We start from the raw sequence: 72,089 nt of genomic DNA, 5'->3' as shown, positions 1-72,089 counted from the left end.
CCTCTGTCCATGGGATTTTCCAGGCAATAGTACTAGAGTGGATTGTCATTTCCTTCTCCAAGGTTTTTATACATACACATAATTTTAGAATTTATATATAATATATATGAGCTGTATATTATATATAAATTCTAAATAATAATAATAAATAAATACATCAGAATTCTACAACATCTTATCCCAACAGCTGGGCCCTTAAGAAACTTGGCAGCAGGCAGTAGGAAAACTGTGGCTGTCTTGTGAGTGTCCGCCTTGGGTTTCTCATGAGGAATGGCTAGTGTCCTGTTCAAGATCCTGGAGGAGGAGATCACGAAGAAGTGAGTGTGAGTCGAGAGGGCCCACAGCACTGCGTCAAACCAGGGTCTGTGCAGGCTTGACCTGGGGGCTGGGCTCGCTGCGGAAATGTGGCCTTTCCTCAAATAGACTGCTTCCTGTTACCACCACAGCAAGGTTTCTTTCTCGGGGGCCAATGGTTGTATAAAAGTTTCAGAGACTAAGCAGTTTAGAAATTATTCAGGGAATGATTATGGAAAGGGGAGGAAAGCCTATATGCAAATTAGATATACTAATCAAATGCATTCTTAATTAGCATAATATCCTCAAGAGGGTGAAAATTGGTTCTCAAGGGAGGGGGTAAAAAAAAAATCTCTTTTTACTTATAATGCATAGATAATACTTACATACGTATAAAACTTAAACAAATACACTGTATGTCTTTGGTATTAAAATTTCATGAAGGGGATATTTAGAAAAACACCAAATGGCTCCTTAGGGGAGCGATAGCTTTTTTTAATGGTTGAAAAATAGAGATGTCTATACAGAGCCTAGCAGACTATGTGACACATGGTAGGTATTCAGAACATGAGAACTATAGGTGCTGTTATCGTGACTGGTTTTTCTTATGATGGTCCTACACGCTAGCTAGAGAGCTAGGCCATTCCATCATGATTAGGGTGGAAAAGGGGATATTATGGCCAGTTCCCAGACGAAGTTAGCTGAGGATGGGGCCTGCATGAGCCAGAGACCCAAACTGCCCAGGGTTCTGGAAACAGAGCAGATTCTTCTCTGGGATGACCTCTGGGATGCTCAGGAACACGTGTGTAGGATGGTATTAGAATCCAAAGAATAAGGCCCAGCACAGATGTTTGTGAGCAGTGCAAAGCCCACCCCAATGCCCCCACAGTCCTCTGGGGAAAGGATGCATGCCCAAATTCAGTTTCCTCCTGGCTGAGAACTCCACTGCCAAGTTGTGTGCACCTGCCTCTGCTTCTCCTTAAAGAACCTTGCTTCTAGGAGGCACTCGATATTTGAGTTAATACAAGGCTGGAGTAAATACTGAGCAACCTCTCAAGCCTGCTGCACGTGCTCTGCAGGTTCTAGGAAAATGAAATTACCCAGTGATTATTCTTGAAGTCTGTATTTGTGTTACTTTCAATGTACAAAGTGTTTTCATAAATAGTATCTTTTATTAAATCATCATCACAACCTAGAAAGGTCAGTATTCTATTACCACTTCAAGGATTAAGAAGCTGAGGCTTGGAAAGTGGACTCCTTGCTTTAGTTACTGCACTCTTTTTTATTTTTTAGGCCATGCTGCATGGCATGCAGGACCCTAGTTCCCCGACCAGAGATCAAACCCATGCTCCCTGAAGTGGCATGGAGTCCTAACCATTGGCTGTCCAGGGAAGCCCAGTTATCTGTCCTCTTTGTGTGCTAAGTCGCTTCAGTAGTGTCCAGCTCTTTGCAATCCTATGGGCTGTAGCCTGCCAGGCTCCTCTGTCCATGAGATTCTCCAAGCAAGAATACTGGAGTGGATCGCCATGCCCTCCTGCGGGGGAACTTCCCTTCCCAGGGATCGAACCTGTGCCTCTTACATCTTCTGCATTGGCAGGTGGGCTCTTTACCACTAGCGCCACCTGGAAAGCCCAGTGTCCTCTTTAGCTGCCCAGTAACAAGTGGCAGAGCAAGCCTCCTTTTTACTACTCTTCACCACCTCTGATATTCCTTTCCCACAGAGGATGGTATACACTGGAATTCTGGGACTCCCAGCGAGGGATATGGTAATGTCTGAATTGACTCAATCAAGTTGTGTCGGAAGAGGAGTTATCTTCATGGAATATGAATCTAGCATATGGCAGAGCCTGCTGAGGCTGGTCAAACTATCAGCTGCCAAGTTACAGGGAAATGAAAAGCCATCAAAATAGCGTATGGAAGCATCTCAAGATGCTGTGAAATTTGGAACACAAAAGACTTAGGGCACAATGCAGAAAATAAAAATATGATACAAGAAAAAAATGAATGAATGGGTATACAGTTGGTGCAAATTTTCATTTCAGGGCTACAGTGTCAGATGTAGGAATGATGGATATTTGACTAAGAATGGAGAACATTTTTCAAAGACTGAAAAGAATGTGTTTAGTCAGAGACCAACTCATCTGGCCAAAAGGGCTGTAAATGGAAAGCAGATGGGAAGGGAGAAAAAAAAAAAAAACACCTAGATGAAATGAAATGGGTTTCCATGGATGACATGAAGGAGGGCCTGGGAAGGATTTCAACAGTGAGGGAAACAGTGAGGGAGGCGCTGAGTGATTCAATGAGAAAACAATTGGGAAGGACATCAGAAACAAAACGTAGGCAGCAGATGTCCAGATAGCATATCCAGAACATAGTAAGTAACCTTGAGATTACAGCACAGCGTGACAAACAAGACCTCACAGATACCGGGAGAGTTGGCGGGGTGGAACCGGTCCATGGGAACACAGTGATAGAAGGGTGTGCTGTGCTCAAGAGACCCGTGGAGAGGAGACAGAGCAGCATTGTAGGCTGTAATAACAATAGAAGCAGAGGAATCCCTGAACACTTGGATGAAGATGAAAGGAGAGAGGAACAGAAGTGAGGTTTTTATGGAAACTGAGCTGAGACCCATGGGGGAAAGCCACAGAATTGGCAGAGCACACACCCTGGGGATAACATTCTGGATATTTCATTCAGATAAAAGCAGAGTTTTTCACTTGCCTTCCCAATAATTTCACATCCTAGATGGTAGAGGAAGGAATAAAAATAACTCTGCTCTGACTGATTCCAACCAGTGGGAAGAAGCCATTTGTCAGAGAGGAAGGAATGAGACCTTGGGAGACCATGTCTTCTTCAAGGGAAGACAAGGATGAGCTAGATAAAATGTGGATAGCAGACTTTAGGAAGCTAGACTTTAAAATATTTTTTAAAAAAATAAGCAAAATTCCACAAGTTTCCAAAAGAAGATAGTACCAGGAAGTGCTCTGAAGCATGACTTGGGGCAATTCCAATGAAGAGAAAAGAGGCGGGGAGATTCTTAAACAAATTAGAGTGATGGCACAGAACCCTTCAAACTAGAATATGGAAGGAACATTCAAAAAGATGAAGGCAAGTGATAACTCTACGAGAGTGACACAGAACCACACAAATAGGAACAGAATGTTAAAGTCTTGGAGCAATCAAAGCATCCAAAACTGGTAAGGACCACAGAATGTGTTATGGGACCAAAGAATTGTGATAATGGGTGGCAGAAAGGATGTACTCTTCCTCAAAGTTTCCTTTTGGGCCATGAAAAAGATTGTAATTGTGGGGCCGAAAAGACAGAAATGGGTCAGTATATGTTGAAATCCAAGTTTGGGGAAGATGTTACTGATCCCTTTTGGAATCTGATCTGGGATCAAACTTGGTTGCCTATGGTCTGTGGATCAAGTGGCATTCTTTGGCCTATCTGAACACTTTCTTTCTTCTTCCTAAGTTAGCAAGTTGATCTTCAGATTCTTCTAGGAGATTGGGGATATATATTATTGTCTTGGATCAGAAGAATTGATTCCATTTGGGTCATCTGCATACTCTCACTGTCAGAGTGTTCCTAACTATTAAAATACATCTAAGTCAAGATTTTAAAACGAGCTAACTAATTACGGAAGGACAGTTTCTAACATCCTTAGCGGGATACTGTTTATACTTTGAGGCCAAGAAATCTTACTTAAGGTAGTCCACCTTTACCAACACAAATTGAAATGCTTTGGAGTTTTGTAAGAGTCTAGAGTGGTTTCTCTTGAAAGAACTTAGAAAAATGAGTGTCACTGTCTTCTGTAAAAATTATGGTGTTCCTTCATAGTCAATACATCATTTTATGGAATTATAAAACAAGCAAAACTGATCTGCAGGGAGAGAAATCATAATAGTGGTTGCCAGGATGAACAGGGGCAGGGAGAGAAGGGAAGAGACCACAGTGAACCTCGTAGGGTGAAGGTATACTCAGCTGCAGTACTGGATATATGGATATCTACATTTGTCAAAACTCCTGAAATTGTCACTGGTATGCAATTATGCTTCTATAAATATATATAAAAATATATAATAAATCTGGGCAGTGATATACAGTGAAAGAAGAATGACGTTCTCCCGTGACTTGACAGCAATCAAAGGAAGTTAAGAACATCAAGGAATCACAGAAAAGCAGTGTCAGAACTGTGGTTTAGCAGGGCTCTATCAGCAGATTTAGTGAAGTCAGTCTTAGCAACACTTTGACTTGTTAATTTCCTATTGGCAAAGACTTCTATAGCCACTACTACCCTTTTTCCTTGCTACACTGGAACCAAGTACTCCTGGTTCCCAAACTACCATGCACATAAATATCATCTTGGATGCTTGTTAAAAGTGCAGACTCTGACTTCATACTTGGAGATTTTGATAGAGTAAATCTAAGTTAGTGTTTAAAAACCTCCATCTTAGTGAACATCCTTAGTGAGACTGATATAGGTAGTCGATGGACTCATACTTTGAGAAATATTTTAAATAATCAAGTCATAACACTAGTTCCTACTTCCCCTAATTTCAGGTTCTCCAGGCAACCTTCTGATAATATAGCCTTTTCCCATGAATTCACAAAGAAAAGGCGTTGCTTATGTCCATGCATGTATTCCAGCCCATGTGACAGAACTGTCATTCTAAATAATAAATAGTCATTGGTCTCATACCTCAAAATAATGGTTTGCCCCTTATAAATGGATATGCTAACCATGTGAAAAACCATACTTTTGGCATTGAGGGATAGAAACATGCCAAATTTATGCCAAATTTAAATAAAGGGTATTTACAAAATTTCCTCCATAAAGAAATTCGATGCCTGAGATCCTTATGGCTGCTATGTTCTTTTTTATTAAAATAGTGAACTTAGTTTTTTTTAGAGTAGTTGTAGGCTCACAGCAAAATTGAATGGGAAGTACAGAGTTCCCATATAGCCCCTGTCCTCGCCCACATACAACTTTCCCATTATGGACATTCTGTGCTACAAATGTACACTTGTTATGACCAATAAAACTACGTGGACACATCATTGTCACCTGAAGTACACGGTATAAATCAGGGTGCACTCTGTTGTACACTCTATGGGTTTTAAACAAGTACTGTGCTCTAAGAAATTAAGCTTAACCACAAACATCTAAGTATAATATTGTCATTTTAAACTTAACTCACAAATGTTCCAATAATTTGTGTCGTGGTTTATTTTTCTAATTCTAAATAAAAGTTCTTTACTGAAATTTTGGAAAAATGAAAACACATTTATAAATTGCAAGTTATTACCCTGGGCTAACCACTGTGAACATTCTGGTTCTTTTCTTTTCTTCAAGTCATTGTTCTGTCTTTATGTTCATGTATTTTTGCAGTGGTGGTAATGGCGGTTGTTTATTTCCTTACAAAACCAGGACGGTAATACATAAATTATATGTATATATTTTCCTAACACTGTATCATTGCATCATATTTTAGTGGTATCACTTGTGCTTTTGTTTATTGCTGTCCATATCATTTGGCAAGCTTTCTATTAGACTATTTAACTTTTTCTTATCAGTTTGTAAGTGTGCTCTATTAACTAGAGATATTAACAGAACACATGGTTTCTTTTTGTCTTCATTTGAATTCTGCTCTCTTTTTTCAAGAATGAAGTACAGCTGGAGCACTGGCCCCTTTCTATAACTACAGTACAAATTTACTATTCTATAAGCATCCTTCTCCCATTGATCTGAAATGGTCAGTTTGACCACATTCTGTTTATATAGGCTAGTGGTTAATAGTGAAAACCCTGGGATCAGACGGCTGCTGTTCTCTTCGCCATCGTTTTCTGTGAGGCTGTGAGTGAATGGGGGCAGCGGCCTCCAGTATGTAGTAAATGGTGCATAAGTGACAGCTGTTATTATTACACTGGCTAAATGCTCTCTCCTGTTGTGTGTTTTGTTTGTTTTCACATCCTGCTTCATTTGGTGAGCTCAATCTCAGGAAGCTTTAACCTTTGCTCTTTGAATATTTTCAGCTACTTACCTCCCTAGAAACAGTTTGGAAACTCTCTCAAGATAAACGGAGCTCTCCAAATTATTTGCTCCACCAAAGAATGGGGTGCTCCACCCTCCCCACCACCCTTAAAAAATTGCCAAACATTCCAGCCTCTTTCTTGGGATATTTAGGGATACTGCAGGTGGTTACTGTGAAAGTGACATGCTGGACTTTTCTTGACATGATCAGTTCACCATGGTAACCTGAAGGGGCAATGCAGCCATGAAACTCTATACTGCCCAATCCAGGAGCTGGAGGTGGCAAATTCCACCCTCAGCCAGCACACCTTTGCCAAGTCAAGGCTCCAACATCCTGAGGTCCTTCAGTTCACAACCCCACCCAATTCTTTGCATCTCAAGGCTAACTCATTTTGGTTTTTTTTTTTTCCCAAGGCTAACTCTTGATAGCATTGCCTCTGCTCTGAGCTTGGAACTCATAGAAAATTCTACCTGTGTTTGTTTCTGTCAGTCCATTTCCAGATGCTATAGATACAAAATCTACGTATCACAGGCTTAGATACAAAATGGTCCAGCACCACTCCTGGGATTCTGTTGGCTGAAGTGCAACTTCAATATGGGAGGAGAACCATACAAGGACCTAAATACCAACGAGCCGGTTCACTGGGAACATTTTTGTGTAACTATCACATCACCTTCTTGGTTTTCCAGAACTCTTATGTTTGCCTCTTTTAAAAAACTGGATTATTTTAAAAAGATTTCAAGGAGGAAAAATATGATGAATTCTTAGTTATAGTTCACCTTCTTCAAAATGGAAGTTAACTATTTGTTTTGAAGGTGGCTATGGAAATTATTTTTGCTATTTATGTCATTCTCTTTTTATATATATATATTATGCAATACAACATTTATAATAATTTACTGATTCTCCAATCCTGTCAGTATCACTTAATTGAAAGAATAACTTATTTGACCATGAGATCCTTCAGAATAAGTATATATTTAATTCCTTAATTTAATAAACATTTTTTAAGTGCCAATTATGTGCTAGGTTCTACAATAAGGTGCAGACGGAATAATACTTTTAATTCAATAGTCAGGAACCACAAAGCATTTTTTTTAAGTACATTAAGCTCTTGTTAAATGCCTGGTACTATAAGGGATACAAAGGATTATAAGACAGTGCTATCCTCAAAGGGTCTTAGGAAAACCGTCAAATGTAATAAAAATGAATATCTAACATCCTCATGCAAAAGAATGAAACTGGACTCTTACCTAACACCATATACAATTAACTCAAAATGGATCAAAGACCAAAATGTAAGATCTAAAACTATAAAACCTTTAGAACAGGGGAAAGCTTTATGACACTGGATTTCATGATTTCTTGGATATGCCACCAAAAGCAGAGTCTACAAAACAAAAAACAGACCAATTGGACATCATTAAAATTTTAAAAATTTGGTACATCAAAGGACCCTGCTATGGTCTGAATGTCTGTGTCTCCTCAAAATTCATATGCTGATCCAAACCTGTAAGGTGATGATATTACTAGGAGGTGGGCCTTTGGGAGGTGATGGGGTCATGAGGGCATGCCCTCATGACTCAGATCAGTACCCTTACAGAGATCCCTTCCCTCCCCACGTGAGGACACAGCAAGAAGGTGCCATCTATGAACCAGGAAGTGGGCCCTCCCCAGAGACTGAAGCTGCTTGACCCTTGAAGTCCTTGGTCTCAGACTTCCCAGCCTCCAGAGTGGTGAAATACAGATTTCTGTTGTTTGTAAACTACTCAGTTTATGGTAATTTTGTTACAATAGTCCAAATGGACTCAGTCAGACACAATTACTAGAATAAAAAGACAACTCACAGGAGAAAATATTTGCTCTCATTTATCTGACAAGGGATTAACATCCAGAGTATATAGGGGACACTCAGAATGCAATGACAAAAAAACAAACAACCCAATTCAAAAACGGGTGAAGACATATTGGACAGACATTTTTCCAAAGAAGACATACAAATGGCCAGAAAGCATGTGATTAAGATGTTCAGCATCACTAAGCATTAAGGAAATGCAACTCAAAACCACAATGTGACACCACCTCCAACCCATTACGATGCCTATTATTAAAGAAAAGGTTTTTGCAAGGATGTGGAGAAGTTGGAACCCTAGTGCACTGCTGATAAAAATGTAAAATGGTGCATCCACTGAAAAACAGTATGTAGCTCTTAAAAAAAAACAAAAACATATAACTACCATTTGATCCAGTGATTCCACTTTTGGTTTTTCCCCTAAAGGACTCAAAGCAGAGATTTGAACTGATATTTGCACACCTATGTTCACTGCATTATTCACAACAGACAAACCCAGAAACAACCCAAATATCCCTTGGCAGATGAATGGATAAACAAAATGTGGTATATACAAATAATGGAATATTGTTGTTATTCAGTCGCTCAGTCACGTCTGACTCTTTTTGACCCCACGGACTGCAGCACACCAGGCTTCCCTGTCCTTCACCATCTCCTGGAACTTGCTCAAACTCACGTCCGTTGAATCGGTGATGCCATCCAACCGTCTCATCCTCTGTCATCCCCTTCTCCTCCTGCCTTCAGTCTTTTCCAGCATCAGGGTCTTTTCCAATGAAATATTACTCAAACTTAAAAGGGAAGGAAATTCTGGTACATACTGCAACATGGATGAACGTTGAAGAAATTATCCTAAGTGAAATAATGCAAACACAGAAGGACAAATATTGTATGGTTCATTTAAATGAGGTACCTAGAGTAGTCAACTAAAAAGCTGCTTGATGAAAGTGAAAGAGGAGAGTGAAAAAGTTGGCTTAGAGCTCAACATTCAGAAAACTAAGATTATGGCATCTGGTCCCATCACTTCATGGGAAATAGATGGGGAAACAGTGGAAACAGTGGCTGACTATTTTTTGGGGCTCCAAAATCACTGCAGATGGTGACTGCAGCAATGAAATTAAAAGATGCTTACTTCTTGGAAGGAAAGTTATGACCAATCTAGATAGCGTATTAAAAAGCAGAGACATTACTTTGCCAACAACGGTCCGTCTAGTCAAGGCTATGGTTTTTCCTGTGGTCATGTATGGATGTGAGAGTTGGACTGTGAAGAAGGCTGAGTGCCAAAGAATTGATGCTTTTGAACTGTGGTGTTGGAGAAGACTCTTGAGAGTCCCTTGGACTGCAAGGAGATCCAACCAGTCCATCCTAAAGATCAGTCCTGGGTGTTCACTGGAAGGACTGATGCTGAAGCTGAAACTCCAATACTTTGGCCACCTTATGCGAAGAGCTGACTCACTGGAAAAGACCCTGATGCTGGGAGGGATTGGGAGCAGGAGGAGAAGGGGACAACAGAGGATGAACTGGCTGGATGGCATCACCGACTCAATGGACATGAGTTTGGGTGGACTCCGGGAGTTGGTGATGGACAGGGAGGCCTGGTGTGCTGCGATTCATGGGGTTGCAAAGAGTCGGACACAACTGAGCGACTAAACTGAACTGAATGAGAGTAGTCAAATTCAGAGACAGAAAGGGGGGCGGGAGAGCAGAATGGAGAGTTATAGTTTAAGGGGATACAGAGTTTCAGTTTGGGATGATAAAGAAGTTCTGGAGTGAATAGCGGTGATGGCTGCACGACTATGTGAATATATGTATACTTACTGTCCCTGAACTACATGTTTAAAAATGATTAAAATGATAAATTGTATGTTACATATTTTACCATGATAAAATTAATAAATATAGACTAGAAAGTGGTAAATGCTGTAAGAAAGGCACAAGCAACCTTTTGCTAGGATTTCCTCAGTCATTGTACCTAAAATTTCAATTCTATTTCGATCCTGATACTTTCTTAATCCCCACATCAGCTTTGTTTGTTCTTAGCTATTTAAGATTCTATAAATTTAAATTTATTTTTATTGTCTGCCTTCCTCCTTAGAATGTAAGCTCCATAAAGGTAGAAATTTTTGCCTGATTTATCTGTTGCTTTATCTGCACTGACTAGAACATATAATAAATGCTCAACAAATATTTGTTGAATGCATAGATAAAATGATGAGGGAACTGAAAGGAAGGAAAAATGTTTTACTGGGCAGTTGACAGGACTCTTCAAAGAAAACGTGGATATTAAATCTGGCTTTCAGGATGAAAAGGATTTGAATTCTTGAGAGGCAAAGTGATATGCTGATCAAATTGACAAAAAAGAAAAGTACAGAACTTATTTAGTGTTGGCTGGGGGGCAGGGGAAACTGGTACTCTCAAATTGTGTTGATAGGAAGTTGATAAGAATATATGTGGCAATTTGGATAGCATTTTGGTAGGATTTGTTATATTGAAAATTCACATTCTCTTTTGACCCAGCAATCTCACTTTGCACCTTTCGTGGAATAATTCTCAGACATGTTCACGGAAGAGGGAAACTGAGGCACAGAAAGGTTAAATAACTTGACCAGAGTCATTTCATAATGGATATAAGGATTCAAAGTTAATATATCAGGCATTTAGGAAAGGACTTAAACACATAATAAGCACTCTTCAAATGATGATCCACATTATTATTTATTAGCTAAATGTAATTTTCCTGTGAATTTTCTGTGTAAACCTAATTGGATTGTAAGGCTTTCCTTTTCAATTTGTATGACTAATTTACATAGTAAGGATATTCAATTTGTCACATGTTGGGAACATTTTTCAGTTTGCTGCATGCTTTGTATTCTGTTTACACTGTTACTATAACGAGACAATGAAATTTTTATGTAGTCAATTCCATTATGGGTATTTTTTTTAAGCTCAAATATTTGCTGCCAATTGGAAATTTGACAAACACTTGCTTCTTATTTATTCCATTTCTGTAGTCTGATTTTTTATATTTACTAATCAATTCAACCAGTTGTGGTGCTGGAGAAGACTCTTGAGAGTCCCTTGGACTACAAGAAGATCAAACCAGTTAAGGCTAAAGGAAATGAACTCACACTCATGTCCATTGAGTTGGTGATGCCATCCAACAGTCTCATCCTCTGTCGCCCCCTTCTCCTCCCGCCCTCAATCTTTCTCAGCATCAAGGTCTTTTCCAATGAGTCGGTTCTTTGCATTAGGTGGCCAAAGTATTGGAGCTTCAGCTTCAGCATCAGTCCTTCCAATGAATATTCAGAACTGATTTCCTTTAGGATGGACTGATCAGACCCAGTGCAGCCAAAATATAAAATAGTTAAATAAAAATTACACATATATATATGTAAAAAATATATATGTATGTATAGTGTAACAGCTGTGCAAAACACATATATTTCATGTATTGCAAAAGCACAAATAATAAATATGGGTCTGGGAAAAGGAACAGATACTTTCCATTTAAAGTAGAAAAAAACTTTTTAAATGCTCTAAAGTTTCTTTGGACTTCCCTGGTGGCTCAGACAGTTAAGCGTCTGTCTACAGTGTGGGAGACCCGGGTTCGATCCCTGGCTTGGGAAGATCCCCTGGAGAAGGAAATGGCAATCCACTCCAGTACTATTGCCTGGAAAATCCCATGGACAGAGGAGCCTGGTAGGCTACAGTCCATGGGGTTGCAATATATATATATATGTATGTATAGTGTAACAGATCTGCAAAACACATGTATTGCATGTATTACAAAAGCACAAATAATAAACATGGGTCTGGGAAAAGGAACAGATACTTTCCATTTAAAGAAGAGAAAACTTTTTAAATGCTAGAAGCCCATAAGATTACATTAATTTATTCAGTTTCATTTATGACAAGATAGTATTATAACTCTAACATAATTTTCAGAACATGTGACCAACACAGAGATTAGATGGCCAGCTGTGAAAGGGAGATAGAGAACTGAAAAGATGTTGGATGTCTGTGTCCATCTCCTACCTCATTAAAAGCCAATCAGGCTTTTTCGCCTTCCTGGAATCAGCCTCAGTCCCAGCACATGGCAGAGATCTTTGACTTGTTTATTTCTCTTAGTAACTTCCTGAGGGCAGAGACTTAGAGAGCCATCAGACATAGGTAGGGCCTGGCATGTAACTGCTTCCCAATAAATACAGGAAAATAAATGACAATAAAGTAATTAACACATAAACATGATTTCAACAAAAAGCCAGCTATGCTTTTTAGCTCAAAAGACAAGTCAGGTATACTTGCAATATATCATGTATTAAAATCAGCTTTAGCTGGTAATGAAAAAACCTGCTAAATGAGAAAAGGAATGTTGAACTGGGGAAAAAACAAAAGAACCAAAACTATTTAAACATATTAAACTTTAGGAAAAGGTCTATTTCACAACTTGTTGCTAACAATTTTTCTACTCTCTTGCAAAATTAATGAGAAAATCAGTTGAAATGAAAAAAAAAAAAAAGAGATGATGGTTACATAAACGATACTGTTTAAACATAAAACATGTGAACCTTGAGCCCTTGACCCAGTGGCCAGCTAACTGCACCACTGCATCAGCCTTTCTAATCACAGTTAGATAGCTAAGCGAGAAAAGTAGTTTCAGAGGTATTCATGTAATGTGTATGAGTTAATGGGCTTCCTAGGTGACTCAGTGGTAAGGAATCCACCTGCCAGTGAAGGAGACATAGGTTCAGTTCGAGGGTCAAGAGAGAAATGGCAACCCAGTATTCTCCCATGGGAAATCCCATGAGCAGAGGAGACTGGCGGGCTACAGTCCATGGGGTCACAGAGTCGTACACGACCGAGCGACTTCACTTTCACTTTCATAAGGCTAAATGGCTTTCCAAAAGAATGTAACAAACTGTAAAGTCACCAGAAAACTATGAAAACATTTTTATCATAGTTTTATTATTTACAATTTTATAATATATATAATATTATAATAATTTATAATATTATTGGAAGTGAGTCTTAATTGTTAATTTTGACACATAACGATATCACCTTGTTTTAATGTTCCTTTTTTTTTTTTTAATGGGTGGCTGAATTTTCCTTTCACTGTTGAGTTCTTTCTCTGTTCCGGTGCTCCTCCTGGTGCTTACAGAATCTGAACAAGCAAAACAAACAAAGATCCCTGTCTTCTAGCATGGGAGATAGACACTAAAGAAACATAATAAATAAATAAACAATATAGTGTGTTAAAAGAGGAAGAGAGCAGGGTAAGTAGTATACAGAGTGTTGACTGGGAAATGGACATTGTCATAGCAAATAGGGAAGTCAAGGGGTCAGAGCAGGGTTCATTGAGAAGCTGAAAATTTGAGCAATGATTGGAGGATGTGAGGGAGTGAGCCAGTACAAGACTGTCTTGGGAAGAGATCAAAAGACCAGGTTATAGTGGACCTGGTGAACTCAAGGGACAGCGAGGCTGCAGCGGATTGCACCTGGGGAAACATATAGCTGATGACATCAGAAAAGTAACAAAGAAGATGGAGGGAGGGGAGCGATGTAAAGATTTGAGAGTCTACTGATTGAAATGGGAAGCTAGTACAGGGTTTTGAGCAGTAATGAACTGATATATATTTTAAAAAGAATATGGCTATTAGATCTAGAATAGACTATAAGGAAGCAAGAGTAGAAACAGGATAGGCACTCGAGTGGAGCAACTGGTGGCAGAGGTGGAGACAACGCTTGGCCTCTCGGGATGACCTCTCAGTAACAGTGGTCTAGCCACAATCGTCGCTGAATGTCCAACCTGCCAGAAAGAGAGACCAGAGATGAATTCCCAGTCTATTCTCTGAGGGACCTACTGGTCACATGGTAACAAGTAGACTTCACAGGGTCCTTTGTATCCTGGAGGGCCAAGCAATTTGTTCCCACAAGAACAGATAATTATCCTGAGTACAGGTTTGTATTACAAAGTACAAGAGCTTCAGCCTCTACCATTCTGCAGTTCACAGAGTGCCTGACACGTAGACCAGAACCCTACCCATAACAGCATCCGAGGTTTGGGAGTGATCCCATGATCACGGGACCTATTGGTCTTACCACACTCCACCTTCCCCCAGAAGCGCCAACCTGAGAGTGATGGAACAAGCTGCTGGTGGGGCAGATGAAGTACCATCTCAGGGGCAATCCTTGGTGGCTCAGCTGGTAAAGAATCCGCCTGCAATGCGGGAGACCTGGGTTCAATCCCTGGGTTGGGAAGATCCCCTGGAGAAGGGAAAGGCTACCCACTTCAGTATTCTGACCTGGAGAATTCCATGGACTGTATAGTCCTTAGGGTCTCAAAGAGTAGACACGACTGAGCAACTTTCATTTTCACTATCGGGGCAATACTGTGCAATAACAGGGTCTCATTCTCCAGGGTAGAACCTACAGACTGAATAAAAGTGTCCTACAGGGTACTGTGTCCCCAGCAGGAAGACCAGATGGTCCAGAAATCAAGGCAGGAAAGCAGGAATGGGCCCATTTACCACTCCCAGTGACCCACTGAGGACCTTTCTGGTCCCATATCTCTGAAACCTGTGCAGTTAGAAGTCTTGGTCTTCAAAGGGGGAGCACTCTGTGAGGGGACCCAGCAATGGTCCCAATGAACTACAAGCTGCAGCTGCTACATGCATGCCTGCATGCTCAGTTGCTCAGTCATGTCTGACTCTTTGTGACCCTATGGACTATAATCCTCCCAGCTCCTCTGTCCATGGGATTTCCCAGGTAAGAATCCTGGAGTGAATTGCCATTCCCTTCTTCCGGGGATCTTCCCAACCCAGGGATCGACCCAGGTCTCCCACATTACAGGCAGATTCTTTACCATCTGAGCAACCAGGGAAGGCATGTGGGATCAGATGCTAACTCTAGGTAGTGCCAGGACTGAATCACACTGTAGGATATGCAGCTGGTGTCTGCAGAGAACTGGAGAATTACTTGGTGTGGAGAAAAAAACCCCACCTATTTGGTAATCACCTCACATATGCAGATGACACCACCCTTTTGGCAGAAAGTGAAGAGGAACTAAAGAGCCTCTTGATGACAGTGAAAGAGGAGAGTGAAAAGTTTGGCTTAAAGCTCAACATTGAGAAAACTAAGACCATGGCATCCGGTCCCATCACTTCATGGCAAATAGATGGGGAAACAGTGGAAACAGTGGCTAAGTTTATTTTTAGGGGCTCCAAAATCACTGGAGATGGTGATTGCAGCCATGAAATCAAAAGATGCTTATTCCTTGGAAGGAAAGTTATGACCAACCTAGACAGCATATTAAAAAGCAGAGACATTACTTTGTCAACAAAGGTCCATCTGGTCAAGGCTATGGTTTTTCCAGCAGTCATGTATGGATGTGAGAGTTGGACAGTGAAGAAGGCTGAGTGCCAAAGAACTGATGCTTTTGAATTGTGGTGTTGGAGAAGACTCTTGAGAGTCCCTTGGACTGCAAGGAGATCCAACCAGTCCATCCTAAAGGAGATCAGTCCTGGGTGTTCATTGGATGGACTGATGTTGAAGCTGAAACTCCAATACTTTGGCCACCTGGTACAAAAAGCTGACTCATTTGAAAAGACCCTGATGCTGGGAAAGATTGAGGGCAGGAGGAGAAGGGGATGACAGAGGATAAGATGGTTGGATGGCATCACTGACTCAATGGACATGGGTTTGGGTGGACTCCGGCAGCTGGTGATGGACAGGGAGGCCTGGCGTGCTGTGGTTCATGGGGTTGCAAAGAGTTGGACACGACTGAGAGACTGAACTAATAATAATCTGGTGATCAGAAGTAAATATTAAAAGTAGTAAGAGAGCAGTGAGTAGAGGAGATACAATAAGAGTTTTTCCTATTCTGTTCCTGTCCTTATAAGAAGAGACAGAGGGACAGACATATAAGAGGAGAACATCAGATGATGATGAAGGCAGAGATCAAGGTGGTGCAGGAAGCCACAGAATGCCAATGATTGCCAGCAAGCCACCAGAAACTAGGAAGAGGCAACGAAGAATCCGTGTGTCAGGTATCAGAGAGAGCACTGCCTTACCAACATCTTAATTTTGGACTTCTAGCCCCCAAAACTGTGAGACAATAACTTTTTGTTGTTTTAAGCCACTCAGTTCATGGTACTTTGTTTTAGCAGTCCTATGAAACTAACAAGGTATAATCCAGGGAGATTCAATAAAGGGACTCTTCACAATGCTGTAGAGAAGTGTACAGGCACACTACAAGGTCAGGCCAGCACCCTGCAGTGAGAAATACAGCCCTCTAGGGAGCACTTACCAGAACCTGGAAGGACAGAGTCACATGGAAGGCCATACAGAAGCAATTATCCTGTATCAAGAGCACTGCCAACTACACACCTAATTTCACTCTCCTCCCTCACTCCTCTCCTGCTAGGACTCCCTGAGAAGCCAATTGTGGAAGTCCATACAGGGTAGTCCTCTTGGGACCAATTGCTGGGTGAAGAAGGGGTGAGAAAGAAGATGGGGGAGGGGGACTTCCCTGGCAGTCCAGTGGTTAAGAATCTGCCTTGCAATGCAGGAGGGCTTCCCAAGTGTTTCAGATAGCAAAGAATCTGCCTGCAATGTGGGAGACCTGGGTTCAATCCCTGGGTCAGGAAGATCCCCTGGATAAGGGAATGGCATCCCATTCCAGTATTCTTGCCTGGAGAATTCCATGGATAGAAGAGCCTGCTGCTGCTGCTAGGTTGCTTCAGTCGTGTCCGACTCTGTGCGACCCCACAGACGGCAGCCCACTAGGCTCCCCCGTCCCTGGGATTCTCCAGGCAAGAACACTGGAGTGGGTTGCCATTTCCTTCTCCAGTGCATGAAAGTGAAAAGTGAAAGTGAAGTCACTCTGTTGTGTCCAACTCTTTGCGACCCCATGGACTGCAGCCTACCAGGCTCCTCTGCCCATTGGATTTGCCAGGCGAGTACTGGAGTGGGGTGCCATTGCCTTCTCCGATAGAAGAGCCTGGGGGACTATATAGCCCATGGGTCCCAAGGAGTCAGCCACGACTGAACTAACACTGACACTGACTGACGTGCAACGCAGGGGCCGTGGGTCTGATTCCTGGTTGAGGAACTAAGATCCCACATGCCGCAACGAAGCCCGTGTGCTGCAACTACTGCATCCACGAGCAAAAACTAGAGAGTCCTTGTGCCACAGTGAAACATCCTGCATGATGAAATGAAGATCCTGCGTGCTGCAGTTAAGACCTGATGCAGCCGAAAACGTATTTTTTAAAAAGAAGGTGAGGGAGGGGAATGAAAAATAGCTGGCACATTCTCTGTAGCAAGTGTATCTTTTTTCAGCACTATTGACCTTCTTCATGTTCTTTAAAAAAAAAAAATAGTACTTATCAGTACCCCCATCTGTTATAATATGGATTTTTAGTTTATTATCTATTATTCCACTAGAATACAAACTCCATGAGGGCAGGGACTTTGCTCCCTATTGTATCCTCAGCACCTAGAACAGTTTCTGGCATGGAGGAAGTCTCAAGAATTACTTGATGAGTGAATGAATGGCTTGGACTCTGGCATTTTCTACCCCAGTGTTTCCTAAGTTAGTAGCTGTTGCATCTCTGCTTGCTCATCTTCTTCCCTGAAATCATTTGACCAACTTCCAAAACTGCAAGTAAAATTCCCTGGCTTGTTATCAAGTATTTGGAAGTAATGACACCCTTCCATCTTTATATTTTGGCTCAATAGCTCCTGAAGAAGCTCAAGGCCTATCCTACAAGGCTTTGCTCATAAGCACCCTCACCTTGGTGGCCTTTGCACTGGTGAGTTGGACGGGGTCCCATCATCTGTTATGTGAACTGTGGGACTCTAGGCACACACACCTATATCAGACATGGAAGCATACAGCCTGCCCAACTTGTACTATTTAGCCAAGATAATAAAAAATAATAATAATTTCAGGTAGAGCCATGACAAAATTTAAACAAGGGTCTATTGTAGATGGAATTTGACTGTGTGGATCACAACAAACTGGAAAATTCTTCAAGAGATAGGAATACCAGACCATCTCACCTGCCTCCTAAGAAATCTGTATGCAGGTCAAGAAGCAACAGCTAGAACCAGACATGGAACAATGGACTGGTTCCAAATTGGGAAACGAGTATGTCAAGGCTGTATATTGTCACCCTGCTTATTTAACTGATATGCAGAGTACATTGTCCAAAATGTCGGGCTGGATGAAGCTCAAGCTGGAATCAAGATTTCTGGGAGAAATATCAATAACCTCAGATATGCAGATGACACCAGCCTTATGGCAGAAAGCAAAGAACTAAAGAGCCACTTGATGAAAGTGAAAGAAGAGAATGAAAAAGCTGGCTTAAAAGTTAACATTCAGAAAACTAAGATCAGGGCATCTGGTCCCAACACTTTATGGAAATAGATGGGGAAACAATGGAAACAGTGACTTTATTTTCTTGGGCTCCAAAATCACTGCAGATGGTGACTGCAACCATGAAATTAAAAGATACTTGCTCCTTGGAAGAAAAGCTACAACAAACCTGGACGGCATATTAAAAAGCAGAGACATCACTTTGCCGACAAAGCTCCATCTAGTCAAACCTATGGTTTTTCTAGTACTCGTGTATGGATGTGAGAGTTGGACCATAAAGAAAGCTGAGCTCCAAAGAACTAATGCTTTTGAACTGTGGTGTTGAAGAAGACTCTTGAGAGTCCCTTGGACTGCAAGGAGATCAAACCAGTCAATCCTAAAGGAAATCCATCCTGAATAGTCATTAGAGGGACTGATGCTGAAGCTGAAGCTCCAAGGTCACCTGATACAAAGAACTGACTCACTGGAAAAGACTGATGCTGGGAAATATTGAAGATGGGAGGAAAAGGGGATGACAGAGGATGAGATGGTTGGATGGCATCACTCATGGACATGAGTTTGAGCAAGCTCCAGGAGTTGGTGATGGACAAGGAAGCCTGGTGTGCTGCAGTCCCTGGGGTTGCCAAGAGTCGGACAGGACTGAGTGATTGAACTAAACTGAATTGCAGATGGGCTTCCCAGGTGCTCTAGTGATAAAGAAACCACCTGGCAACACAGAATACATGAGACACAGGGTCGATCTCTGGGTTGGGAAGATCCCCTGCATGATGGCATAGCAACGCATTCCAGCATTCTTGCCTGGAGAGTCCCATGGACAGAGAAGCCTGGCAGGCTATAGTCCATAGGGTAGCACAGAGTCAGACATGCCTGAAGTGACTTTGCATACACGCAATCCTGCTGCAGGTATCACATAGTTGGGTGGGGCTCAGATATGAGGTTCTATGGAAAGTGCCTCAAATGGTGCCTTGCCTAAAGGGTTAATGTATGTTTATTATATATTATTAAAGTTGCTGGAGAAATCTGAGAAAGTAAATTATGACTTGGGCCCTGAATGATGAAAAGTTAGTCATTCAAAGATCTGGGAAGAGAATTTCAAGCTGAAATAAACTCAAATGCAAAGGCCAAGAGATTAGTACCAGCCTGCCCTGTTCGGGGTATGAAAGAAAGGTGGTGCAGAGGGATGATGATGAATGAGAGGGAGAAGGGAAGAGATAAGGCCAGAGAGTTTGGCAGATCATGGGAGCTCCCCAAGGTCAGGTCAGTTCAGTTCAGTCGCTCAGTCCTGTCCGACTCTTTGCTACCCCAGGGACTGGAGCACACCACGCTTCCTTGTCCATCACCAACTTCCAGAGCTTGCTCAAACTCATGTCCATTGAGTCAGTGATGCCATCCAACCATCTCATCCTGTCATCGCCTTCTCCTCCTGCCTTCAATCTTTCCCAGCATCAGGGTCTTTTCTAATGAGTCAGTTCTTTGTATCAGGTGACCCAAGTATTGGAGCTTCAACTTCAGCATCAGTCCTTCTAATGAATATTCGGGATTAATTTCCTTTAGGATTGACTGGTTTGATCTCCTTGCAGTCCAAGGGACTCTCAAGAGTCTTCTCCAACACCACACTTCAAAAGCATTAATCCTTCGGCACTCAGCTTTCTTTATAGTCCAACTCTCACATCCATACATGACTACTGGAAAAACCATAGCCTTGACTAGACAGAACTTTGTTGGCAAAGTAAGGTCTCTGCTTTTTAATATGCTGTCTAGGTTGGTCATAACTTTTATCCCAGGGAGTAAGTGTCTTTTCATTTCATGGTTGTAGTCACCAACTGCAGTGATTTTGGAGCCCCAAAAAATAAAGTCTGCCACTGTTTCTACTGTTTCTCCATCTATTTGTCATGAACTGATGGGACTGGATGCCATGAACTTTGTTTTCTGAATGTTAGTTTTAAGCCAACTTTTTCACTTTCCTCTTTCACTTTCATCAAGAGGCTTTTTAGTTCTTCTTCACTTTCTGCCGTAAGGGTGGTGTCATCTGCATATCTGAGGTTATTGATATTTCTCCCAGCAATCTTGATTCCAGCTTATGCTTCATCCAGCCCAGCATTTCTCATGATGTAGTCTGCATACAAGTTAAATAAGCAGGGTGAATATACAGCCTTGACGTACTCCTTTTCCTATTTGGAACCAGTCTGTTGTTCCATGTCCAGTTCTAACTGTTGCTTCCTGACTTGCATACAGATTTCTCAAGAGGCAGGTCAGGTCGTCTGGTATTCCCATCTCTTTCAGAATTTTCCACAGTTTATTGTGATCCACAGAGTCAAAGGCTTTGGCATAGTCAATAAAGCAGAAATAGATGTTTTTCTGGATCTCTCTTGCTTTTTTGATGATCCAGCGGATGTTGGCAATTTGATCTCTGGTCCTCTGCCTTTTCTAAATCCAGCTTAAACATCTGGAATTTCATGGTTCACGTATTGCTGAAGCCTGGCTTGGAGAATTTTGAGCAGTACTTTACTAGTGTGTGAGATGAGTGCAATTGTGTGGTAGTTTGAGCATTCTTTGGCATTGCCTTTCTTTGGGATTGGAATGAAAACTGACCTTTTCCAGTCCTGTGGCCACTGCTGAGTTTTCCAAATTTGCTGGCATAGAGTGCAGCACTTTCACAGCATCACCTTTTAGGATTTGAAAGAGCTCAACTGGAATTCCATCACTTCCACTAGCTTTGTTCGTAGTGATGCTTCCTAAGGCCCACTTGACTTCACATTCCAGGATATCTGGCTCTAGGTGAGTGATCACACCATCATGATTATTTGGATCATGAAGATCTTTTTTGTACAGTTCTTCTGTGTATTCTTGCCACCTCTTCTTAATATCTTCTGCTTCTGTTAGGTCCATAGCATTTCTGTCCTTTCTTGAGCCCATTTTTGCATGAAATGTTCAAGGTCAGGTAAATTTGCAAGGTCAGGTAAGAAGTTTGAATTTTATTCTCAAGTATAATTAGGTATTAAGAATAGATGTGACAGGATTTGTATCTGAAAAAGACCACTCTGACTGCTGAGGAGGTTGAAAAAGAGTAGAAGCCGAGAGACCACTTTGCAGGCAGGTGAAAGATGTTGAAAAGACCCTGATGCTGGGAAAGGTTGAGAGCAGGAGGAGAAGAGGACAGCAGAGGATGAGACGGTTGGATGGAACAAGTTTGAGCAAGCTCCAGGAGTTGGTGATGGACAGGGAAGGCTGGCACGCTGCAGTCCATGGGGTCATAAAGAGTAGGTCACGTCTTTTGGAAAGATGAACTGAAATGAAAGATACTGATGGACTAGCCTAGGGTTTTAAAAGTTGAAATGGTGAGAAATGGCTGACTTAGGGACATAACTTGGAGAAGAAAGTTGGTAGGATGTGATAATGGATTAGATGTGGTGACTGGTGCCGGAAAGAAGAGAGGGAAGAGACTTATCAGGCACAATGACTAGTCTTTTGGTTTAAGCATGTGGGTAGATGGCGGTGCCACAAACTATGATCGGGGGAAACTGGGAGAACAGGATTCAGGGGGAAGAGAGGCCCAGAAGGGGTCAATGGTTCTGTTTGGCCATGTTAAGTCTCAGAGGCTAATTATATTTCAAGTCAAGATACTGTGTTGGGACTTCTCTGGTGGTCCAGTGGTTAAGAAACTGCCTTGCAAATGAGGGGGCGAGTTCCATCTCTGATCTGGGAAACTTATATCCCACATGCTATGGGGCAACTAAGCCTGTGCACTGCAACCAAAGATCCATGTGCCGCAGCTAAGAACCAGCACAGCTAAATACACAAATATTTTTTAAAAAGATACTCCGCAGGCAATCAGCTAACGAAAGCTAAGGGGCAAAGTCCAGGAGAGAGGTATTTCAAAACAAGAGATAAGATGAGATCACCCTCTGACTAACAATAGATATAGGGAAAGACAGAGGGTGGAGGGTTAGATGCTGAATTACAATACAGGGAGATGTGTGGTCTGAACAGGACTACAGGTTAGTGGAGAGGGAGGTTGGTCACTCAAAGTTCCATGGAAGAATTAGACCTGAGCTCCTAGAATCCACAGAAAACCAAGCAGTGACATTTTATCAGTGAGGATGCTGGTACAGTGGGAGTAATTTGCAATTAGTTATACTGCTAGTGACCTAACTGTATCTTGGCATTTGAATTACTTTAAGTTAAATGTGCAGCCGAACCCAAGGCTCCTGCATTGTCGGCGGATTCTTTACCAGCTGAGCCAGAAAGAAAGTCCAAGAATAATGGAGTGGGTAGCCTATCCCTTCTCCAGGGGATCTTACCGACCCAGGAATCGAACCTTGGTCTCCCGCATTGCAGGCGGATTCTTTACCGCCTGAGCTATCAGGGAAGCCCCTAAATGTGCAGAAAGGTACGTAATTAAGAGAGATGAATGCCACGCACCTAGAAGCATGGACTTTGGAGTCATTCTGCTTGGATTCAGATTCTGGACCTGCAGGAGGGTGACTCCAGGTACCTTACTCATCATCTCTTTACTTCAGTTTTCTTATCTGAAATGGGCATACTACAAATAGCTACCTACTTATGGGCTGCTAACTCTGTGCGTTCCTGGTACAAAGATTTTACATACATTATTCAACACTCCCCTCCAATAATCAATGAAATTGAGTGCTATTACTATTCCCATTTTACTGATGAGAAACCGAGCGCACATTCATGGATTCCAAAAATATTTATTGTGCCTGCATCACACGCCAGGCATGTTTCTTCGTGCTAGGGGTGCATCACCCAACACAAAATCTCTGTGCAGCTTGCCTGTGATTTACTGAAGGGAGAAAGATGATAAACCCAATACATATGTATTAATGGGACGACAGAGGATGAGATGGTTGGATGGCATCACCGACCCGATAGAGTTGAGTTTGAGTAAGCTCCGGGAGTTGGTGATGGACAGGGAAGCCTGGCGCGCTGCAGTCCATGGGGTCGCAGAGAGTCGGACACGACTGAGCGACTGAACTGAAGTGCTATAGAAAACACAGCAGGGTAAGGGAACTAGGGAAGTTGCTGTTTTAAGTCGGGTATCCAGAGTCGATCTCCCTGAGAAGGCGACATCCGAGCAAAGATTGGAAGGAAGTGAGAAGTCGAGCCACCCAGGTATAGAGGAAAAGTGGACTCGAAGCGGAAACAGCAAGGGTGAAGGTAGACTCTCAGGTTGAGAGCATTTGCTGAACATCCACCAACAACGTCTAGTGCAAGCCGAGAGAATAAGATGTAAGAGGTAGGGGCTGTGTACCCAGCTCTAAGAACTTTGACTTTTACTCATGAGATGAGGTGCCATTGGACAGATCTGCCTGGGGAAGTGATATTACTTGATCTTATATTTAGGCGCAAGGTCCACTAACGTGGTCTAGCGCTTAAGTCAGTGTTCTCAGGGTAAATGAATCCCAGCACAAGGCTTCAGCCACACAGCAAGCGCCCTGCAAGCGCTGGCCCTCTACGCTGGTTGCCCGCAACCCTTTCACTTAAACCTCACCCCGACCTACCGCCCTCTAGTTCCCCAGTTCCAAGGCTCGCCAGCCACTCTGTCCTGTCTCCACGTAGCGCTTCCCCGGCTACGGATTGCGCAACTCAGGCAACCGGGCGGAGTCTGCACGTAGGCGGAGCGACAGCGGGCGGGAGAAGGCCCCAGAAACAGACGCGACGAGGAAGCCCGGAGCGCCCCCACGAGACGCGCACTGACTGCGCCTGCGCACGCGCCATCCCGGCGGCTGACATTCCAGAGCGGCAATCCGCCCCGCCCCAATTCCGGGGCGGAGTTCTTGCCTGCGCCTGCGCACAGCCTCGCCGCACCCTACGCCTGCGCGCTCCGCCGTCCCGGCCCCATCCCCCCCAGGTTTTTAGGGTGGTGGGGGGAGGGCGCGTCTCGGCGAGTCACGATGATGGCGGCCACCAGCCTGTGGTGAGCTAGCGGATTCTCTGCTGCTCTCGCAGAGCCCCTCGCGCTTCTTACAGACCCAGTGGCTGGTAACCGGGCGCGTGAGGAAGCACGGCGGCCCGAGCTCGCGAGGAAGGCCGCAGTCGCGGAGGCAGCGGCGCGGCCGGGAGCCAGGGCTGGGGGAGAGGCCGCTCTGCAGGGCGAATGTGACAAGCCCCCACCCCCACCGCCTTCCTCCCGAGTGCGCGAGGAGCGCGGGCGACCCCGGGGCCCCGCCAGGCCACAGACCCCGCCCAGCGGCCAGCACCCGGAGCAGGCCCGGCAGCCGAGCTGCGCGACGGCACCATGCTGGTCACCCTGAAGACCCTCCAGCAGCAGACCTTCAAGATCGACATCGACCCCGACGAGACGGTGAGTGCGGCGGGGCGCGCTGGGCCCGGCACGGAGCGGGGGCGGTCCGCGCGAGGGGCCGGGGGGGCCTGGGCTGGGGGTGGCGCGGCGGGACCGCGTGCGGGGCCCCGACCTCAGCTTCGAGCGCAGCCTGAGCGGGTAGAGCCGCGGTGCACCCGAGAGGGCATGGCGAGCGGGGGGTCTAGGGACCCGGGCGCTTATGAGGCCTGCGGGTTCCAGGCGCGGGTAGGGCCAGGGACCCGGCAGCGTGCGGCCCACTGGACCTTCAGGGTGGGCTGTGGGCTTTGTGGCAGGAGTGCGGGGAAGCAGTGGTCGGACACCGAAGCCCGAGTGGCATATGGCGTGAAGCACGCGTTAGCGGGGCACCGGAGGCCTCGGCCTGGGCGCTCTCGGTGGAGGGGCCAGAGGGGGAGGGGAGGTCAGGGTGGCCTGGGCGGTCGAGCTGCGCTCCGGGGTGTGGGTGCACAGGTTAGGGAGGGAGAGGTAGGCGTCGCCACTATCCCTGCGTGGACCTGGTTAGGCGCTGAGGTCTTGGAGGTGGTAACTGGAGATAATGAGCCTTAAATAAAATGGTATCAGGTTCCGTCAGCTGCAGAGTGTGAGTGCGAGGGGTGGTGAAAATGCCTTTTTTGCCCTCTTCCCCGCAGAATTGGTGACCATTTTATTTGCATAAATCTTGAATCGTTTCGCAGCAGTTCTCCCGCCACCCAGCCCACACCCATACGTAGATTGCACTTCGAGGCCTTTTTGGTGGTGAAGGTTGTTGCATTAGAGCCCTTCCAATAAATCCAGGCGAAAACTTAACTCCAGATTAGCAAGTTCCCTGTGTTAGAAGCCTTGAAATTGTAGGATCGGAAGTCTGCACCCAACCCCCAAATAATAGCCTTTCAGAGGAGAAATAAAGAAAATAAAAACTCTGACTCTCTTCTGTAAACTCTTGAACGACTCTTAACTTCACCTGTTAAATTCTCATGTCATCCTCTGTATTTGTGACTGCAAAAAGCCACTGTGTTGAAATCAGTACAACTTTATGCCAAGATCTAAAAATTGCCATTCAGTGTAAACTTACTTCTTGTGTTCTGGAAGTGTGAGTCTGTACACCTTTGAGGTTGTCACAGTGCTGTATTTACAGCAGCAACTTTCTGCCCGTCTGTATTTTTCAAAATAATTGATTCAGTTTTGGTGGATGTCGGGGATCTTCAGTTCAGTCGCTTAGTCGTTTCCTACTCTTTGCGACCCTGTGGACCGCAGCATGCCAGGCCTCCCTGTCCAGAGCTTACTTATTTAAACTCATGTCCGTTGAGTCGGTGATGCCATCCAACCATCTCATCCTCTGTTTTCCCCTTCTCCTCCTGCCTTCAATCTTTCCCAGCATCAGGGTCTTTTCCAGTGAGTCATTTCTTCACTTCAGGTGGCCAAGCATTGGAGTTTGAGCTTCAGCATCAGTCCATCCACTGATATTCAGGACTGATTTCCTTTAGGATGGACTGGTTGGATCTCCTTGCAGTCCAAGGGACTCTAAAGAATCTTCTCCAACACCACACTTCAAAAGCATCAATTCTTCTGGGCTCAGCTTTCTTTATAGTCCAACTCTCACATCCATACAGGACTACTTGGTGTTGGTTAATTAAATAAACCTGAGCTCCCATTTTCGGCTCTAACTTAATTTGCTATGTACCTGTTTTACAAAGATGTGAAGATTAAATAGTATTTAATTGGTGGTCAGTAAATGGAATCCATTATTAATCAATGGGTACCTTTGAGTGAGGAAGTTTTCTACATCTTGAATTTTCATTTTAAAAATGTAGTTCCCAAGCTTTTTGAAATTGTGGCAGAAAATGGTTTTAGTTCAAGGCACTTAATTATATGTGTAAATAACATGATAAATTCTTAAAAGGTGCAAGAGATACCAAGCTTCAATGAGAAATTCAGTGCCCTCAAAATTGACAACACCTGTGGATTGCTATTACTGAATAGTACTGCTTATTTTGTACTTATAAGTTAAAGGATGGAAGTGAAAATGCAGCTGTGTAATGTTTTCAGCCAAAATTTTCCGAAAAATAGCTATTGACTTTAGTTTTTTGTAATGTTGGTGCTGCAGGAACTTAACCAACTGGTATTCACAATTAGTTCCAGAATTATTGAAACCTGAAGGTTTGGGGTTTGTGTGTGTGTGTGTTTTATATTTCTGGGTTTATTGAAGATATGCAGTGACTTTCTACAGCTCCACTGAAATATTTATGTTCTACTAGATTTGTGTTGCTCTTTAGGCATTTTACGCATTCATTATCTTAGAGCCAATATTGTGTTTGTATAGATAATTAGCTATGTTACTATTTGTGTTTGTATAGATAATTAGCTATGTTGCTATTTTCCAGTTTATTTATATGAATTATAAACATATACTTCTGGAGGTAGATTTTCAGAAAGCTTACAGAGTTGCTACTTCAGTTTTTTGTTGCTGTTTGTCCAAGTATAATTGTGCTGCTGTTTATATAAATGTAAAACCTAACATTGTTAGTCTGGGGCAAGAAATGAAAACATTTAATCAGGATATTCTGGAACATTTACTTTAAAATGACTTGTGGGTTTTTACTTTAATGGACTTAAATTTCAGAAGTGGGGAAAACATTAGAGCTATTTTAATTGCATCTTTATAGTGATTTTTAAATTAACGTTTATTTTTAATACTGTATTTGAGAGCATTCCAGTAAGAAAAGAAGCAATGAAAATTATATAATTATCGGCAGACTGTAAGTATCCTGTTTGTGAAAACTAGATAGCCAAGGATATTAGGAAAATAAATCTAAAATAAAGGGGGAAAAATGGGATTTTAGTGAGACTTTTAGGGAGATTCACATAAAATGAACAGATTTTGGTCTCTGAAACCTCTATGTTGGCCACTCAGAGGTTTGATTTTTTTTACCTAGAAGTAACTAAGGAACCTTAAATTACTTAAGTAACTTGAAATGGCTGGTGTAGAAACTCTTGTGAGCTTGAGAGGAGTAGGAGCAAAAATGAGTGAAAGAGGACCAAGAGATAAGAGGAATCATGGGAGTGATTCATTTGCTCAACAAGTAAATGTTCAGTAAGCTTTGACTGGCAGAACCAGAGGAATGCAGGGACACAGGAGACATGGTCTGGGGCTTTTGGGGAGACGTATTTATGTAGTCTTAGCTCAGTTGGTGGCTATAGCGTAGGAGACGGACACAGTAGAAAAAGCAGGAGGATTTGTTTTTAAGATGTTCATATTTGCTTTAGTTTTTGAATGTTGAAAGTCCTCCCCTGCCTGTTTTTTTTTTTTAAACCAGTGAAACTTTCTTAACATTGCCATTTTGTACCATTTACTTGACCGTTACCTTGCACTGCGTTTAGTGTTAACCATTACAAAAGTCTTTATTGTTATTACAATAATAATTCATCCCCTCTTATAACTGGGGGAAAAACAACAGTAAGTTGGAGGTGAGACATTAAATGCACAAGCTGAAATACTACATAAGTCACAACAAAGCAAAGTGTATACGTTGGAAGTTTTTGATAAGACAGTTGCTAAAGTACAGTAGTTTTAATTAGTATAGACAGTGTATTTGATGTTCTGTATAGTAATCTGCAAAGACCTATCTCACTTTGTGATACATTTGTGCTGCAAAATACTGTTTGAGTACTAGTTTTGTATATAGGATTTACTAGCTATCATTTTTTAGGACATTGTTCCCATCGTGACTGATTGTATTATAATAGAGTTGTGCTGGAGTTGGTGCCTTATTATGAAAGTTTCCTAGATTATTAAAACCTTTAAGTAGTTAACGTATTAAAATGCTATATCACAGAGGTGAAACTAAGGTATTTTGGTAAAACAGAATACTGGAAGTACCTGGGGAACCTGGCAGGCTTGAATCGGACCTTTGCTGTCTCTGTGCTTAGCACACAGGAAGCATTTAAGGGAGCTTTCCCGGTGGCTTAGTGGTGGAGAATCCATCTGCCCGTGAAGCTGATGTGGATTCGATCCCTGGGCCGGGAAGATCCCCTGGAGAAGGAAATGGCAACCCCTTTCAGTATCCTTGCCTGGGAAATTCCATGGACAGAGGAGCCTACAGTCCATTGAGTTTCAAAGAGTCAGGTATGACTTAGAGACTAAACAACAGCAACAAGAATTTGGTAAAGATCTTTTGAATGAACTAAATACATTTTTTGATGAATTGCCAAGTCAGTGATCCCTCAATCTTTGCATGTTAATTTGTTTAACATTGGTTGAATACTAACTAAAAACATCAGGTTCTGCTGTCATGGTGCGTACGTTACAGTGGGATAAATCAGTTAAAAACAAGTTTTCAAAACCAGATAATGGTAAGAGTTATGTAGAGAATTGAAATAGGGTGAGGTAATGTGATAGTGCATGACTAGGTGGCTACTTTTAAATTGACTGGTCACAGAAGCCCTTTCTAAATAAGGTGACATTTAAACTGAGATCTGAATAATAAGCGCTCAGAGATGGGGAGAGTGTTTTCTTTAGGGAAAGTCTTTCAGGGGTGTGCTTTGGGAATTAAAAAAGGCCTGTTTTGTAGGTGAGGGAATCAGAAAGTAGGTGGGAATCAAAAAAGGCCTGTTTTGTTGTTCTAGTAGGTGAAGGGAAAGAGAGGTGAGGGATTAGAGTTAGGCAAGAGGCCAGGGCCTGTAGGGCTTTGTAATAAGCTGGAGATTTTCATTGTAAAATAGGAAGCCTTTGGGGGCTTTTAAGCAGAGCAGAAAAAATATTTCTTTTATGATTTGGAAAGGTTACTTTGCTGTCTGGAGAACAGATAGTATGAAGAGCAGTGAGGCTTGCACAACAGTTTCAGGAGTTGAAGTTTTGACCAGGGAAGTAAGAGTAGAGATTGGAGTTGGAGGGATTTGTGATATGGTTGGAAGGGTAGAGCTGATGATGGGTTGTAGTGGGGGAGGTTGAGAAATCAAAGATTAAGTATAGGTTTTAGTTATATAACTTGTGTGAACACCATGTTCTTTGCTGAGACATAGAGGGTTGGGAGAGGAGCAGGTTTAGGGATTGGGGTGGGAACTCAAAGACTTACATTTAAGACGCCTACTAAACATTCAGGTGGAAATGGCAAGATTTGCTATGAATTTCAACTCCAGAGGGAAATTTGCCTGGGCTTAGAGACATGACACGGAGAAGGCAATGGCAGCCCACTCCAGTACTGTTGCCTGGAAAATCCCGTGGACGGAGGAGCCTGGTGGGCTGCAGTCCATGGGGTCGCTAAGAGTCGGACACGACTGAGCAACTTCACTTTTACTTTTCACTTTCATGCGTTGGAGAAGGAAATGGCAACCCACTCCAGTGCTCTTGCCTGGAGAATCCCAGGGACGGGGGAGCCTGGTGGGCTGCCGTCTGTGGGCTCGCACAGAGTCAGACGTGACTGAAGCGACTTAGCAACAGCAGCAGAGACGTGACAAGCCACATGTATGTTTGACCTCAGTCCATGGGAATGGATGAGATCATCTTGCCTCAACCTTTTTCAGTGCCCGTTCTTGATGAAATTGAGCCCAAGTGCCTAAATTATCCCTTATATGCTACTAGAATTGAGGAACTTTGGTGAGAATGGAAAGGAATGGGGCTTAGGGCTGAAACCTGGGGTATTGTATATACCATGTGAAGACTGAATAGTGAAAAGTTCAGGCAGTCAAGGAGCAGCCTTTGAAGAAAGAAGAATCCAAGAGAAGAGAAAAGTTTCAAAGACAAGGAGAGGGTCAAGTGTATCTGCTACTTGCAAAAAAGTAAGATGAAAACAAGGAACATGACTTCTGGTTTTGGCAACTTGGAGGTCATAAGTGACCGGGTGAGTAGTCTGCTTGAAGCAGTGGGGCCAGAAGTTAGGTTTCAGTGAATTGAGGAATGCATGGGAGACATGTGAAAACAATCACAGTAATTCTGAGTGTCATAGCCTGTGGTGGGCATTGTTAAAAAAAAAAATCCAAACCAGAATTGTGAAAAATATGTAATGATGTGTGTTTTAAAAAGAAGAGTTGGAGACCAGCATGATTAGTAACTTGCCTGGGGTCACAGTCAATGGCCTTGGTAGTTTCACTGTCTTCGAATGATAGTCTTGCCCACAGTCTGATCTCCATTCATTAATTGCACATCTAGTGAGCTTTCCTTCTACTTAACTCATTTATTCAGACCCAGGAGTGGTAACTAGCTCTTATCACAGCAAGTAACTGGAGCTCTTCCTCTTGTCCACAGTAATCTGTTTTTGGTATCTCACTTTAACTTTCCTCTGTTTCCAGTTCTTATGAGACTTACAATCCATTTGATCCATACTGCTTTTCTCTGGCCCTCCCCTCTGGGCTTCCACTTTTGCCCAGCTAAAATAGCGCCAGTGGTTATAATGACTCCCTTGCAAGGGTCAAGTGTAGCATGTCTCTTGAGCCAGGCTGCCTAGCTTTCAGTCCTGGCCATAGCACTTGCCATGTGATGTGATCTTTGGCAAGTTACCCAGTTTTGTGCCTGTTTCCTCATCAGTAAAGTTGAGAGTACAGCCACAGAAATACTGACGTCTCAGGATTGTTTGAAGCTTGTGTGAGTTTGAGATAATACACGGTATGCTTGGTGACAGTGCTGAACAGCACGGCCCCACTCTCACTCCATTGTTCTTGTTTGAAAAACCCCAGATATGATTAAGTCTGTGCTTGTGCTTGCCCCTGTGCTACTGGAAACGACGCATGGGCTCCTTGTCTCAAATTCCTGAACAATTATTATCGTCAAGCCCTTCGTACTGGCAGTTGCACATTTTACTAGTCAATTCATTTTTCTGGTGTCATAGGCACATTTCATGTCATCTCCACTCTTTATTTTCAGTTGACCCTAGATCTGAGATTTTATTGAGAACATAGAAACTGTCAGGACAGAACTTACTCAAGATCCTAGCAGAGTTCCCTACCCGACAGCCTCTCTTTATTGTGGAGATAGCTTTGTTTTGTGGATAGTGCTATCTAAGGCTAGTTCCTTCACTTTCCCACAACATCCTAAACTCTCATTTATAAAGGACATCACTCCATCAGTTCTCCTTTTCTTCATCATTGATTTTTCCATTTCTAGAGCTTTCTAAACCGTGTCCTTGTTTTAATAAAACCCTCCCTTGTCTCCACATTTGTCTGCTGTCCCGTTTCCCCCTCTTCCTTACAGCAGAACCCAAGAGTAGCTCTTGAATCTGTTTGCCCTTTTTTTCTTTTTAACATCTTGCTCTTTCAAATACATCATACCATTCCTAAGATAGAGGAGAACTTTTTACCACTTTGTAGTTGCCTTGTATCTTTGAGTGTGGTATAGTACTTAAATCTGTTTCCTCATGGGTAAAATGGGAGTAATAGTAATTTACCTGCCTTCCTCATAGAGTTGGTGTGAAAATCAGATGAGATCATGGATCTGAAAATTTGGGTAAATTGTGAAATCAGAAATCTATGCAATTTTTTAAAAAACAAATCCTGTCTTTATCAGTTTTCCATTCACTGTGATCAGTGTTTTTTTTCCACTGTCCTTTTTGAACATGGTTTGTGTGAGATATCTTTATTTTCTCGGCTTGATATAGTAAGCAACTTCAGTGTTGAGAGCAGTATTCTGCCATTTTAGGCTTGGAAATTGAGATTATTTGATAGTATATAAAATTTCTGTTGCTTTTGGAAAGAAATGTTATAAATTTAAACTTGGTATAGAACAGTGAATCCTGCTGAAGGACACCACATGTCTGTTCCCTGTAAGTTTGGATAAATACATTCCTTGTATTTGGCTCTCTGACAGCTAATTTTATAGTGGAATGAACTTTATAAACCCTTTAACATTATGTATACCTATTCCAGCAGAGGAAGTAGACCAGCTACAAATGACTAGTATGTGTGACTAGGTCCTCGATGCTTGAGCAGGTGGGTAGCAGTTGTTGTTTCTCCCTCTGTCCTGCCCTCTGCTTGTCCGGTTGTATTAGGTGGGTGGCTTTTTCTGTAGTGTATTAGATCTGTTCTCTGCCTATATAGAAACTTTAAAATTTACAGGTAACTTGGGAGTTTCTGCTTTACTGTCTTCAAAGTCTGTGTCTGTTTTGATCTTGATGAGACCATACTGTTAGGAATGTATTCATAATATTGTAGAATAGATTAAACTGGCATAAATAGAGAGACTTTTTTTATTTACAAAAAAAAAAAAAAAAAAGAAAGAAATTAGTAGCTGCTGTTGGTTACCAGGGGCTTCCCTGATGGCTCAGACAGTAAAAAGTCTGCCTGCAATGCTGGAGACCCAGACTGGGAAGATTCCCCTGGAGAAGGGAATGGCTGCCCACTCCTGTATTCTTGCCTGGAGAATTCCATGGACAGAGGAGCCTGGAGGGCTGCAATTCAACAGCTCTCGGTTATATAGAGTTGAACACAACTGAGCGACTAACACTTTGAGTACTTTGCTTTAGGAGCTTAATCATCATAGTTGGGGGAGAATCATCATTCTGTTGGGGGAGAATGGATTATGAATTTCGAATTATACTTAAAATAGTAACTTCTAGATCGTAACCCTAATTTGAGAATGAGGGTTACTGCCTTTGTTTACTATTATCCGCACGTTGTTAATACTGTAATCTGAATTATTTTTTCAGTTAAAAAAAAAAAGATTGTGCCACATTTTTTCATTCCTTTGGTCCAGTGGGAAGATTTTTCCTGTTGCATTAATGTCAGCTGACATCTTCATAATCAGTTCTGTACTTAGAATTACCTGAAACCTGCTTTGTGGGAAAAATCCAGGAAATACTCTTTGGTGCCTGCACTAGTTTCTCAAATGAAAGGATACCGCCCAAGGAACCAAAAAGGAAAAAGCTTTGCCCATAGTGTAAATGTATGAAATCCTTTTGTAAACATTTTGCTTTAGGTCTCTGTTTCCTTTTGCTAATGGGGGCTTCCCTGGTGGCTCAGATGGTTAAGAATCTGCCTGCAATGTGGGAGACCCAGGTTCAATCTCTGGATTGGGAAGATACCCTGGAGAAGGGAATGGCAACTCATTCCAGTACTCTTTTTGGAAAATTCATGGACAGAGGAGCTTGACAGGCTACAGTTCATGGGGTTGCAGAGAGTCAGACTCGACTGAGTGACTAACACATACATAATAGTTAATGGCTAAAACTTATTTGCTGTTACTAATTTTTTAATTTGCTAAGCTATGTAGTGTTCAAACTACTATCCAGAATTTTCTGCTTTAGTGAGATCTCATAAATTGCAGTGTATTCTTGTGTAATATTAGTAATGGTTGGAAGAGGGTACCACAAGGTGTTTTTTCTTTTAAACTATTTAAATTTCCCCTCATTACTAAAAACAATCGAGACTTGTTATGGTAAGTAAAGTGTATAAAGTAAAGAGCAAAAGGCTTTAGGTCCCTGGTCTAAGTAACCACTGTTGAATTCTGTATGTGCTGCTTGTCTCCCCCCCACCCCCAGAAAAATGTGTGCATATAATACATAAAAACAACACCGTGTATTTAAAAATCCATTGCTTTTGTCCTTAAAGATAATTGTAAATATTTCTTCCAGTCATTCTAATGTACATGCGTTCTGTGAATTTCTTTATATAGTCAGTGTTCTTACTGTATTGTATAACTGTACGGCTGTATGCATGAGCAATAATGTGTTTTACCATTTCATCATTGATGGATATTTAGGGTTGTTTGCAGTATTATAATAAGTAGTGTACTACACATATTTTGTTCATGTATCTTTGAAGTATTTATGTGAACATCCCTTTAGTATTGATTCTTAGACGTGAAATTTTTGGGTCAAAGGATGGCAGATTGCCTCAAAAATGCCTGCATCAGTGTTCACAAATCTCAGCAGTATTTGTTGTTTTCAAATACTAAGTCTGTCTGAATAACCAGCCAGGATTCAAATAGAGAACTAACACAGAGTAAATGAGGTAAATGTTGTGAGGCTCTTTGTACACTGCCTGACACATGGTAAGTATTAGCACCCATGAACTAAGTGATGTGTAGGAAGACTGACTTGCAAAACATCATAGTACTATGGAGATAAGATTTAAAAGACATTACTTTTATATCTGAAACATACAACTTAAATTTGTGGAAATAACTACGTTTAATGGTGGTTGGCCTGAACTAAGATAGTGTCATGGGATACAATATAGTGTTCACATTGGAAAGTAGTTAGATGATAAGTTGGAACCACTGGATTTAATGTAAGGAATATTGGAGAAGTGAGAGACAACTACCTCAGAACAGAATGGGATGAAAAGGATAACTGATCTGCTTTTGCATTGGCTTTTTTCAATAAACTATTACGATTGTCTCCCTTTTGGGTAAAAAAAGCGATGTTAGCTATATTTAGTAGAAGGTGTTGAGTATGTTTTTCTTTTAAAATGTACAACTTCATAAAAGAGAAGTGTGTGGCTAAGAAAAAAAAATAGATTTCTTGAGTCTTAACCATATTCTGTCTCTAATCAGTGATAAACTACCATCCTTTATCTAGGGGGAAATAAGCAGCAAAATGAAAGTATAGTTCCATATCCCTGCTTCAGCCAGGAGAAACTTGTTGTTGACTCTGATCGTAGTGCTTAGTATTAGGCCCATCCTTTTGAGACGACTTAATGGAAGCATTGACACGGGGCTCAGCACAGTTCAGTTCAGTCGTTCAGTCATGTTTTACTCTTTATGACCCCATGGACTGCAGCATGCCAGGCTTTCCTGTCCTTCACTAACTCCCAGAGCTTGCTCAAACTCATGTCCATCGAGTCGGTGATGCCATCCAACCATCTCATCCTCTGTCGTCCCCTTCTCCTGCCTTCAGTCTTTCCCAGCATCAGGGTCTTTCCCAGTGAGTCAGTTCTTTGCATCAGGTGGCCAAAGTATTGGAGCTTCAATTTCAGCATCATTCCTTCCAATGAATATTCAGGACTGCTTTCTTTTAGGATGGACTGGTTTGCTCTCTTTGCAATCCAGGGGACTCTCAAGAGTCTTTTTCCAACACCACAGTTCAAAAGCATCAGTTCTTCGGCACTCAGCTTTCTTTATGGTCCAACTTTCACATTCATATGTGACTGTTGGAAAAACCATAGCTTTGACTAGATGGACCTTTGCTGGCAAAGTAATGTCTCTGCTTTTTAATATTCTGTCTAGGTTGATCATAGCTTTTCTTTCAAGAAGCAAGTGTCTATTAATTTCATGGCTGCAGTCACCATCTGCAGTGATTTTGGAGCCCAAGACAATACAGTCTCTCACTGTTTCCGTTGTCTCCCCATCTATTTGCCATGAAGTGATGGAACTGGCTGCCATGATCTTAATTTTTTGAATGTTGACTTTTGGGGGCAGGAGGAGAAGGGGACGACCGAGGATGAGATGGCTGAATGGCATCACGGACTCGATGGACATGAGTCTGAGTGAACTCCAGGAGATGGTGATGGACAGGGAGGCCTGGCGTGCTGCAATTCATGGGGTCGCAAAGAGTCGGACATGACTGAGCGACTGAACTGATCTGAACTGCACGGAAGCCAGCTTTTTCGCTCTTCCTCTTTCACTTTCATCAAGAGCCTGTTTATTTCCTCTTCACTTTCTGCCATAAGAGTGGTATAGCCTGCATATCTGAGGTTATTGATATTTCTCCTGACAATCTTGATTCCAGCTTGTACTTTATCCAACCCAACATTTTGTACAACGTACTCTGCATATCAGTTAAATAAGCAGAGTGACAATATACAGCCTTGCCGTACTTCTTTTCCTGTTTGGAACCAGTCTGTTGTTGCATGTCCAGTTCTAACTGTTGCTTCTTGACCTGCATACAGATTTCTCAGGAGGCAGGTCAGGTGGTCTGGTATTCCCATCTCTTGAAGAATTTTCCACATTTTGTTGTGGTCCACACAGTCAAAGGCTTTAGTGTAGTCAGTGAAGCAGAAGTAGATGTTTTTCTGGAATTCTTTTGCTTTTTCTATGATCTGATATATGTTGGCAATTTGATCTCTGGTTCCTCTGCCTTTTCTAAATCCAGCTTGAATATCTGGAAGTTCATGGTTCATTGACTGTTGAAGCCTGGCTTGGAGAATTTTGAGCATAATTTTGCTAGCGTGTGAGATGAGTGCAATTGTGCAGTAGTTTGAGCATTCTTTGGCATTGCCTTTCTTTGGGATTGGAATGAAAACTGACCTTTTCCAGTCCTGTGGCCACTGCTGAGTTTTCCAAATTTGCTGACATATTGAGTGCAGCACTTTCACAACATCATCTTTTAGGATTTGAAATAGCTCAGCTGGAATTCCATCACCTCCACTTTGTTCATAATGATGAACTTTGTTCACAATGATGCTTCCTAAGGCCCACATGACTTTGCATTCCAGGGTATCTGGCTCTAGGTCAGTGATCACACCATCGTGATTATCTGGGTCATGATGATTTTTTTGTATAGTTCTTCTGTGTATTCTTGGCACCTCTTATTAGTATCTTCTGCTTCTGTTAGGTCCATACCGTTTCTGTCCTTTATTGAGCCCATCTTTACATGAAATGTTCCCTTGGTATCTCTGATTTTCTTGAAGAGTTCTCAAGTCTCTCCCATTCTGTTCTCTATTTCTTTTCATTGATCACTGCAGAAGGTTTTCTTATCTCTCCTTGCTGTTCTTTAGAACTCTGCATTCAGATGGATATATCTTTCCTTTTCTCTTTTGTCTTTTGCTTTTCTTCTTCTCAGCTATTTGTAAGCTCTCCTTAGACATTTTGCCTTTTGAATTTCTTTTACTTGGGGATGGTTTTAATCACAGCCTCCTATACAATGTTGCGAACCTCCCTCCGTCCACAATTCTTCAGGCACCCTGTCTATCACATCTAATCCCTTGAATCTGTCACTTCAACTGTATAATCGTAAGGAAATTAATTTAGGTTATACCTGAACGGTCTAGTGGTTTTCCCTACTTTCTTCAATCTAAGTCTGAATTTTGCAATAAGGAGTTCATGATCTGAGGCACAGTCAGCTCCTGATCTTGTTTTTTGCTGACTGTATAGAGCTTTTCCATCTTCAGTTGCAAGGAATATAATCCATCTGGTTTCGACATTGACCATCTGGTGATGTCCATGTGTAGAGTCGTCTCTTGTGTTGTTGGAAGAGGGTGTTTGCTATGACCACTGTGTTGTCTGGGCAAAACTGTTAGCCTTTGTCCTGCTTCATTTTGTACTCCAATGCCAAACTTGCCTGTTACTCTGGGTATCTCTTGACTTCCTACTTTGCATTCCAGTCCCCTATGATGAAAAGGACACCTTTTTTTGGTGTTAGTTCTGGAAGGTCTTGTAGGTCTTCATAGAACCGTTCCACTTCTGCTTCTTCAGCATTAGGGGTTGGGTCGTAGACTTGGATTACTGTGATACTGAATAGTTTGCCTTGGAAATGAACAAAGATCACTCTGTCATTTTTGAGGTTGCACTCAAGTACTGCATTTTGGACTCTTGTTGACTGTGTTAAAGGAGTTGTAACTACATTGGCTGCTGGACATAACCTTTCCCGGAGAAGCCACGTGCAAGAGTTGCTAACTTTTCCTGCTTCACAACAACTGAAAAGAAGGCTTTTCTGAAGTATAAGCTGTTTCAAAATGGTGCTCAGCTTGATTGGGTTAGAGAAGACTTAAAGTAGTCTAGAAACCATCCTTCAGCAAATACATTCTGGTTCAAATGCCTATGGGATATCCGGTGAAGGTTTCTAGTAGAGTTGGATATGCAAAACTGAAGGTCAAGGGAGAACTGGGCTAGAGATACAGGTGACATCCAGTTGGTTCTTAAAACTAGAAGTAGATGAGATCGATTATCCTGGAAGAGTGTGTAAAAGAAAATTCAGTCAAAAGCATGGCCTTGAGTAACCCTTAAAGGTCTGGGCCAGGAGGGGATTTCAGAAGGGAGGGAGCAGAGGTAGGAGGAGACCTGGAGCAGTTCAGTGTTACGGAATCCAAAGTAAGACAGTGTGAAAGGGAGAAGTGGGTCAGTGCTGTCAGCCGTGACAGAGAGGTCAAGAAATACTATGGAGAAGGATTAAGACGCGTCGGGGGCTGATGCTGCTAAATTCAGGGGTACTGGGGAGGCCACCTTATTGTCATTGTAGGAGTAACGCTGCTGCAGAAAATACGCAGCAAAATGAGAACAAAGTCCATGCTTCAGTTTATCTGCATTGTATTGCATTCTTGAGTAAGAAGTATGCAGTTGTGAGTAAGTAAAAGCAATGTGTAGTTAACTTTTTTGGAAATTGCTTGAGACTAAAGGGAGGAGAGTGTAACTAGCAGGGGAGAGATTGGGGGAGGGGTTTTTTTAAGATGATAGAGAATTAGGTCTATGTGAATGTAAGTGAACTGGCTTTGAGGGAGAGGTTGAAAATAAAAGTGGATGAGGGGATAGGAAATATAACGAATTCAGCAAGGTACTGGAGGGACAACAGGAATTAGATTTGAAGAGAGGGATACCTTTCATGTAGTAGAGAAGAAATGGAGATCAGGTAAATCTGGATGCAAAAAACCCATGTGTCAGTTTGGAAACAGCAAGTTGAGAGTGTGAGCTCCTGGAGTGTTGTCTGTGTCTTGAATGAAGTAGAAAGTAGTCATCTGTGTGGAGGGGGCAAGTGTTGGGAATCAAATTTAGAGGAGAGTACAGATTTGAAACAGCAATGTCTTGGAGGATGGAAGAGAGGGCTAACCAGGGGAACAGAAAGATTGGGAATGTCTTTCCTCTTCTTCAGTAACATTTAGAAGACTGTGAATGTGGCTAGGTAGCTGGTTAGGTATTACAGGTGAAGTTTGTTAGCTAAGTAACGTAGAAGAGTATGACACCACAGAGTGGTTGATGTCAGTTTTTGAGTACTGGGAAATTCAGTTGTGTTGCTCCATATGTGGAAATTTGCCTGGCAGGAGCAGTAGGAAGACAAGCGTGTGGTGTTAGGAGTGACAGAAGCAGTGGCATTCTTGTCTAAGCTGAACAGAGCTGGAACAAAAGGAGAGGCTCAGGGGACCAGAGTTGGAATGGAATGCGAGACCAGGTGTGGTGAACAGTTACTGAGAGAGTTGATGGGACGAGATCAGCACTGTTATAATTTTGAAGAGCATTTTGGGGATGATGAGATTCAACCTGTGTTCTGAATGACTGTGAATAGATGACTTAAATGGGTTGGAAGTGAAGATCATTGGCTTGAGGTAAAGGAATAAGGCCAGAAGCTTGGACGGGTCAGTGAACCTGGTTCCAAAGTCTAGCTCTCCAGTTTTCTTTGATGCATGACCCAAAGTGGTATTGCCAGGTTGAATCTACACACACCCTCCCACACACCCTCTGCCAATGAGACATTTTGGCATATTGTCCACAAAACATTATATCATTTGATACTCTCATTCTGAAAGTATATTCCTCTCTTCACACTTAACACCAAAAATTATTCAAGACAGTCTTTTCCAGTGTGACCATTATTGGATTAATGATAATCTGACATTGAACTTTGTGCTTCTGGTAATTAATGAGGTTGAGCTTTTCTTTTTCAGTTCAGTTCAGTCGCTCAGTGGTGTCCGACTTTACGACCCCATGAATTGCAGCACGCCAGGCCTCCCTGTCCATCACCATCTCCCGGAGTCCACCCAAACCCATGTCCATCGAGTCGGTGATGCCATCCAACCATCTCATCCTCTGTCATCCCCTTCTCCTCCTGCCCTCAATCTTTCCCAGCATCAGGGTCTCTTGAAATGAGTCAGCTCTTTGCATCAGGTAGCCAAAGTATTGGAGTTTCAGCTTCAACATCAGTCCTTCCGATGAAACCCAGGACTGATCTCCTTTAGGATGGACTGGTTGGATCTCCTTGCAGTCCAAGGGACTCTCAAGAGTCGTCTCCAACACCACAGTTCAAAAGCATCAATTCTTCGGTGCTCAGCTTTCTTCACAGTCCAACTCTCACATCATGACCACTGGAAAAACATAGCCTTGACTAGATGGACCTTTGTTGGCAAAGTAATGTCTCTGCTCTTTAAGATGCTGTCTAGGTTGGTCATATCTTTCCTTCCAGGGAGTAAGTGTCTTTTAATTTCATGGCTGCAGTCACCATCTGCAGTGATTACATGCTTAGTTTGTTAATTTTGGTTCAATAATAAATGTTTAGTGTTAGTCTGTGATTACTTTTTAAATCACATCATATAAGTATTAATGCATATAGAGTTCTCATTGTTATTTCTTAGTATTCTTTAATCACAGTGTTGGTTTCTTTGAAGCAGTGTTATTTAGTAATAAAGTGATTGGAGGGGTGTTTTGTTGTTGTTTGCTCTACTTTCCCTCTCGTACTCATATATATATATTTAGTGGTTGAGATTCTTGTGACGGGTTTCCACTTTCGGAAATAACAGAATAGCAGTGATGCTACTGACCCACTTCAGGAAGATGATAAGTATAGCAAGGGTGATTTATGTGACATTTGCAAAATACGCTGCTCTAAAGCTTGGAGTCAGAAGGTCTGGGTTTTGATTTCAGCTACTACTTACATTAATAGTAACAGTGTGATTTGGGGAGGAGCCTTCCCTTTTGTATCCATGACAATTTTCCATGTAAAGCTCAGAACTATCAACTTGTACAATTTTCAGAAGTATTCTGGGAATTGAAAGAAATGAGATTTTCCCCCTTGATTCTTGGGCAGTAAGTGAAATTTAGTTTTATGATGTCTCTCTTTTTTTAACTTCTATGCCACCCTACTTCGGAAATAATTTACATTTGTTGTCTGAGTACTTCATGATTAACCTGTTGTAGTGTAATTTTAGAGATCAAAAACCACAAAGATGATCCATTCCAGTCCCTCTGTATAGATGAGACTGATGCTGAGAAAAACTGAGCAACTTGTTCAAGATCATTTAAGTAATACAGTGGCTCTCAACCTTGGCCAGACTTTGAAATCAGCTGTGAAACTTTTACAAAATACTGATGTCCAGACCCACACTCAGAAATTATGTTTTAATTGATCTTTATTAAGCTCCCTCAAGTGATTATAATGAAACATTAGCCACTTTTAAGGTAAATAATTTGCTTTTGATATTCACATTTAACTTGCTTTTTATCATTGTAGACAAGACCACCTTATTTCTTAAACCTTTAAATTAGAGAGCTTTTCTTTACTTTCCTACTCTGTGGGAAATAAACCCATAAACTTTATAATGAGAATCATAGTTTCTGCTTTTGAAACATTTATTTTGAATAGATTTTTAAAGTCAGCTAAGAAACTCTTTTAAGGAAAAAAAAACTGTGTAACAGATGGTAAAACAGTTTATACTTAACCATATCTAATAGTATGGGTTATCAATAGAATTTTTTTACATAATATTATGAAGACATGATCTTTTAAGTTTTTGGAGTCAATAATATGTATAAACTTTTTATATTGCATCCTTTGTTCAGATTCTGGATTTTCCTTTGTTTAGATTTTTTTCAAATATTTTAACATTTTTCCCGTAGGTGAGAGCACTGAAAGAGAAGATTGAATCCGAAAAGGGTAAAGATGCCTTTCCTGTAGCAGGTCAAAAGTTAATTTATGCAGGTATGAATTAAGTACTGAAATTAACATGCCATTTTCATGTGTACTGTGATATTCTTTTAGTTTTAGAAATTGCCATCTTAAGAATTGTAGCATATACAAATTGATTCTGTCAGAAACATTGTAGAGATAAAAGCAGAGATTGAACAGTCATTTGAATGTTATTTTATTAACATTCAGTCCTCTCATTTTCACATTTGCTTTATGTATTTCTCCATCCAGTGATGTTAGTTTTGCTTGTTAATTTTTTCTTTCATAAGCATTGTGTAACTGGCTGTATTTGTTTTGCTTTGTTTTTTGAATTAAAAAATGTTATTGAATTACTTTGTGTGACATTGTTTAAGTGTAAAGTGTACAAAGTGTTAACTCTGATACATATTGTAATATGATTGCTGTTGTAGTGATATTTACCACATTACAGAATTAACAATATTATTGTCTGTATTCATTATACTGTGCATTAGATCTCTATGTCTTATTTAATACTCATTACAAGTCTGTGCTCTTAAACACGATCACTCTTATCTCCCCTATGTCCCAAACCCTTGGTAACCACCAAGGTAAAATAACTTTTTTTAAGTTCAGAGTTTTAAATTCCACATACATTTCCACATATAAGTGATAGCATACTGTGCTTGACTTACCTTGCTTAGCATAATGTTCACAGGGTCCATTCATGTTGCAGATAGGAAGTGACTGTCTTCCTCGTGGTCGAATAATACTGTATGTACCCAGAGAAGTGAGGACAGGATTCTGACAAGACGTGTACCCTCCCATGTCTGCAGCAGCACTATTCACAATAGCTAAGATGTGGAAACAATCCAAGACGGCCACCAAGGGACGAATGGATAAGAAAGACATAGCTCATACACATAGTGGGTCACACGGTGGATCTAGTTTTAACTTTTTAAGGAGCCTCCATATTCTCCGTAGTGGTTGGACCAGTTTACATTCCCGCCAACCGTGAATAAAGATTGTTTTTTCACCATAACCTCACCAGCCCCGCTTGTCTCCTTCATCAAGCTGTTCTAACAGATGAAAGGTAGTGTCTTGCTTTGATTTACATTTCCCTGATGCTTAGTAGTGTTGAGCATCTTTTCATCCGTCTCTTGACCATTTCCACATCTTCTGTGGAGAAATGTTGATTTATATTTAATCTGCCAGTTTTTAAACAGATTGTTTGGGGTTTTTGTTATTGAGTTCTTTATGTATTTTGGATATTAGCCACATAACTCACATGGTTTTTGAAATTTTTCTCCCATTCTGTAGAATTCTTTTCATTTTGTTAATTTTCTATTTTGCTATGCAGAAGCTTTTGAGTTTGATGTAGTCCATTTGTCGAATTTTGGGTGTGTGGGCTTTCTTTGTGATACCCAAAAAATTGTCGGTAAAGCCACAATTGCTGGTTTTCTTCCCTACGTTTTCTTTCATAAGTTTTATGGTAACAGTCCTTATGTTTAAGTTTTGATCCATTTCAAGTTAATCATTGTGAGTGGTATAAGATAGGGGTCCAATTTTATTGTTCTGCGTGTGTTTTCTTTAGCTTTCCCATCAAACTGAGCATCTTCTGTAATCTGTTGAAATGTTATTTTATTTCTTGGCTATGGTAGGTCTCATCGTGGCGCGTGGGCTTCCTCCGGTTGTCGGGAGCAGGGGCTGCTGTTCCCGTGGGGTGTGGGCTTCTCACTGCAGTGGCTTCTCTTGCTGTGGAGTACAGACTGGAGGCACAGGGCCTCCAGTAGTTGCAGCACTTGGGCGCAATAGGGTGGCTTGCAGGCTTAGCTGCTCCGTGGCATGCCAGGTCATCTGGGACCAGGGATTGACCCAGTGTCCCTTGCATTGAAAAGTGGATTCTTAACCAGTGGACCACCAGGGAAGCCACAAGTTTATCTGTTTTTAAATAAAATACCAAAATTGACTGAAGAATATAGAAAACCTTATGTCAAAAGACACTGCAATAAATGACAGGAAAAAAAGATTATTATTCAGATTATATGAAGAGCTCTTGACAAATCAATAGGGAAAAGAATGACCCAATTAAAAAGGAACAAAGGATGCGAATAGGAAGTTGCACAGTAACCAGGAAAGTGTGTGTGAAAAATAGATTTAATAGGTGAATTTTGTGGAGAAAACGCTTCTCTGTGTTCTTTAGAAGAAATACTGAGCACTTTGATTGCGGATGTCAGTAAGATGGATCTTGGCTTACCCCTGGATTCTTGTCTTTGAGATAGAGATTTTGTAGTACTTTCTTAACTGAGGTAGTTTAGAGAAACACCAGCCCTGTGATGAGGATTCGGAAGCCTGAAGAGGCATGGGTAGTTGGTGGCAGATATAAAACTAGAATTTCTGGTTCCTACTCTTGGCTGCTTTTTTCATTCCTTTGCAGACAGAGACACTGTTGCCTTTTGTCTTAATGCTTGCAGCTTTTGATTCAGTAACTTTAAAAATGGAAAACTAATTTCAAGGAAAAGGCAACCTGAAAGAATCCTGACCTTACGTCTGTCGTTCTGCATGCCCGAAGTCTTGTATAGTCCCTGTGGCTTACTCAGTTCTGTATCTTGCCATTTCTGTGTGCCAGGTCGTCATGAGTATCTTACTTTTTATGGCAGTGAAACATTTCTGTGTTGCAGGTATCCAGTATTTGTGGGAGTGAGAAGTTCTTTTCTCCTTCCATGAAGAGGGTTTATAGGTCATTCCTAGGCTGGGTTGGGGGTGTATCTTTGAGCATCTCAAAATTGAATTTTATTTGGTCTCCCATTTCTCAGGACCTAGTTAATATCTCCTTACCCAGCAAGTCTTTTTTTTTTTTATTATCAATAATTTTTAAGAAGTGCTTGGGATTCAGATATCTACAGTGTATGTGTTTGCTGTCTTTTAGTCAGATGCTCATGCCTTCTTAACTAATTTTGTATCCATTTATGTTTATCTTGGCAGATTGGTTAATGTTTTTCTTTCGGAAAGTTTTAATTGATAAAATTAATGTTTATGATTGTTTTAACCTCAGTGTAAGACAGTTTATGGTGCCTTTAATAATATGTTTTTTTCTTAATGTACTAGGAAAAATCCTCAATGATGATACTGCTCTAAAAGAATATAAAATTGATGAGAAAAACTTCGTGGTAGTTATGGTGACAAAAGTAAGTTTCAGCCTCTTGTATATATCTTTATCCATGGGAATTTAAAGAAAGATCCCAAGTCTGTCTTTACACTTAATTTTAAGTGAAAACGGTATATATACATCCATAGTGGCATGCACTTATTAGTTATTAAGTGTGTTAACAGTTTGCTTTGAGTCAACCATAAAGTTAATAGTTTTATGTATTTGTAGTTTGAGCATAATTTTAAATATGTTGAAACAGTTGATATATGAAATGTCCTGTTAAACATCATTAGGTACTGTTGGATTAGTAAAATCACAAATTATGTAATTGGAGAATGTGATTCTTCGAATGTTTCATATTTTACAGTTTTTATTAAGAATACCTTAAAAGGACTTGGCTAAACGATGTACTAGACCTAACAAATGCGTCAAGGCCAAAAAGGCATATAGACTAAAAATTTCCGTGATATTTTTTAGTCAGTGAGATAGATTTTTAGAAACTAGAAAAGGGGAAAGAGAGATAAATATGCAGTGGAGTGTTGAGACGGATAGAGGAGTGGTGGTACTTATGACGCTCATTTTTAAGATTGAATTACGATCTGAATTCTGAGCTCCTAGTAATCTAAGAATAGTGTTGCTTGTAGCACCCAAACTAAATTTAAGTAGATAATTGAAAACCAGTTTGTCAAAAACTTAAAGTCTCAAAGGAATATATGCAGTAGAAAATAAGAGTTGAACAAATGAATTTTAATTACTGCATACTTTTATAGTAAGAAACACAAAACAGTTAAACATTTCATATGTATTGGGGTTAATTTTTAAAATATTTTGTTATATATATTTAAGCACTTAATTATTTAAAAAATATTAAACTTTAAATACAGATGAACAGAATCATATGAGGAAACTTTGTCTCAACTAGTTTTTTCAAAAACTGATAAAATGCACAACATAAAATGTACAGATTTAATTATTTTTAAGTGTATGGCTCCTTGGCATTAACTACATTCATGTTGTTATGTAGCCATCACCACCATCCATTTCGAAAACTTTTTCATTTTCCCAAACTGAAACTCTGTACCTGTTAAAGAGTAAATACCCATGCTGTGCCCCAGCCTGACACCACTGTTACCTTTTCTGTGTATTTGACTACACTTTGTACCTCATATAAGTGGAATCATACAGTATTTTTCCTTTTGTGACTTGTTTATTAATATTTTCCTTCATAAGATGTCTTCACGGTTTGTCTATATTGTAGCATGTGCCAGAATTTGTCCTTTTGAGGGCTAAATAATATTCCCTTATTTAATTTTATCATACATAGTATGTCTGGTAGCCACAGACATTTGGACATGTATTTGTTATGGTCTTATTTCCTTTAGTATTAAGAACATAACTAAGCAAGCAGGCTGGGTCTCAGAATAGGTGCATGTGTTTGAAAAACAGCTACTTTGAGCCAAGCAGATTCTTACTTTACATAGGCCAGCTTTTAGAAAGGGAAGAAGACTGCTACAGTTAAACATTTTGGAAGCAGTGAGAAATTCCCTTATTACAAAGAAGAGAGAAAAAACTATTAATATCAAAAGTTAAGCAGAGGACCTTTGAAAAGCAGATGGGTTTGGTACTATTTAGAGTGGGGTTTAAGGACATGGTATATTATAGTAGTATATTAATCACAATATATATATTATATAACTATATATAACATATATATGTAAAATCAGTATTGATCTTAAGGGAAGTAGTAAATGGGCATAATGCATTTGAATTACATTCTTATCTAGTTGGAGTTATAGAACATTAATGATTTACAGGAAATTATGTTGGCAATAAAAATTACAGAGCCAAATTCAAGACTCTTAATATAGGCAAAGGAGGGATGCTACATCCCATCCCCCTACTACCTTGCACAAGACATTTTTTCTAATACACTCTATACTAGCTCAATTAGAATAAGACACAAATCCACTCATTTACAGTTTATTGATTTATACCTGGGGCAATTATGTTGAATTTTAATCTCATCTTCCAGCAAATCAGTTACCTTTTTACCTTAGGAGAGTTATGAACTAATTAGGTCGTGAGCATTGATAGGCCTTCGGAGAAAGATAAAACTCATATAGTATGATTTTTACTCATATGTAACTGCTTTTTGCTTGGTGGGAATACTTATGGCTCTGATTTTAGTTCAGAAAGTGCTGAACATGCAGTTATAACATTATTTGGCCTCTGTTTAACTATATATACATCTCAGAAGTAATGTTAGTCTCTTTGTACTTAAACCCATTGGCTTCTGATCAACATTGGGATTTTCTTCCCTCTTCTAAAATACAGCAGATTATCTGGCATGTTCATTAATCATACTTCTGTTTATACTTTAATTTCAAGGAAGTTATTTTCATAATGCTTTCAAATGACGATAAATACTTTGAAGTTGTAACCAGAAACTTCAGTTATGAAGTTTAGGGCGTAAATTATGTGTTTCTTCTATTTATTTGTTTATTTTGGATATACACATTCTTTATGTTTTAAAATATTTGCTTTTTTGATTCTTTTCCATAATGATCCTAAAACTGAAATCATTGGCCAGAACTAATTGAGACTGATAGTTGATGTATATGCTCTTATCAGCTTTGAATGTGTAACATAGATAATGGTTCAGATTGCTGCTGTTGATCACTCATTATGTTACCTTACAAAATTGTTTTCAATCTAAAAATTTGTATTAGTATTGTTATTGTTTGTTTATAGCATCCAGAGGTCAGGTAATAATGTAGTATTTTATCGTAATGTGTGATTTTGCTTTGTAATGTGTTTAGCCTAAAGCAGTGACAACACCAGCACCAGCTACAACTCAGCAATCAAATTCTGCCACCACTACCACAGTTAGTTCCTCCACAGCACCGGCTGTGACTCAGGCCCCAGCCCCTGCCCCCACTCTGGCTCCCGCTCCCACACCTGCCTCTGTCACTCCAGCATCAACGACAGCATCTTCCGAACCTGCGCCTGCTAGTGTAACAAAACAAGAGAAGCCTGCAGAGAGGCCCGTGGAAACACCAGTGGCCACTACCCCCACATCGACTGACAGGTAAGAACTGGACTCTAGGAAATTGCATGGGAGTGTGCTCATAACAGTTACTTCATGCGTGTATTTGTTTTGATTATTGTGTGGATCAACAAACTTTGTATCTAAACTTTGAACCCTGACTAAAATAGTATGCTTTTTATGTCTGTTTAAATTTCCATAATCTGGATTTTTTTTTTTTTCTCTCCCAGGGAGAAAGGAAAAAAACTTTTGTATAGAGAAGTTAGGAAATACAAATGACGCCAAAGAATGAGCAGATTATATAAAATAACCGGACAGTATATTATAGCTTCACATATAAACAGCTTGACGTTGTCCCCCAGTCATTGTTGGTTGTGTATTATTTGACTGTTGTCGCATCTATCATCAATGTCTTTCCGTATCAGTAAGTTTTTCCAGTTGCTACATGGTATTGTGTTCGGGTCTGACGTTTGTTTGGTCTTAACCTTAGAAGCAGCAGCAGCAGCAACCTTAGAAAATAAATGAACATCTTTGGATTTTTCCTCATCTGTAAAGTGTGGATGGCAGTAAAAACTGCCTATTACAGTGCAAATTCCACTCCTTGATATCTACTGTAGAGAGACCAAACTTGTGCACAGGGACTATACTGCTTGTAATTGAGGACAGATTGGAACTAACTTGAATTCCATTAGTAAGAGCATGACTTGACTTGTTGTTTGTTCGTATTAGAGACCTGTGCTTATTCATGTTGAGTGATAGTTGCTTAGTCATGCCCAGCTCTTTGCGACCCCATGGATTATAGCCGGCCAAGCTCCTCTGTCCATGGAATTCTCCGTAGTGTGGTAGTAAATATAAATAGCCAGGATCAACATCGCTGGGAGTTACTTTGAAATTAATTCTTAGGCTCCACCTCAGACCTCTATAAATCAGAATTCTCGACTCGTGGGTCCTAGAAATCTGTTAACAAGCTCTACTAGTGAATTCTAGTAGAGTCCCTGAGAGAGAAGCCTGGTGTGCTGCAGTCCATGGGGTCTCAAAGAGTCAGACACAGCTTGAAAAACTGAACAGTGAAACTGGTGCATTCTTAGGCTTCCTAAAGTTTAAGAAGCCCTAATACCCAGTAGTGAAGGCCAGGTAAAGCATGCAGTGTATATGCATGTTAAATAAACGTGGCTTCAAGGCTTTGTTAATCGAGTGAAAAGAAGCAGATTGCAGAACAGTAGAGGCAGTAACCTAAACCAAACAAAAACCACATGACAATGTTCATATTTTCTGTGGGTTAGCATGTTAATGTGTAGAGAACAGTAGCAGAGGGACATCACACTAACTGATACAGTGGTTTCCTCTGGGGAAGGGGAGGAGTGTTGAGGTAGAATCAAGATTTGAATGGTGGTTAAATGGTATCTCCGTGTTATCTGTAAGGTTTAAACAGAAAAAAGTGTGCAAAAATAGCACAGATTGTTCTATAAAAGAACATTAATGAAGGGTCTAATTCTGCCAGGCAGTAAACTGTGTTATGCATGGTAGTGATTGCAAATTTAGAATGGCTCTTATTAGAATGGCTGCTTGGTGAGATAGTAGTCTAGAGACAGACCAATATACGCACAGGGACTTAATATAAGATAAAAATAATTTCAGACCACTCTGGGAAATGCTGTTGGGGTAAATGTCTAGCTACCTGGAGGTCATCTTATAAAAATAAGTTTTATGGACTTCCCTTGTGGCTTAGTTGTTAGGGCTCTGCAAGCAGCATGGGTTTGATTAACTGGTGGGGGAATAAGATCTCATATGCTGCACAGTGTGGCCCAAAGAAAAAAGAGTAAATAAACTTTAAACAGAGAAAGATTTAATGTAGAAGTGAAATCATAAACTAGAGGAGAACATGGGAAAAACAGTCTTCATGCAGAAAAAGTCATGAAAGAAATGATTAATAAATTTGCGTACAGAAAGAATTTTAAGATTGGAAGCCAAACAGATTCTTATTAGTTTCATTTGATCAATTAAATGGAAAGTCATGCCTCTCTGGGAAAAATTGAGCCAGTTGTAGTTCTTCTGACATGCAGTTATTCCAAAACACAAGTCAGTGTATAGAAACTAGAAGTAGCGGTTGTCTCTGGGTGGGGTCCAGGGCAGGAGAGCTTTTTTCCACATACATGTGTGTGTATATATATATAGTGTTGAACTGTAGTTCGGAAACTTCATTTTGAAGTTTTGCCTTCCACACATTAGTGAATGAAGGTACGTTAAAAATTATACCAAATGATTGTTTTATGCTTACCAGTCATGTTGAGTGTTAGGATGCCAGGCACTTTGGCCACAGTAACCCTGCCCACAGCACCTGGGGATGCAAGGATACTGAGAATACTGTAATTTATGAATTCAAGGTTGGGTATTTCCGTTGTCTTGCGGTGCTGTAGGGTTTTCTCAGGATTGAAGTCTACTGAGTTTTGTTTGTAAAATTGGGACACAGGTATATGTGTATCTTGTGTTTGTGTATGTTGTAATTTAAATTGCTAACTGCTGTCTTTACCAGTTTTGTTAACCTCATTTTTCTTTGGCCTCCTCTTCCTGGTCTTTCATTATTGTATTTGTGTCTACTTTGTTTTCTAGACTCATCTTCAGTTGCCTAACAAAAACTTAATCCTTTTGTTTTTTAATATATTTGGGAGATCAGGAGATGCCTCCTCTGCTTTTTTTTTTTTTTTTTTTTTAATGTTATTTGGCTGCAGCAGTTCTTAGTTGTGGCATGTAGGATCTCGTTCCCCGGCAGGGATCAAACCCAGGCCCCTTACATTGGGAGCGTGGAGTCTTAGCCACTGGGCTACCAAGGAAGTCCCGTGAAAACTTAGTCCTTTTAAACTGGTTTAAAACTTGGTTATAGCTCGAGTCTGTCCTGCCTCTGCATTTTTTTTATGCTATGTTCCTTGCTTGAATACTTTCTTGCAGTTTCTGTGTTTGGAACTTAACTATAAGATATAAGTGAAATTCTACTATATAAAGACTTCCAAGGCCTTTCCAGCCAAATACAGTTTCTATATGTGCTATATCATGTACAGCTTTTGGTGTTTCTTTGACTGTGATTTGACTTACAGATTATTTGTAAGTTCTTTAAATGATGGATTTTCAGAACAGAATGAGTATTAAAATTCTTCCCAAGCCATAAATGTTACAGATAAAGCTCTGGGTTTTAATCTGGAAACCTTTTTAAACACTGTAGCCAAACTTATGCATTTAATTAAAACCAGAGAGTCTGTACAAATTGGACAGCTACTAAGCTTTAAGGTAAATTTTACATACTTTCTGATACATGATTTTCTGAAAATATTTTACAGTACATCAGGTGATTCTTCTCGGTCAAACCTTTTTGAAGATGCAACAAGTGCACTTGGTAAGCATCTACATGGTGAATTACTTGATAAGAGGGAAGAGGCTTCATTTCTCTAGATCATTTTCATGGTTGCTTATAATCAGGTGGTTAAATGATTTAAATAATTCACTTGGTGTTACTGAAGACTTTGTAAATTAATGCTCTATATGTTGAATCATTTAAATCGTGCTGTTAAGAGTTAAGCATACTTCTTTCCTTAAAGCAGATATATTTTCCATTTTCTAAATACGGGTTTTAAAATGAAGTTTAATCTGTGTATACATTTATTAGGAAGTGTCTTTGAAATGAGTGTAAGATGTTACTAAATCTGTCTCACATCTCATCTTTATTCATTCATCTCCAGCCTTTATTCCAGGTTGTAGCCCTGTAGGTCCCCATCTGCATCTTGTTGCTTGTATTGTACTTACAGTGAAAATACCTTTTTATCCTGACTTTTTACCTGTTGGGTAATGTCTTTCCGTCTTCCCTTCACATGTATGTCTGTCAGAACCAGTAGCCTGTTTCCCATTGTAACTGTCCCTGGGTTACAGTTGTAACTGGGTTACACCGTGACTGCCCTGGAACAGTGCCTGCTGTAGGTGCTTGTTGTCGGTGGTTAGCTGGCAGCCCCGCTCCTGCCCTTTGGTGCTCTTCTGTACCACAGGAAATGGTGGGGAGGTGGAAGACTGGAGCAGGTCGGGGTGCAGCTTCAATGGAGGATGGGCTTCTGGGTGCTCTGTGTAGCTGCTGCAGCAGCAAGGTTCCAGCAGCAGTAGTATCACATAAGATACGGGCTGGCCCTCTGACCTAACTGAGCTTGAACTCTGTGATGCCCTGATTGCCGTGTAAAAAGCACAAAGGTGCAAAATAGTTGTTTAATCAACCTAAGATCACCTGGGTGTACCAAACCCACATTCATACCTGTGAGGACTTTTTTCTGGGATTACCCTGCCACCATTCGAATATGGGTTTAGTGTCTAGCAAGCAGGAAAACAGAAATCACTCTTATTTCAGACAGTAAAAGCTTAATCTTAGGAAGTTGTTACACAGGTTCTGGAACAGCTCAGGATTACCCAGGGATGTGTAAAGTGCTCTGTAGCCTCAGAGCTGGAACAAGCCTACACTCCCCCCTGCCTGATGCTGTTGGAGGCTCTGGCTGTTGCTGTTAGGCTTCAGTTGGAATGCGTTGATGCTGCCTGGCAGGAGGCCAGGAACGCACAGCTCTAGTTACTCCTGCTGTGGTCTCTGATGGTGGTGTCTTACCTTTTACATCTGCATCTCTTAGAACTGCTGTTATGGTCTCAGGATCCCTTTACCCTTTAGTCATTAATTTATCCAGTCTTTACGTCGATACCCTGCTTCTTTAAATGTTTCTTCTTTGGGTTCTGTGACACCTCTCTTCCTTGAACTGTATCTGTGTTTGTTCCTTCCTCAGGCTTCCTTGTTAATTCTTTCTATCTTGCCTGGTCCTTAAATGTATGAGTTTTTTTCTAGGGTTCTGCTCTAGGTCATTGTTCAAAGTTCAGACCATGGGAATAGTAAAATACCACCCATACACAGTTGACCTGTGAATAACACAGGGGTTAGGGCCATCAACTCTGTGTAGTCAGAAATACATCTATAGCTTTACGATCAGGCCTCTGTCCATGGTTCTGCCTCTGCAGATTCAGCCAGCCATGGATCATACAGAAGTATGCTAGGAATGCAGTTACCCAATTATTTGTGGACCTACACAGTTCAAACCTACATTGTTCAAGGGTCAGCTGTACTTTTAAGGATTCTCAGTGTTAAAATTCCAGTACGTATATCCCTCTGACTTCCAAGCCTCATTCTTTATGCTGTCAGCTGGAAAACCTATAACCTCCATAAACTCCTTAGATTCAAAACTGACAAATTTTTTATTCCTCCATCTGATTCTTCTCTTTTGTTCCTTTCTTGCTTCCATCATCATCCATGCTCTACCGAAGTATTAGCATCAACCTTGACCTCTTCCTCTCTTGACCAGTGAGACTAGGAGTCCTACCGATCTCCTTCCTAAAGTCTCTGGAATCTGTGTTTCTACTACCACCTAATTGCCTCAGCTGACGTCCCTCCCTTCCTGATGCTCTAGTATTACTCTCTTAACTGGTCTATTCCTTGCCACAGTGGAGTTTCTAAAAGGCAGATCTAATGAGGTAATTGCTCCTTTCATAACACCTCCTATCCTAGATGATAAGTTCAGAATTCATTCTTAATCACATTTTCTTCACTATTTCTTCTGTCTCATTAGCTCTGTCTGATGTTGTCCATTGTCCCTAATTTTCCTAGGAGTCATTTCCCTTGTACCTTTAGGATCTAAAATGTACCCAACCTGCATGTAGACACTTCTGTTTGAGTTTTTATATCTTGACTAATTAGGAGGCATGGCATTAAGGATTAGGTGTGGGAGCTCTAGGGTCTAGACTGCTTGTATTTGTATCTCTGCACCATGGCTTAATAGCCATTGATCAAATTGTTAATCTTTCTAATAAGCCTCAGCCTCATAGAGTTCTTGTGAGAATTGAGTGAGAAAAACACTATGTTAAAATAATATAGTTCTGATAGTCCACAGCACTTGATTTTATTACTGATACTGTTTTCTTTATCTGAGAACTAGATTACTGAAAGTATACTGACTCTTTGAGTGCTTTGTGCTAGAATTGTATCAGTGGGTAATTAAAAAGTTGAAATTGCTTAAGTACTTAATGGAATAGGAAGGGAAAAGTCATTAAACAAGATATCAAATGTTGAATTTGCTCAGTGATACTTAGTTTTTTAAGCTATATTTTCATAGCTGTTAGAACTTTATTGAAAATTTTGCCATCAACAAAGTAAAAAGACTTATAAAATGGCAAGAAAATACTTGCAGCTATATATATGTATATGATAGGTTAACATCCTTGATATATAAAGAACTCATGCAACTCAATAGTTTAAAAAAAATGGGCAAAGGAATTGAATAGATATTTCTCCAAAGAAGATGTACAAAAGTCCAACAGAAATATAAAAAGAGGCTCATCATCACTAGTTGTTAGGAAAACTTGCTTTAAATCAGAGTGTTTTCTGACATTTCCATGAAGAGTGAGTTGGGGTTGGAGAGCTCTCTGGGAAATGACTTATAGAGATAATTGTACCATTTTATATGGTATGAGACATTCTGACTTTCTTGCTTCCAACCCCTATTCCCCTCTGCTTTGATAATAAAAGGTGTCAAAGGAAAACAACTTATTATAGCACAATTGATTGCTTGAAATGTCCCTGCTTCTTGCTTTCAAAAATCAGTTCATCTGTCTCCTCTTCCAGGTTGCCAGCCTCGACTTCCTAATTCTGTTATATGTTTGTGCTACCTTTGTGCTTGATATTTTTATTATGTGTTTAACATAGTGTATTAGTTTCCCGTTGCTGCTCTGTATCACACCTTAGTGGTGTAACACAACACATTTATTATCTTACTGTAGTACTGTAGGCTAGAAGTCTGACATGAAGCTCTCTGGACTAAAATAAAGAGGCTAACTCATTGGGCTAAAATCAGAGCTGCATTCCTTTCTGGAGACTCTGGGGGAGAATTTGTTCGGTGTCCTTTGTGACTTCTAAGAGACTAACCACATACCTCGGCCATACCGCCTTCCTCTGTCATCAAAGAAGCACATAACATCTCTGCCCCTGCTTTTTTCTCTAACTTGCCCCCACTTATTTCTCTGACCCTCTCATCTGCTTCGCTCCTGCTTTTAAGGACCCTTACCATTACATTAGACCAACCCAGGTAATCCGGGATAATTTCCCTATCTTAAAGTCAGCCGATTAGCAACCTCAATTCCCTTTTGCTTTGTAACCTAACTTACTCGGAGTTTCTAAGGATGGGGGGAGGTGGATTGTTCTGCCTACCGCATGTATGTTGTAGTAGTTGTATGTGTGTTTTAGTTACTCATCGTTGTGTTCCTAACACTGTAGTGCCTGACAGTGTATGCATACATATACACACACTGAAATTATGTGGAGAATGTTTGTTTATTGAATTTTCTTTCTCTTTTCCTTTTTCCCTTCTTCCACCCACACACACATCTTTTCTTAGTGACAGGTCAGTCTTACGAGAACATGGTAACTGAGATCATGTCAATGGGCTACGAACGAGAGCAAGTGATTGCAGCCCTGAGAGCCAGTTTCAACAACCCTGACAGAGCAGTGGAGTATCTCTTAATGGTGAGAAACATTTTGCTTTCTTGGTTCTAGTTGTTTAAGGATGAAATCTCAGAGAAACAGAAATTTTAAAGAAACAATAGCAGTTCGTAAGATAATGGTGATGTATGCTCATTTGCATAATGCTTTTATTGGGTTGATTTAATTAATGCTTTTATTGACATTTATTGGGTTTTCAAAAAGTTCTTTTGGGGTTTTCCATTACATCTTACGGAAAAATCAGCAAACCTTTTGGTCAACCCAGTATTTTTCTTAGTGCATTATCATTTTCCGTTAATAAAGTATAACCTCTTCTAAAAGATTGTGATAAGACTTTGAATCAGAAAATGTCACTAAATGGATTTTAAAATTGGCTATCCACTTGGGGTATTAGTGTCTAACCTAGTTATATCATCCTCTGAGGATGAGAGCTGTGTGTTAGAGGGCTAAGGGTGGGGCAGGTTTTCAAACTAATTGAATCCAACATTTCAGTAGCTTTTTTGCCTGCCAAACATGATCCTGGATGTACTATGTAGAGTGAAAGTTTCAAGTTGGAAGTCCAAGTCAAATTTTGTACTATGTAAAATTTTGTATTTAGTTGCTAGCTTTTAAAAATTGGGAGAGTTTGCTGAAAAGTTCAGATAATTGCTTTATCTGGACAACTCAGATCCCAGATTTTCACAAGGGTTTAGGGGAAATTTTAGGTTGTAGACTGCTCTACTAATAAAAGTTTTTGAGAAATAGATTGTTATGGGCATGAACTGAAACCCTTGATATTTTACAACAACGAATGTCTGTTTTACAGATGTGACACAGACCAAAAGCAAATTGTAAAAGTTTGCAATAATATTGGATTAATTTTTTAGTTGTAAGATTTTATTCTGCAATTGTCGTTGGTGTGTTAGAATATTATCAAAAGTCTGTATTACCCTAAACATCATCTCAGATCCTAACTCCTTGGAGAATACCGTCCACAGTTCAACCCATTCCCTTGTTTCTAGGTGTGCTTCTGGTAGAAACTCCTTTTCAGTAGTTTCGGAGTAGTTTCAGAAGAGTCCCCGTCATGAGCAGATAATTGCTTCTCCTCCAGTCATTTCCTGCTTACTGGCATGAGGTTCAGAAAATCTTAACATACCATTTAACTTTTGAATTCTTTTTCCCATTGTCCACTTGAAAGTCTGTAAAATACTGACAGTTCATTTAATTATCAGTTTGAAATTGAGGAATCATACTGGATTGAGAGTTATTGTGGATCAGTTTATGGTTGCCCCTCATTCCTCCCCCAAAAATGTGTATTGCATAAAAACATTGCCTTTCCTTTTATAGAATGGCTTTAATTTATACCTGATTTTGGAATTCTGCATAATTTTAATGGTGTCATCAAATATTTTGACCCAGTAGATTTGAAATTTTGGGGTTTGAAAAAAATGAATTACTCTTTTCACAGTTGCTACTATTTAGCATCAAATGCAAATAAATAGATGAGAGGTTCATGGAAACAGTTTATCCTTTAGTTTCAATTGAAGCAGGCACTTGTTTTGGTGCTTTGAACTGTTGCTAGTTTTTGATGAATCTATATAAGTGCAAGTGAGTGTATAGAAAGAAGTAATAATCTAACAAAAAGCTAAATCTTGTGTGTGAGGATTTGAGGTAGATCTGTAGCAATGGTGATTAACTTTTGACTTTAGCTAACTTGTTTGAGAATTTGATGGAGGCTTTTGGACCCTCGATCTGTATATAGTTTGTCCGCACTTGATAGCTCCTCATTTAAGGGTTTGAATTGGTGGGTGGCTTGCAGTGCCTAGAGGGACATCTAATATAGCAATTATTATCCTGCTATTTATTGTCCTTCATTCTTTATATGTTTATGATTTTAGCTTCTGATTTACTGGGAAATGGAAGTGATTACTAACACCATCTCATATTCATATACAGTATTTTCTTCTCTATTCCCTTTCCAAAACCTATAAAGGTTATTTGATAGCTGTATGTGAGAAGTCTTATAAATCATTTTTATCAAAATAGAGTGTTCCAAAAATCTTAGTGAAGTTTAAAGTTATAATAACTTCAGAAGATAAATGTCATAAACTTAGAAAAATTATCACCCAAAACTTGAAGATTTTTTTATACCCATTTACTTTTTTCTTTCTTTCTTCCTTTGGGCCATACCACACAGCTTGTGGGATTTTAGTTTCCTGACCAGGGATTGAACCTATGCCCTTTGCAGTGAAAGTGCAGAGTCTTAACCACTGAACTAAAAAGTCAGATATGTCCTAATAAGATTTGTGTTGATATTTTGAAAATTTAAAAAATTAGCTTTTTAATGTTGGACAGTATTATATGCAAGTTTAGGATCTTGCCTGATACTTTGGTGTTAGATATTAATATGTGTTGCTGTATAAACATCATTTCATGATTTTTTTTTAAATTAATAAAGTTCCTTTATGTCTTAGATCTACACTATCTAGTTGGGTAGCTATTGAGTACTATTAAGTACAAGTAAGTTAATACTTAACTCTTTTTTTAAGTGTCTTAGTATCATTAGCCATATTTCAAGGTCTCAGTAGCTACTTGTGGCTAATGGGTATTTTTATTGGACAACATAAATATAGAGGTGTTCCGAAATGGAAAGTTCTGTTGGGCAGTGCTGCTGTATATAATAGCAGTATGGATTCATCCATACCACATTGAGGCCATTTCTAATCTTGAATATGTGCAGATTTTGTTTGTGTTTATCCTTTACTTTGAATTGAAGCAGACGTCTGTTTGATGCTTTTAGAAATTAGACAAGGATATTGAATAGACACAAAGTTTCTTCTTCTGTGTAATATTTAAGTAACTTTGAGTGAGGAGCTATTCTAAAGCTTGGAAATCATGTTACAGGGAATTCCTGGAGATAGAGAGAGCCAGGCTGTGGTTGACCCCCCTCCAACAGCAAGCACTGGGGCTCCGCAGTCTTCAGTGGCCGCAGCTGCAGCAACCACGACAGCAACAACTACAACAGCAAGTTCTGGAGGTAAAGTGGAAACTTTTGATGGGGAAGAAATGGCCATGAATCTTCAGTTTAAAATAATTTAACCTGAAATTCTTTTGAGGTGACGTTCATTCTCAGAGCATCATAATTCTTAAAATCTCTTCTAGTGTTAGAGAAGGGCCCAGAAGAAACAATAGTACGTGGATATAAAAGATACTCTTATTTTAAACATCATCACTGCAGTTTTGGTAAAGGACATATTTCTGTTTAGCTCCTTCTAAGGAAGAGATGCTTCCCATTTAGATGCTTGCATTTAGTGTTATATTCAGAATGGTTTGCGCACCTTGTCTCTTTCTCTCCCTATAAATATCATAAAATATAATTCCAACACCAGCAGGATCCTAATGGTTATTATAGAAGCAAGAAAATGAAACCTAGTATATTTAATATCTTGTATCTAGAGGTGAAATCAAAGCTTGAATTCAGGTATCTTTACTGACTAGCACCCACACTTGAGTTGGCAAAGGTTTGACTAGGAAGCAAAGCCTAGAGCCTGTGAGAGGCCCGGGAATGTTCTCTTTCATTCTTTCTTCTGTAAAATTGATAAAGTAATTCAAACTGTTAATTTTGAAGAGATCATTCCTTTATGTATTTCCTAGCTCTAATTATGGCAGTCAGTTCTGGTTGATAAAAATCCCTAAGCACTTTGTGTACAGTCTCCCAGAGGATAAGCTTTCATTTCCTGAGATTCAGCATGGAAATGGAGGAGGCAGAGCTTTGGTTCAGGTTTGGGGTGCTGTCCCGTCCAGTGGCACTTACTGAATAACTTAGTTCCTGAGTCTTGTTTTCTTCTGTAAAACTAGTGTTACACAAAGAAGAGTAAATAACCGTGCTCTGTGGCCATTTTAATTTGAATGATTGTCTTGAATAATGCAGGAGATAAGAACGTACATCTAGAAAATTCTCACTAATCTTCGTAAATACAATTAAAGAGGGTAGGTTTTTTTGTGTTTCTTGGTTTTGGTATATATATTTCTTAGGAACTTTTGAGCATCAGAAACAGCTTCTAATGCTTTTTATAGAGTATATGCAGGCACAGGTTGTCGGTGTTATTTGATAGATTGAGTGCCCCAGGCAATTGTAGGAAAACGTCCTGCTTTTAGTGGTCTGTTCTCTCTGCGTTGTGTGCTGTGCTGTGCCGAGTTGCTTCCGTCGTGTCTGACTCTGCAGCCCCATGGACTGTAGCACGCCAGGCTCCTCTGTCCATGGGGCTCTCCGGGCAGGAATACTAGAGTGAGTTGCCATGCCCTCTTCCAGGGGATCTTCCCAACCCAGGGTTGAACCTGCATCTCTTATGTCTCTTGCGTTGGCAGGCAGGTTCTTTACCACTAGTACCACCTGGCAAACCCACTCTCTACCTGAGCTAGTAGGAATAATTTCTGCAGTATAAGACTTGCAAGTTGGCACAATTTGAAGATTGTCGTTACTTCATTTTATATACATCTTAGAACTCAAATCATTTTTTTTCTTCACAATGTTTGCTGTCTAAATTATGTTTGTTATTTTTGTTTAAAAATGTTTATGTTTATTTTAGGACACCCTCTTGAATTTTTACGGAATCAGCCTCAGTTTCAACAGATGAGGCAAATTATTCAACAGAATCCTTCCCTGCTTCCAGCATTGCTACAACAGATAGGTCGAGAAAATCCACAGTTACTTCAGGTGACTGTTTAATCAGTTTCAAAAATGTATTAACATTTTGTAGAAGTCAATGGGCACTCCTTCCCCTCTACCAGGTGTATAAACTGTTCTTCCAAGCTACCCTCAGGAGAATGTTATAGAGGTACTGATAAAAAGAGAATTGGGGTGGGGGTGGGGTTAATTTAGTCAAATACTAAGTTTGGGAAACACTTTATTAAAGAATATGAGAAACTTTCGCAAAAAGAAATATTTAATTTTCTAAATCTCTCTTTCTCAAGCTTATTACTAGAGGTGCACTGCCTCTTAGAAAACATACCTGTGGGCTTATTTTATTGTTCAGGTCATGAAGTATTTGAGTTTTGTGTAGCATTCTACTGCCTGCTAGTTGTGGAAGATAAAAATAATATAGACATAAATATAATTTTTCTTTTAGCCATCAAGTAGTTTTTTAATAGTAATGGGGGAGTGGAGTGTTTATGAAAAAGAATTTGAATTCTTTTAATTCTTCACTGTTTACCTCCTTCAGAAATACTGAGTTTCTTTACAAGAAATCACATCCTTCCAAAGGCTGACTAATCCAGAATCATTCTAAAATAATGCAGTTGCAGAGTTGTAGCTTTCCTTTTTATTTGTATTAGAGTTCTTGTTTTCCTGGAGGTACTTTATAACAATGTGTTGTTGTGTTCTTTAAATCGCTGCAGCAAATTAGCCAACATCAGGAGCATTTTATTCAGATGTTAAATGAACCAGTTCAGGAAGCTGGTGGTCAAGGAGGAGGGGGAGGAGGTGGCAGTGGAGGAATCGCAGAAGCTGGAAGTGGTCATATGAACTACATTCAAGTAACGCCTCAGGAAAAAGAAGCTATAGAAAGGGTGAGTCTACGTGAAACTTAAAAATTCGGTTCCTAGTCACACTAGCCATGTTGCAGATGCTCAGTAGTCACTGGGGCTAGTGGCTCCTGCATCGGGTAGCCTAGATATAGAGTATTTCCATTGTGGAAGATAGCTCCTATTGAGCAGAGCCCAATAAAGCATTATTCATGTAGGGATTGCAGTGGAGACAGTCTCTTCTCAGCCCTACTCTCATCATGTTCTTTGTGAAGCCCAAGAACCAGCATTAAATACCAGTCTAGCATGAAATTGTTATAAATAAATCAAGCTAAAGATTTCATTGATGTTTTAAAATTCAAGAAGAAAAAAGTATATGCTCAATTCAAGATTATCCTTTTTTAAATTTATATTTCAAATTTTATTTCACTGTTGTCTCTAAATATAAATATGTGTGTGAATTATATAAAATATGTATAGTGGATATCAGAACCTGATATTTCAATTCTCTTTTCACCCTTATCAGGTCAACCTGTACAGGTTGTGCCATTGCAGTATAACTTAATACTTAGAAAATCATCGGAGCTTTAATTTGTCTTTATGACATAACCATATAAGTGTTCAAGGTTTATAACTAGTATTTCTTAAAAGGTACTTTATATATTGTGCTGTTTTACCTCCTCAAATAATAGAAATGACAGTAGACAATTGCCTCACTTGTTCTGTAGCAACTTTTTTTTTTTTTTGAGACTGTCAGTTCTTGATTTCTGTGTTGGAGAAATTTTCTTTTTGTTGCTTTTGCTTTTGGTGTTATACGAACATTGCCTTACCCAAGGTCAGAGGACTTGAGCCTGTGTTTTCCCCAAAGAGTTTTATAGCTCTTATTACATTTACGTAATGAAAAATGTCTATGCTCCATTTGAGTTAACTTTTTGTTTATAATGTGAGGTGTAGGAGTCTAGATTATGTTTCGCCTGTATAATATCCAGTTGCCCAGCACCGTTTATTGAAAATACTTATTTTTATTCTTTGACACTGTTATAAATAGAATTGTGTTCTTTTTATTTATTTATTTTTGGCCACACCAACACATATGGGATCTTAGTTCCCTGACCAGGAATGAAACCCATGACCCCTGCATTGGAAGCACAAAGTCTTAACCACTGGACCATCGGGGAAGTCCTTAGAATTGTTTCCTTAATTTCAGTTTTTAGATTGTTCATTGTTATATGGAGATACAATTTTGTGTATCATGCAGTTTTGTACACCAAAAGTAAATTTTGTGTACCTTCTTTAACTCAGTTGTTAATTCTTAATTTGTGTGTGTTCCTTAGGATTTCTGTGTGTAAGATCATTTGAAGGTAGACATAGTTTTACTTCTTTTTCAATTCAGGTGTTCTTTGTTTATTTTTACTCACATATATACCAACTTGCTTAATTGTCCTGCCAGAACCTCCTCTATTGTTGAATAGCAGTGATAAGAGCCGACATCCTTGTCTTGTTCCCGATATTAGAGGAAAATGAAATACTAAGTCTTCCACCACTAAGTTTGATGTTAGCTGTGGGTTTCATTAGATTCCTTTCATCAGGTTGAGGAAGTTCTCTTCTATTTCTATTACAGTGGATGTTTTTATCACAGAGGATGTGAGGTTTTGTCGATTGTGTGTTGATTGAGATGGTCATGTGATTGTGTCCCTTTTTCTGTCAATATACTTTGTTGTGCTGATTGATTTTTCTGTGTTGGCTCAGCCTTGCATTCCTGAGGTGAATCCTCTATGGGCGTGGTGTTTAATGCTCTTTATGTGTTGCTGGAGTTGACCTGTTAGTGATTTGTTGAGGATTTCTGCATCTTCATGCATTAGGAGTATTGGTCTGTAGTTTTCTTACGGTGTCTTGGTCTGGTTTTGGTGTCAGGCTAGTACTGGTCTTAGTTCCCTCCTCTTCTCTCGTTTGGAAGAGTTAATGAAGAATTGGTGTTGATTTTTCTTTAAATTGCTGGTACAGCTCACCAGTGAAGTTATCTGGGCCTGGCTTTTGGGGAATTTTTGTGATGACTGGTTAAGTCTCTTGTCATAGGACTTGTTCAGGTTTTCTGTTTTGTTTCGTTTTTTTTTTTTTTTTTTCTTGAGTCAGGGTGGTTTTTGTTTTTCTAGAAATTTGTTTCATATATGTTGTCTAATTTGTTGGCATAAGCTGTTCTTAGTATTCCTTTATTGTTGCTTTCGTTTCTATAAAAAGTAATAATAGTGTTCCCACATTTATTTTCTGATTTAGTCATTTGAATTCTCAGATTTTTTTTTCTTGTCAATTCAGTAAAGGTTTGTTAATGTTGATTTAAAGGGAAAAAAGCAAGAATTTTTGGTTCTGTTGATTCTGTATTTTTCTAGTCTCTATTTTATTTCCTTCTGTTTGCTTTAGATTTAGTTTCCTCTCCCCCCCTCCCCCAGTTTCTTAAGGTGAACTTAGATTACTGATTTACTATCTCTTATTACACAGGCATGCCTTGTTTTATTGTGCCTCGCTTCATTACATTTTGCAGTTAAGTCCTTTTTTTACCAATTGAAGGTTTTTGACTGTTAAGATGATGGTTACTTTTGACAATAAAGTATTTTTAAATTAAAGTATATACATTGGTTTTTAGACGTGATGCTGCTGCACACCTAGCAGACTGCAGTATAGTGTAAACATGACTCATGTGCACTGGAAAATCAAAAATTCTTGTGACCTGCTTTATTGCCACATTCGCTTTATAGCAGTATTCTGTAGCTGAACTTGCAGTATCTCTGAGTTGGACCTGTAGACATTTACAACTAGAAACTTCTGCAAGAACTGCTACAGCAACATGCTGTAAATTTCAGTGTATTGACATTTTATTTTCATTCATCTCAGTATTTTCTAATTTTGTCAGTTTTTGATCTGTAGGTTTTTTAGGGTTTTATCAATTTCCACATTTATGAATTGTCCAAATATCCTTCTTTTATTGATTTCTGAGTTCATTCCATTGTGGTCAGAGAACATAATTTGTGTAACTTTAATCCTTAGAAACTCACTGGGGCCTGTTTTGCGGCCTGACCTGGTCCTTGGAGACTGTTCTGTGTGTACTTGAGAAGGGTGTGCGACTTGCCGCTGTTCGCTGCTCTGTGCATGTCTGTTAGGTCTGGTTGGTTTAGCATTTTTTCAGGTTTTCTACTTGCTTGTCTTCTGCCTTCTCTTATCCGTTACAGAACTTGGGGATATTGATGTCTCCAGCTATTGTTGCATTTTTCCCTTCAAGTCTGTCAGTTTTTGCTTTATGTATTTGGGGGCTTTGTTGTTCTCTTTGTTTATAATGAAGTCTTTTTGATTGTTTAATCATCATAAAATGTCTTTGTTTTAGTCACAATTTTAATTGAAGTCTGTTTTGTCTGGTATTAATATAGCCACTTAAGCTCTCTTTTTGTGTAATTATTTGCATGGTATATGTCTTTTTCTATCCTTTTACTTTCAGCGCACTGTGTCTTTCAATCTAAATTGTGTGTCTTACTGTAAAGCATATATAGTTGGATTGTGCCCTGTTTACCTTTTACTTCAGCTAGCCCAGCTTTAATGTGGACAAGACCTAAATAACAAAATCATTTTTTAGTTTCTTCTCCTTTCATGGATGAGTATAATCATGCTGAATTAGGAGTTTTGCCTGGTTTTTAAATAAAGGTCCTTTCTTGATACAGTCTAATGCAAGGGACAAATGTATGGCACCTGGGGAATTAGATTAATTCACCTGAGTGTTTGCTACTGCTAAGTCACTTCAGTCGTGTCCGACTCTGTGCGACCCCATAGACGGCAGCCCACCAGGCTCCCCCATCCCGGGATTCTCCAGGCAAGAACACTGGAGTGGGTTGCCATTTCCTTCTCCAATGCATGAAAGTGAAAAGTCAAAGTGAAGTCGCTCAGTCGTGTCCATCCCTCAGCGACCCGATGGACTACTGCCTACCAGGCTGCTCCGTCCATGGGATTTTCCAGGCAGGAGTACTGGAGTGGGGTGCCATTGCCTTCTCCTCACCTGAGTGTTTAAAGGCTTTTAAAAGCAGTGATTATTGAGTTGCAAGTGATTTTCAATAGACTATGAAAATAAAATTAAAGGGATCGTATCACCTTTTAAAGTGCTATAAAAATTAAGCAGATAAAAACAGAATACTGTATGTCTTGACCCCAGAAGTATGTCATGTAATATTACTAATAATTGACCACCCATTTTTGTAGTATGAGGTGTTTCATAAAGCAAGGAGGTTAAGAGTGATATTTGACCCTTATTAAGGATATGGCTAAAAAAAAAAAAAAAACAAAACAAATAATTGGATTAGGTAGTTAAACTCATCTCCACCTCCGGTTGCTCTCATCCATAGTTTCACCGCTTATGTACTAAAAGCCATCTGATTTACAGATTTCTATAGGGTCATTTATTTTTAAACTACCACAGCAGCTAACTTTTAGTGTTAATGCCAGTGAATGTTATCAAAGTATCTATTTAGCATCAAAATTTTAACTAGGAGCAAAGAATTTTGTAAGTGGTTACAGGAAAGGGCCCCAAGTTCTATCTAGCTCCTTGAATTGGACAGCAGCTCCATGATCAGAAAGGGATGAATTCATCTAAAATTCTCAAGTTTTTGCATCCCTTATAGTATGTTTTCAAACAATGATGACTCCGTAATATGTTTTCTTTCTTTTCTTTCAGTTAAAGGCATTAGGATTTCCTGAAGGACTTGTGATACAAGCATATTTTGCTTGTGAGAAGAATGAGAACTTGGCTGCCAATTTTCTTCTACAGCAAAACTTTGATGAAGATTGAAAGGGACTTTTTTTTAAATCTGACACTTCACACCAGTGCATTACACTAACTTTGTTCACTGGATTGTCTGGGATGACTTGGGCTCATATCCACAATACTTGGTATAAGGTAGTAGATTGTTGGGGGTGGGGAGGGAGGGTCTAGGATATAGGGCAGGGATAAATACAGTGCATGTCTGCTTCAGCTAGCAGATGCCGCAAATCCACACAGTGTGTACAATATTATACAACCAAAAATCAGCTTTTGCAGGTCTTTATTTCTTCTGTAAAGCAGTAGATAACTTTTCCTAGGTTTCACTCTTTTTAGTGTACTAGATCCAGAAATTTAGTGTAATGCCCTGCTTTATATTTCTTTGACTTAACATTGGTTTCAGAAAGAATCTTTGCTACCTAGAATCTACAGTCCCTATTTTATGGCAACACTGGATAATGGCTGTGTGAAATTGGGAAAAAAAATGGGAGTGACTGTAAACAGAAATGCCAAATTATTGATGGTTATTGTTGCTGCTTCAAATAAGTATAAAATTAATGTGTAAGAAAGCCCATTCTTTCATGATAAATACTTGGGGTTGAAGGGGGGAGATGGGGAACATTTTCTTAAGATGGAAATAATTAACTGCTATTTTAAATTTCTTGATCATTGAATGTGAGGCCCTTCTAACATGATTTGCGAAGCTGTGCAAGTATAGGCAGAGTTATTTTTCTGTTTACATTTTTTTTTTTTGGTTTATTTTGGGGGGTAAATTGGTAGCTGCCTAATTACTGTTTACTTCATTGTTATATTGCAGTAAAAAGTTATAAAAACCACGGTTGCATGTTTGCTTTTGATGTATCCCTTTGTGGAGTTAGCACTTTGGGGCCAATGAAGAAATGCAGCATTCACTCTCCCTGTCTTCCCCTTCCCTCAGCAGAAATGTGTTTGTCAGCAAGTCGTGAATTCCAACTGCTGCCTTTTTTAAAACCCACAAAATGCTGATTCAGTTCAAGATTAATGCAAATGTCTCAAAACTGGGTTTCTGACATTTGTAAATGTTTTTTCCTTATTAGATAAGAATGTATGACCATTAAAGTTGTTAGGATTATTTTGCTTTTGAAAAGAGAAGGTGGACAGAACTACAATCCAGCATCTTTTATTGCATTGGAAAGACTGGCGAAATCTTTTGGAAGGGTTGGGAGATGCAGCTGGAATAGTACTTTGGAAAATATACAATCAAGATATCTCATGGCATATTAAAAGAAAAATCTTAATAGCAATGTTGGCTTTTATTTGGATTTTTTTCATCTCAGCTTTTTTCTTTGGAATCTCCTTTGTTGGCATTGTTATTTGATCATGAAGAGGGGGCAGGTGTGTCTACTTGTTTTTTTCAGCTCTTTTCCTGAATATTAAAAAGACTAAAGACTAAAGAAATAATTTTTTCTACCATCTTATACTGAGTTAAGAAGATGAATTTGCACAGATTTCATCCTACATAATCTCTTAATAATCCTTTGCACAGTTTGGTGATGACTTTTAAGCTTTTACATCATCCACTCATAACCTCTCTCTTATGAAAATAAAATTATGATTTTTTTCCCATGTTAATCATGTAGTTTAATCTTTCTGTGTTTATTCCATAAACACAACAAGACCTTTGGACTTTGTATTACCTGTATGTTTTATAATGGATTGTGCAAAAATGTCTCAGAATAAAATGAGGATTTGTAAATATGTTCATCTTTCAAAGTAGAGCAATGAGTTGGGAAGAGGGATGGCATTTCTGGTGAGATAACAGAGTATTCATTTATTTTCATGATATTTTATCTGCTATTTAATTGCTTAGAGCATAGTGAAAACTAGAAAAGGAGAGGAAAAAACAACCAGCAGCCACCTCTTCTTTTCTCTGGAAAGTGACATCAGGGGGTGATCGATCACATGGAGCTTTTGTCCTTGGACAGCAAAACTACAACTAGTGGGATTAATAATTACCAGAAGACAGTTCAGGCCAAGTTTGGGCCATTCTTTACAGTGCTCTGTTTATCTGCAGAAAGAATCAGCCATGACACCATGAAAGTAATAGGCTTTATGTGACCTTTTGCTGTTATCTTTTAATTTATAAACATTTTGGTGAATCTCTTAATCTAAGTGGCTCCATGACTTTGGAACTTTTGCATTGGAGGTATTCTGTCATCTGTTTCTTGAAATCTGTAGATTGTTTAGTTGCTCTGTGGAAGACCTGAAGAAGCTTAAGTTTATACTTGTTAAATTCTTACTGCCGTCTAGTCAAATATATTTTTACATTGTTTAAAAATACTGAAGTGTTCCACCATATGATTTTTTTTCTCCTGTACTCAATGGCTAGGATTCTAGAGAATTAATTATAAAATATTTTCAATATATCCAACATGGCATTTCTCATTTTTTAAAATGATTTTACTATATAGAATCTTAGATTGGAAATGGACAGTGCCCCGTCACTGATCCTTCTGTTTTCTTGGTTGGTGGTGAATTAGAGTGTGGAATGCCCAGCACTAGGTCGGTTTTATTGGGTCTCCTGTTTGTGTTCACAGTGAAAACATCAACACAGAGATGGGACACTTCCTAGAACGTATATATCAAAGTTTATGGGGGCTTTAGAGATTTCAGGGAGTTCTCCCTTTTCCAAACCTCTCTTCATTTCTCTTACATCAGCTAGCCTGAGATAGCTGCAAAGTATTCCAAAGCAAGCAGTTCCCAGGAGTCCTTCCTGACCACATCTGTGTTCTGCTGAACTGCCTGGCTGTGCAGCTCAGGTACAGTGTGTTCTTCCAGTTGACTTCCCACTGTCCATTTTGTTCCACTTTGTTCTAAGCCAGGGGCCAGCAAACTGCAGTCTAATGAGCCAGATCTGGCTCATTGCCTGTTCTATGAGCCATGAGCTAAGAATGGCCTTTACAGTTTTCAGTGTTTCGTTTACAAAAAGGTGAAAAGATTCAAATTCCAGTGCCCATAGTTTTCTTGGGACACAGCCATGCTCCTTTATTTACATATTATCTATAAGCAGCTACTTTTGTGCTAAAGAGGTTTGCTTTTGAATAGTTGCCACAAAGACTGGCCAGCAAAACCTAAATACCTTATGGCCCTTTACAGAAAGTTTTCCGTCCTTAGATTGCACTTAGGCCCATCATGTTACATGTTGACGCTTTTCCCCCCTTTTATTTGTCATTCTTGGCCTCTCGAGGTCTTAACTTCAGCTTGCTTTGCTTGTGACCACCATGGCGTCTTTCAGAGCTGTGCTATCACCCCCACGTACTCATTACCGAAGGGAGGAGCGCCTGGGTGTGCTAGTCTGGCATGTACGTGATGTCTAAAATTATTCTTCGCTAGTGCTGTACTATTCGTTGTGCTTTAGTAAGATAACTAAAGCACCAAATGAATAAGTGAAAGTGCTATTCTCAGTGTGTCCAACCCTTTGCTACCCCATGGCCTGTAGCCCACTAGTTTCCTCTGACCATGGAATTCTCCAGGCAAGCATACTGGAGTGGGTAGCCATTCCCTTCTCCAAGGGAAATCTTCCTGACCCAGGGGGTCAATCCTGAGTCCCCTGCAATGCAGGCAGATTCTTTACCATCTGAGTCACCAGAGAAGTCCAAAATTCAGCATGAAGCGGTGTCAGAAGCACTTGGCATAGTGATGACTCAATCAGAACAGAAAAGTCGAATGAATGCATCTGGGAATCCTTGGGCCCTGGGATCAGACTTGGGTCGGTAAGAGGCAGGATCTTAACCACAGCTGGAAGAGTGAGTGGAGCCCTGGAGGGAGAGAGCAGTTGAACCTGAACTGTGTGGGTGGTTGGGGGGTAACGGTGACAGGGAGGTAGGGAGCAAAGCTTGGACTCGCTAGGGAAGAGTGCTGTGCACTGACATTTGGGGAGCTGCAGCAAGTGGTGACAAACTGGTTATAAAAGATCTTCCCTATCATACAGTTAATATGACAAACGTGGTCCCTCGAGAAGGGTTTGCACTGTGAAGAGGAGGCTAGGAGCACCAAAGAAACATCACTGGTGATGAATTTGTTTCACATGTGCTGTGGATTCCACAGTGAATGGAAACGTGATGATCTTTGCCATTGAGCTCAGTTTGCACAGAGACTGGATACTAATGGATCCTTTAACGGGTGCCGCGTAGCTGGAGCACAGACCTCTGCCTCCTGTCTCACGCAAACTTATTTTCTGTTCTTGTTGCGCTATTAGGCTTTCATCCTCTCTTCTCACCTGGCTCAGGATGAGTTACGAATGTTTGTAGATAGTGTTCCTCTCCAGACCATGAGGTGGTCTGCAGGTACCTGGCGAGGTTGGCCTCCCAAGGAGCCACGCCAATTTTCTCCAGTGTTTCTGTGACGAGAGCTGAGCACTTCCACACTTACACCGGCTCCAGATGGGCTTCCTGCCAGTGGCCTTTCACACCTAAAGCCTGCGTCTGCCAGGACTGCTAGTTGGACTGCAACCTTAAGTCTCAAAGGATATTCGATGTGGATCCTGAGTTTTGTTACTGACATCTTCCATCTCTATGACAAAGTCCAAATTTGTCTCAGAATTCTTTCTTAGACTGTATGGCAGTAAATCACAGAAATCAGCTGGGTTTTATTTGCCAACAATAGATTAGAAGAACACAGTAAGTTACCTCAAAATTGGTTAAAAATTGGATGAGAATGAAAGAACTTGGGTGTGGCAAGGGATGCTTTTATGAACCCTGAAGTGATTTTTTGTTTTTCTTGGCAGCTTTTTCACATTTCAGTCCTATTTGTTGATGGTGGCATTTTGTGTGGTTTGCTTTGTTTTTGTTTTCAAATTTCTTTTTGGTCAATAAGGTTGCTTCTGCTTGTTTGATAATCATTTAAGGTAATATTTATCTCCACTTTAAAATAATTTGGTATCTTAAATTTTGGGGTTATAAATTTTATGCTATGTTTGCATTTTTGCAAAGAACCTTTAAGTTTTTCATCCTTACACAATTTCAGACTTAGAGAAAATTGTGGGAACAGCACAAAAAGCTCCCAATTAAACCCACCCACTACTTCCCCAAACCCACTTATGTGTTGCAGTTGTCCTAGTGATGTCTGCCATAGCAGAAGGCTTCAGTCGAGAAGAACACATGCATTTAGTTGGTTTCCAGTCTATACTGTTTCACAGGCCTCCCTTGATGTTTGGGAGCCTAACTTTTTTCTTTTTTTTTTTGAGATTACAAGGTGCTTGTCTTATGCAATGTCCCTCAATTTATGTTTGGTGTTTCCTCATGACTAGACTCAAATTATGCATTTTTGGAAAAAGTACTGCTGTGCCCTTTCCAAATGATGTGGTTTCTTCATCTTTTATGAATTAGCACTCACCTGTATTCTGGCATTCTCTGTCCCTCCTTTGTAATCTTCCTTCCTGTATGGACTCTATTCCTGTTTTATTCACTAGTATATGCTGCTGCCAAGTCACTTCAGTCGTGTCCAACTCTGTGCGACCCCATAGACGGCACCCCACCAGGCTCCCCCGTCCCTGGGATTCTCCATGCAAGAACACTGGAGTGGGTTGCCATTTCCTTCTCTAATGCATGAAAGCGAAAAGTGAAAGTGAAGTCGCTCAGTCGTGTCCGACTCTGCGACCTCATGAACTGTAGCATATAATC

The 72,089-nt window shown here is 40.2% G+C and overlaps 1 protein-coding gene across 1 annotated transcript; it reads left to right on the top strand.

Annotated features, from left to right (window-relative positions):
- Window positions 1–24,203: 24,203 nt before the first annotated feature.
- On the top strand, window positions 24,204–67,712 carry RAD23B (RAD23 homolog B, nucleotide excision repair protein). Its single transcript, XM_069573875.1, has 10 exons — window positions 24,204–24,885; window positions 42,347–42,428; window positions 45,483–45,562; window positions 48,345–48,613; window positions 51,904–51,959; window positions 56,029–56,156; window positions 59,016–59,148; window positions 60,701–60,828; window positions 61,509–61,679; window positions 66,346–67,712. The coding sequence occupies exons 1-10, from the start codon at window positions 24,820–24,822 to the stop codon at window positions 66,457–66,459; spliced, it is 1,227 nt and encodes a 408-aa protein (XP_069429976.1). The 5' UTR covers window positions 24,204–24,819; the 3' UTR covers window positions 66,460–67,712.
- The last annotated feature ends 4,377 nt before the right edge of the window (window positions 67,713–72,089 follow it).

This window comes from Ovis canadensis, chromosome 2 (assembly GCF_042477335.2).
Source record: "Ovis canadensis isolate MfBH-ARS-UI-01 breed Bighorn chromosome 2, ARS-UI_OviCan_v2, whole genome shotgun sequence".
Taxonomy (NCBI): Eukaryota; Metazoa; Chordata; class Mammalia; order Artiodactyla; family Bovidae; genus Ovis; species Ovis canadensis.
Note: the sequence above shows the minus strand (reverse complement) of the source record. Positions and strands in the feature narration are given on the sequence as shown.

Coding starts and splice junctions, on each gene's coding strand:
- RAD23B (XM_069573875.1), top strand. CDS start 24,820: ATGCTGGTCACCCTGAAGACCCTCCAGCAGCAGACCTTCAAGATCGAC. Junction 24,886..42,346: donor ACATCGACCCCGACGAGACG/GTGAGTGCGGCG, acceptor TTTTTCCCGTAG/GTGAGAGCACTGAAAGAGAA. Junction 56,157..59,015: donor CAGTGGAGTATCTCTTAATG/GTGAGAAACATT, acceptor ATCATGTTACAG/GGAATTCCTGGAGATAGAGA.